A 60,948-nucleotide genomic window follows, 5' to 3' on the forward strand; every position below is an offset into this window, starting at 1 on the left:
TTCGTATTGTGAAGTACAATCACATATATGTGACCCTGCATCACAAAACCAACAAAAAATCGCCAGATACGTGGATTTTAATTTAGGGGCAGATTTTGAAAGAGCAGACTCTAAGGCTAAACATGATATAACCGGGGAGGCCAGGGCGCACTTCCCTGGTATCTTACTCTCACCTCCCTGGCCTAACCTATAGTGGAAAGAAATCACACATTCTGGGAAGTGTGAAGTGAGAAAAGAGGCTCTGCAGTACAGGGTCCTCTCAAGCATTTAATCTTTACAAAGCCGTGCCAGCTGTGCGATGAACGGCACTAAACACTGGATGTAAACCACCGAAGCAACAACAATGAAGAAATTATCAGATTATGCTGACATTAGGTATAGGTATGCTCCATAAGAACATTCAGTGCATGATAAATGCAAATTTTTAAAGGTAGGGGATACCTTTTACAGACCTCCCAAAATGCAGCAAAACATTAAATATAAACCTCAGGGGACTTGTTTAGGCCACTGCTGAGAAATTTGGAAGTCAACAGTTATCTACAGTTTGAATAATGCACAAAACTCAACTACTCAGTAGTTCTGTGTGTCAGCCACACTTACGCCTTTTTGTTGCAGTCTTCTGTATTTTTTATCTATAAACACAAATCTAAAAGTATAAGAGCTGATGTAACAACATATAGAGTGTGTAGCAAGAATGTATATAGAAATGATTGTAAGTTTTGATGAACTTTCTTCACAAAATATACATGATGGACACACATGCACTGCATGGGTCTGCAAAGGTAGCCTAGTAATGTACTGGAATTTACGGTGAGCCCCGTAAAAAATTCAATTCAAAATCTAACGATCACTAAAAATGTACTAAATGTTACCTTCCACTTTCAATACTTTATGGGAGTTTCTAAAATGATACTCTCTTCAACCTAACACTGTATTTATACAACTCTTCATTTAAGGCATGCAAATGGGATTCCCTACCTTTAAAGCATTATAATTTCCTTTCAAAAGTTATTAGAGTCTTAAGTGAAGGGTGTGCAAAGTATTTTCAAGAAATGAAAAGGGGCTCCAAGACATACCGATCTCACCAATTTAAAAGAAAAAAGGTTGTAGAAAAAACTGCTGAGAACTCACTTTCAAATCCATTTTATGATGCCAAATTTGGTAATATACCAAATTTGGTATGTCACTCCTATATCAGTCCCGTTTCATGTTTATTCGTGTGTACAAGTATCTGGTTTGTTGATCTCTCTAGTGGGCTTTCAGACTTTTTCCTTTGCTTTCAACTGATGTTTTTCTTCTGAGGGGACCACATCCTACAAGTTTTGTCCTTTTAGTGGGTGCCTTCATTTTCTGAATTATCCACATTTTTTACTTATTTCTATTCACTTGAGTTTTATGATAATGTATATTTTTTTTATGTGAAGGTGCTACAATCATTTTACATTCTTTTCATCCTATATAGTTTTACGCACGTAATTTTCTGTTACCAAAGAAAAAACGAAATGATGTTTATAATGTTCTTGTCGAAAAATGAAAGAAAAAATTGAATTGAATTAGATCATGTAGAAGAAGAATAGCTCTTTCAGAGGATAGGAAAATTGATGATTGACATGTTGAGCCGTTTTTCTTGTTTTGTTTTGTTTTGTTTTTTGTTTGTTTTTGGGGGTGGTTTGTGATGCACGGTCACATATGGTTTCACAATATTATGCAGAGCGAGGTTAAACTGATAAATTCACTCGGCAAAGCCAAACATACACAAAACACATGCTAACCCAAGTAGGAGATGAGCTACCACAGTTTTGACATGAAGAGAACCGGAATCGGATGTTTCAGTGTGGTAGTCTTCACGGGGTTCATTCGTGGTTACACGGAAAATTTTCTTGGCATGGGTAGCCTGACTTGTTTGAATTGTAGTTGGTTGCGGAGGCCAGGCAAAGTCCTTACAAGTGGACAGATCAATCTGTGTGCTTTGATCACGAGCACAACAGTGAACGGTACTGTTGTCTTTTATCAGAAAACGGCCATCAACAAAACCGTTCCTAGTTTGTATTTCTGCTTGATGGGGAAGTTCAAATCCATTTTGATGGCAAATCACAGTGGCATCTCCTCTGCCGGCAGCGGCCAGGCAGTGAACAACCGTGTTGTGGATGTGTAAGGTACATTTGGCTTTGCCAAGTGGGGAATACACTTTAACATCTGTCTTAAATTCCAGTGAAGAGTAACCTCTGTCACCATACGATATCTGTGTCAGAATATACAACTCTGCATCATCGGGAGAAACGTTTGATATCCAGATTATAACCTGCATTTGGTTTCTTATTTTTGTGTTGTTGACCTTGAAACGGTCATATTGGGACTCGTATCTAAAACCATCTCTATCAAGCACTTGATCTGTCGAGGTAAAAAAGGGCTGGTCCCGTGACTGTAATCTTATAGTATAATAAGAATTCCTGTCGTCACCGAGAGTCCACGGAATGATGATGGTAATAGCTCCAGATGATCCTTGCACCAAATCAATATGCTTTATCAGTGAAGCTGAAGACCCCCAAGGCAGACATAAGAGGCATAACAGAAGCGTCAAGATCTTCTTCCAGCCCAACAGATAGTGTATAAGCTGTAATGAAATGATGTATTAAAGTTATTGCCGATTTACCTTCACCCGATGGAAACAAAAACATGAAGCTTTGTTTTTTTCTTTTATTAATATCTGATTTTCACAATACTTGCATATAGTTGTCTTAAATCATACTCATACTCAAATCATATTGTGAAATGCTTGAAAACTGTCAAAAACTTACAGTAAAGTAATCCAGTGCTTTGCCACATGCTTTTCTTATGCTTATGTTGTTATCTTCATTGCATTCCTTGGCTCTAATGCTTACATGCCAACTTTTGTACTTCACTCTGTATTATCATGCTTATGTTGTTAAAAAGTATAGAACAGATAAATTATTCATAAGATGTACAAATGCTTTGGAACTTATAATTCACTGAAACAATTCTTCTTTTTCATGAATAACTTCAAAAGGCATATGGCTGAGAGTTTTCTATACTATAAATATGATGTACATTGTAATCTACACGAAGTGTTTTCGGTTTGTGCTAGGGTAATCTCTGATATGTTAACGTGTTTGTTTGTTTTCTTGATAGAAAATGTGTTGATATCAATAATAATGATGACCGAATCTGTTACCCACTCCCCTGTTTGTTTAGTATCAGAATTGTTTTTATGAACTTGGTTACTTAAGTTCAATGCTAAATGTTGAATTTCCCGTCAACTGCTTGTCAAATGTAACTTGCAGTATTTACCTTTATGACACTGGCTAGGAGGCCTTTCAGCGACGATTCATCACTTCGGTCTGTGGCAGGACATCCCCAATGCAGATTCCTATGAAATGTCATTGAGATAAAGTGACACAAAACACAGTACCCAGCGCAAAACGTTAATCTATTTAACATTGCAGGTGTAAGGTTGTCTTTTTTGTCAGTCTATAACTCGAAAGTATGTATACATGTGTATCAGAAGACATTTTCCTCAGCTTTACAACCCTTTCTTTAGAGTAATGTATCAGATATGTGAGTATATTTTTATCTTAATCCTCAATTTAAACAAATTACAAAATATAGAGTGAATGATAATTCGTATTATTCATAGTGAGCCTTACCAAAACTTAGCATTAGTGAATATTTCAATAATAATCATTACAAAAATCATAATTGTACTATTCACGCATGATATTGTGAAGCAAACATATTGATCAGGAAATAAGGCGATATTATAAGCATAATAATACATTATTCAGCTCAAAGACAATTATGTTTATTCTAAGATTACAAACGTATCCCATTTGAGGCTTTTAAAACAAGTTCAATCGTCACATGATGCAATTTTTATTGTTACAAGTCATCTGCAGTGTAGTTCAATCTTTTTTACCATATTTTTGATAAGATGATTTGGATCATTTTCACAGCTTTGTTATAATGCAAATGATTGGAAAGCAGCATGAAAAAATCAAGTTCAGTGAGAGCACACACCTGTTTTCTGTTAAAGTTGGCTCTTGTTGCCTTGGAGTCTTTTTACGTTTAGATTCAAGCCATAGAGACTGCAGTGAAAGCAACAAAGGTCGTTTCATTTCTTAAACGAAAACCAAAGTTGTACGCACTGGCTTTCATGAAAATCATGTTACATAATAATAGAGGCAGTTCGTGGAGCCTCATCGTGATGTCTTTAGAAATGACAAACACTCGGCGTAAAAAAAAATGGAATGTAGGACGTTAAGCCATTTCTTTTCACTCGAAACAAAATTAAATCTCTGATATAGTTTACAAGAGAAGTGAAATGTACGCGCTGCCTAATTATGCTTGCATGAAGAACATTAGGAAAATGTATACAAGTCTCACCATCAGAAAAAAAAAATGGAAATAGTATAGGCCTACTGATAAAACTACTTTAAGCACTAAACAGGGAGCCATTTAAGGTCTATTGTCTGGATCTGCAGATATATGCTAGAATCTTTTTTTAAGTTACAACGCGTGTCCTGCATATTACATGTTTGTGTACAGCAAAAGGTGACATTCCACAGTTTTACGTCTGTAATTTGCGTTGAAAATGAATAAATTTGTCTGGAGTTGCGTTACGCTAAGTAATCTCTTTATTTTGTAACGTAGAGGACAGGCTATGCTTGGAGAGTGAATCTGCACTAATAATTAGTTATTAAATGAATAATAATTATTTTCTGTCAATCTTCGTAAAATAATATTATTTTTTTAATGTTCATGGTCACACATACATCAGATAGTTCCCTGTAGTCCTATATCATGGTACAACAATACGTAAAACTAATCTCCAGGATTGTTAAGACTCATTTGTTATTAATTATTAATGAAAGTAAAAACAGAAACCCATAGGTTTCTTCACGATAACGATTTTTAAAATCGATATCTTAAAATCTAGCCTTATCTTGGACAATCATGACCATATTCTACCTACTTGCCATGTTACTGCAGTGTGATGTCATACAGCAGAGCCATAATCTGTTCGAGATGATTACTTTCGTGTGTAAGTTTAGAATTCTCAAAGACGACCTTGTAATTTATGAGATAACCTCCTTGGTAACAATTATAATAGGATCAGCCATGAACGGCACCCTTACATTCGCTAACCTTCAACGCTACCAATGTATAGTTAGTGTACATACCTCTCGTGAGCGTAAAGTGTTCCGCTCATGTTGTTCTTCCTGCGGGGAGAATGGTGTGTAAAGAATTAAGTATTGGATTTTGCCACTTCATGACATACAGTAATCTTGATCATACAAATCACAGTATATACGTAGCAAACAAACAAATTGCAGGAGAAAGACAATACAATCAGAGCTTAAATATTAGGTATTGAAAAACATAGGATCACTTATTTATAGGATAACGAAATTACATTAAGCGAAGGATTACATATTCTTTCTGCTGCGACAGATTGATAATGTGGGCCCATGATAAAGTCGGTTATACTGTGGTATTGGAATCAAACAATAATACATGTATCTGCAAAGTGGATTCGACATGAATTCTGTAATAATATGTATTGCCCTACTTAACGGTACAGAATCTTCTTGTCATGGGTGTGATAATTGGGACATTGTTATCGTATTTTTAGTCCCGTACTATTTATAACCCGTTCCAAAGTTACAGAATATAAAACATGTCGAAGTACTAGCAAGTAATAAAAAAAAAAACACTATTCCTGTTACATATCTTATTCAATGTACAGAACACATTCATATTTTCCAACATGTCTGGCACAAAAAAAAAAAAATGCATAGGTGCTATGTTGTTCAGGTGAACTTTGGAAAGTCGTCGCTGATTTCAAGAAATGTGACTGCCAATTCTGAAGAGTACTGTAATACGTTCTACTTTACTTTAAAGGTATCGACTTCCCTGCTCATATTTTTTTTTTCAACAGAGAAGGTACAGACATGACAGATGAGACTAGATTAACTTAAGGATCCTAGTCAGCAGTTGATATGAATTTCATAATACTTTCGAGCCTCCACTTAACGTCCGTCATGCAACTATTAATGGGAAGTTGTCATTAATGTGGTAAATTTAGGCCATTTTGGTATTCCGGCTGTAAACAACGAATGACATGAAAATGATATGAGAGAAAAAAACTCTAGGGAGGTTACTAAAGAAAAAGTATGTACAGTCAATTTTTTGAATTTTTGAATCTCATTAAAAATCAAACACAAATAATAAACTGACGCCAAAACTAACTTACCACTTCTCTCCATCTATCCAGAATATTCAAACGTACTTCCTCCAGAAATTCCTGAAAGTTTAATGAATTGGGCAAAAGTTAAAAAGATAAGTTTATGACATAACTGTAAAAAAGAACAACATCCAATAGTGTACATTGTTGTGCAGAATGTAGAAGTCGTACCTTTGATAATTGCAGTGCAGTCTTGTTGCCAAGTACAGGATTATTAATTCTTCTCTGCATTACGTCTTTATTTTCACATGGATCTCATAATGTGAAGTCGAAATTCAGTCACATTGTCATAATGACTTGCTCAAGGCATCATTCCGTGTCCACCACACTGTCCAAGAACATTTACAGGGCACTCCCGTTAAACATTCTAAATTCGTTGGATTAAAAGTAAACCTAATAAACCATGAGGAGAGACAAAGCCACATAAGATTACAATTTTTATTCTAATTGATTTATACATTAAATCCATTAGATTTTAAATTAACAATCTTATTTGGATTTATCCCTCCTCATGGTCAATTAGATTACTTTTAAATCCAACGAATTTAGAGCTTAACGAACACTGTTATAACGAAATTCGAAGTAAAAATTTTGGCCGCAATGTTTCTTTCTATGTATTTTTACTGTATGTTACAATTTTGTTTGCTTATAACGAAATTTCGATGTAAACGAAAGAAAACTGACGGTTACGACAACTTCGTTATAACAGGAGTTCACTGTATTTGCAATAGAAGTGGGAAAATGTCACGATGCATCTTGAGTCGCGGGTATTTATCCTGCCACGTGCACAATATATTGCATGTGTCAAAAAAAATAAATTATCTGTCAGAGAATAGATTTACGGCCACAAAGATAGTTTTTTTTTTTCTTATTGCTGCTTATGTGCATAACACAAGCAATTGTGACAAAATAGAATTGATACCACCTCATAGGAAAACGTCTTTTAGTTTATCAAAAATTTGCATGGGTAAATGCATTTTTTAATTGATCGTAAACCGGAAAAACTGTATATCTCTTTGCATCATGCATGTAGGTTTTTCATCTTTAAGAAACATCGAGAGTTTTTTGTTTGTTTTCACATGCGTTGCGTTTTCATGCAAGTTCATATTTAAGATATCAAAGCACATTAATTTTTACTGTGCAAAAGCATAACGTCTATCTGACTGATTGTGTTTGCTTGCTAACATGGCCAAAATGTATTGAATCAATCAAACACTTACTTCCATGGCGTCTTCAGCATCACCCAAATAAAGCTCCATTTGTCGTTAGTTTTGTCGCTTGAAAACATAAGAGCACAGAGGATGCAAAATCAGAGAAAATATACACAGCAAACTACAGCAGTAATTGTAATGCAAGGTACATTGTCTATAATCATACCGAAATCATAAAACAACCTTACTGTTTCTTTTGGCAGAGATGGGATCCTGTGAAAACATGTGTATATGTTTTGAACTCAACGGAGACTTGCAAACTATTGAATACGCAAGCCTCAACAAATACATCACAACATTATAGAATGAAATGAATGAAATAATGGTATGGGGGGGACTTATGCTGAAGATCTATCAGATGACTTGATGACTTACATATAACTTTATTCATCATTGGTGTATGTTTTGACTTATGCTTACGATTTCGAGTATAAATTCCTTGTTTGTGTGTATGCTTTGGGGTGGCATAAAAATTAATTTCCAATATTTAAAAGTATACACCACTACTTTGGTTTACATCACTCCAGTAGCAGTAGTTTCATCTTAAAGTGGTTTTAATGTATAACTTGTATTGTAACATGCAAGACAAAACAAAGAATATTTGTTCGAAATTTTTTCCGTAATGTCCATTCTTTTTCGAACGCAAATTATTGAATGGATGATAATGGATTTCTCACCGCCTTAGGAAAGAAAAAAGCTGTAACTATAGTAAACTATATGATAAGAAACGAGGATTCATAGAACAGAACAAGAATTTTTTTGACACGCGTTGATGCTGGTTATGCTGTAGTTATTACAATGTACACTGTTTTAATGTCTCTATTCCATGGTACTTCATGATGATAATAGTATTATTGTTTCCTTAAAAATGACATTTCGCTCCTCACCTGAAAAAAAATCAACGACATTAACAACTAAGCAACATGCCAACACAAAATATGCTGTACCTTATAATTCAGCGTTTTCATTTTGTTGCTTTGGTTAAGATCTACTTTCCCTTCACTAGTCATTGTCATTCAGTGAGCAATAAATATTTAACAATGCGTACTGCATATGAGACACGTAAAATCTGTTTTCTTCAATCCATTGCGTGGAATGGTATAGGCATGTAAAAAAAAAAAAATAAATAAATCTGACTTACAACTTGTTGAATGACCAACATGCATGTCATTATTTTAGGTAAACCTGAATTAAGTTTTGAATATTCTATTTCATTGGCAAGTAGGCCTATGCAGGATCATAAATGCATAAGATCGTCAGTTTTGACAGCAGTATTATTTTCATGTCAAATTCAGGGACAGCAAATTACCTGCAAACTGCACAAACTGCATTTCTATGTAGGTCATATCTTCTACTCACTGAAAAGGATGAGTGGATACATGTTGTTAGAAATCCACCTCCATATACCAAGTTATCTTTGGTAAATGCTTGCAAGCAGAATCAGCAGAAATTATAGCAAAAGTTGAATGAAAATCAGCCAATTAAATCATAAGAAATCTTTTAACAGAAAAAGAAAATGACACATATTAGCAATGGTGGCCCTATGTCAGTCCCTGACCATGGCAAAGCAAAATTGTGTAACAGGTCTTTCCAGTAGGCTTACTATATTGAGAGAGAGGAAAAAAGAAAACATGACTAGCTGACATTATTAAGACCGCACCTTTGTCATTAATTTTAGGAGCTGTAATTTTGGTTTGTTGTTAAAGTGGAATTAACCTGAAATATACATGTGGATTTAATAGATGCAACAATTATTAGTAGAACACATCAGTGAAAGTTTTCGGATATTCTGACAATCTGTTGAAAAGTTAAATGAATCTATTGAAATTTGGTGACGACACCACCGGATCGGAAGACTACTATACAGATCATGAAATCAGATATGGACTACGATGTAAAGAAAGCAAAAAGAAAATTCCACAAAATATCATGTCATCATTTTCATATGGAAAGTGCATATTTCCTGAACTTGTTACTGACATAATCATATTAGGGGTAATATTATTTCCCCCTTCTTTCTGAAAGAGGTGAGTCTAGGGTTCTTTCATTTTGCTAGAACAGTGAAAAAAAAAATTTTAGTTTTCCTTATTATTATTTTCTTTATTATGGTAGTTCATGCAGTGCCATGTATGATGTCATGATCCGTGGAAGTCTACTGATCCTCTGGTATCGTCACCAAAACTTCAGAAATTCATAATTTTTAAACGGATTGTTCAATTCTCCTAAACCTTTCATTGATGTATTCTACTGATATTGTTTCATTCAGTCAAGCAACATGAATTCTGGTTGTTAATTCCCCTTTAAATCAGGTTTCCCCAGATCATGTAATAGGAGCGAAGAAACAATATGGCATGCAGCGGAGTGGATACTCAGGACGAGGCACCGAGACGAGGTGTTCGCTGTACGTTAGATACCACGGCACATACGACAATAATTATAGCTTCGTTCATATGGCGCTATACGTATCATATCGAATGAACACTGTAGGCCCTACAGGCCTATAACACATCAACACACACACATTGTATGTGTTGACTCTCTGCTCTAGTAGCTTATCAGATATTAGCACATACGGAAAATTTTCTGTCATCAACGCAACTTCATCTTACCGCTCTGAGTTAATCCAAAAACATCAACTTTGCCGGCAAATTGAAGGGAATATTCTTGATACAGACTCGGAGAGAGCAAAGCGTCAATGTCACTCCAATGGTTGTAGTATGTAAAAGCTCTATGTTTCAGCGAAGAATATATACGTACTATAACATAATGTACGTAAAAATTCGTTGGTATCAGTCTCAGTTCAAGGGCTAACAACTGTAAATAAAATGGAATGTCCCAGACCCCTTCACAAATCCGATAGATACCAACATAAATAAAGAAAAACATAATCTAATATCAATAATGAAGTTTGGCATGAAATTGAATAGCTGTTGATATTAAGTATGAGTTCCTCTACAAACTTCATTTCGGTTTGGAGAAGAAAGCTTTTCGCGTTAGATTTTAAGGGACTATATTTTATCGGGTGCATGCACAGATCTATAGGCGATTTTTTTTTTTGAGTGAAATGAACTCGTAGTCTGGTTTTGCGGACCCTTGGACAGAGTTTTAGCTGAAGAACCCACCTTGGAAATAATTTGATCGATGACAGGGTATAGCTCACTTCTCCAGCTAGGTTAGTGAAGATGAAACATCTCATTTCTCCAAGCTATTCTACAATTTTATTGAATTTTCAATTTCAACACGCGTCTCTAATTGGGCATCATTTACCCGCGTGAGCCCTCAAGGTCATGATGACAACGACTATAATGACGTCATCATTTTATAGTCTCATGTCAGCCGTTTTCCTCTTCAGTCGTCAAAGGTAAAACAGAGTGTGCACAGAACGCATGATGGAAGATATTGGAGATTTCCTTACATTTACTCAATTCATACTCATAACGGTATCTCTAAATCATAGCTACATGATTTTATTAGCGAAATATAGCGAAGAATACTAGTCCAGGGGGAGAGCACTGGGCGCGTTCTCCCCCTCCCCTTATTCTTAATTGTTAAAACAAACAAAAAAGATAAAGAGAAAAAATGGGGGCGCATGCGCCCCCTTTAATTTCATAAAGCCCCCTCCCCTCCACCGTTTCCTGTATTCGCTCCTGGAATAAATACATTACACGAAATTGCAATAATAGACTTTCATATGTATGTAGTAAACACAAATCTGGTTTCAAACTCCGTACGTCACCAATTTTCATTAATCTGGTATTCGATTTCTAGAGATATTTGTTCACGCAATAGACTGTTCTCGTTTAAACAATCTTTGAAAATATACCTTTTGGCAAATCACACAAATTCGATCTATCATATTATTTGTCTAAAGTTTTTGTTCTGTTTTGTTATGTTTTGTTGTATTTGTTGGTTTTCTGTCCATGTCTACACTTTGTACCTTAAAAATGAATTAGTTGTTGCATACTTACTTTACAAGTCCTGTTTGGCTTTATTCAAGTTCTCTTTTTTATTGTCATACATATACCTATATGATTGATTATCTTTTTGTTCTGTATTGTAAAATATTGTTCTATTGTTCTATCAGAACATGAAATGAAGAAACGAATTAAATTCAATTGAATTGAATAGAACTGAACTGAATTGAATTGATGGGACCTTAATTTTTTTGTAAAAGAGTATTTATTTTTTCCTTACGCACTAACTAATGAAAGTTGCCCAATCCTTAAACTGAGCAAAATCTATGTTTGATCTACATCCACGTGATAGTCACTGGTGTTATTATTGACCTCATACGTTCTCCCCTTCCTGTTTTGGTGTGAGCATCTTACCCAAAGTCATTTAATACATAGAGAGACATTATGTCTGATGTAAAAAAAAAATGCAATTTTTTAGTGCTGAGGATAATCGCTATTCGTTGGAAAGATTTCAATCTTATATCCTTCGGGGTTTTTTTTTTCTCTCTCTTCTCATTTCAAGTTTCAGTTTCACATTTTGATATTATCTCTCAAACAATCTAGAAAGTTGAGCAATGACAATTTTCCTGACCATGAACGAGAATGCATGTCATTACATTTTTAGTTTTCCCCACATTACTTTTGTTACACGTCGGTTCATTACAGAGTTTTCGAACACTACGCTTTAACTTTTATAATTTACCTACATTGTATATCGTTTGAGTAGCTCCATGGTGTAGAGGCTAATATACTACGTTCATCTGCAGTCATTTTGATTTGCAGTCCTTCGTTTAATCCGAATAGTAGGCCAGCCAAGACGATTTTTTTTTTTACTTTGGACGGCAAAATTTTTTAATGCTAAGTTTCCCAGCTGAAAGTCTTGCAAAAATACTGAATTTTAGCGTACGGCCGGATGTCAAGCGCGTTTTTGGCCGAAAAATGCCTTTTTTAGCCCAAAATTTGAAAGAATGTCAAAAATCACGATTTTTATTTTTTTTATCGAAATAAGTAATGGTTGATAAGTACCTTTCAAACTAGAAATGTGTTATCTTCCATTTCAAGTTTAGAACCTGACTAATATACATTTGAATGTAGAATATTACACGCACATATATGGCGCAATGAAATATAAACCGTGATTTACTCAAAATTGTACTTTGTAAAATCTACCAATACTTCAAAGTTTTTTTAAACTACCTAAATCAATCTATTCAAAAGTTTTTATTTTTTCGAAATATAATATATGTTCTGATATGTTATGCAGCAAAGAAATTATAAGATAAGGCGAAAGATAACTCGTTTTATGTTATCCTAAATGGGAAGATGTATTTTTACTGGACGCGCATTTTGAATGAAAAATCGAATGTATAGCGTAGGCCAATATATATTGTGTATGGTATAGTGCGTGTAAGTATATTATCTTACATAATCGGCGACGTCAATGGACAGGTTGGATAGCTGACTGCAAATACCCTTTGTGGCACCTTGATATGACTGAAATGTGCTTCTTTGCACAAAAAAAAAAAAATACAAAGAGGGGTGGTCATTAGTGTTGTTACCATGGCAACTGATCATTATTAGGTCACTCCCTGAAAATTTCAAATATTCATGATTGTAAAACGTACAAGTGTTGAAACATGTTTTTGTTTTTGTTTTTTTGGTGTGTGTGTGAAAAATGTATCAATCTAAAACCTAAGAGTTATATATGAATTGTTTACTACGTTTGGAAATGGTTGTCATGGAAACCGTGATAACAAATCACGTTTTACTGGGAAAAATTACGATACCAAATCTCCCATCCTGCATACTCGCCCCTCCCCCCGAGAATGCTTGGGAATTCATGGTTATCAATACAATGCTATATAGTTTGCATTCTCAGGCCCTGAAACGCAGCCCTGCAAGGGATAGGCACGAAATCACTTTTACTTTTGTAATGTTCTAAGGCGAGGTGTTTGCATTTTATTTTGATCTATCCTCCCGAAGACTTACTAAATGTTTCTTTTATGATGGTTGATTGTTTACATGAACGTTGTTTGGAACGCACACTTATTCGGCGACATAAGAATATCATATATGTACCCCAGATACTTGTGTGAAAAAGTAAGGCAAATATCACCCTCAAAAAAGAAAACAAGAAGTAAAAAGGAACTAGAATTGAAATGCGTACAATGCAATAACAGCCTCATTTCCCCTTCCCATCATTAAGTCGGTTAAATTATCTAGTCTATAGTACAGATTATATTTATCCTTAGCCAAGTTCTATGTCCTTGGAGCAGACATGTAACAAATTGTTTGTTTGCAATTCGATTTTTTTTTCTATATCATCACATCTTTGTGAAAAAAAAAATAATAATTTCAGTTATCACCAACACTCTATATTCCCAGTCAACCAACAAAACGTACTACACAATGTGCACACCACGCCCGCAACCACCGTCTCAAACAGCGTTCACGGACTATATCAACACACAATGAAATACAGTAAACAGTAAACGGGACAATTTCTCTTTTTTAAAATAATGATTTGCCATTAGCGTACATTTACTAGAATAGCAGCACTTGACATCAATGTTGCTGGTTACCAAAATTCTGATAGAAATACCATACACAGTAAGAACATGCTTGAATCCTGCAAAATATAAATAAGAACCTCAGTCTCGATTTGTGGACATCTAAAAACAAAAACAAAAATTCCATCTGAAAGCAATCTTCTTAATGATTAAAAGCATTAAAAAAGAATGAGTCCTCAGTGAAAATTTTTATCATGAACTAATCTCTGTGACATACATCCAAAGACTCTGAAAATCAACAATACAAATTGCGCTGACTACATTAACTGCATTGATAAACTCATTTTTTTTAATGTGACATATACTATGTGTCCACCATCACAAACGTTACACCAGTAAGAAAAGCAAAATTTTCTCTTTAGGCAATATTTCAATATCTCTATCTTTTTCACAGTTTGTGGTTACATATCCTAGCTAATTATGACTGTACGCTGTTGCATTGAACTTTCGTCACTGTACAATTAAATTAGAATGGTGACTGCCAAATTTTTAAGATTCTGCTTTTAGTCTGATATCATTTTTGTGTTCCGCAGACCAGTGTGATAAGATATCTGTACTGAGTATTTGTCTGTCAGTGAAGAAGAAGAAAAAAAAAGAAATCACCTCTCCAAAATACGTGGGTAATGCTTCCCTCTAATACTTTCCCTTATTCTAAGTACCAGAATACATTGCTGGGGCCCTGAATAGCCAACATATATTACAGTATTACCAACATCATGACAATTACGGCACATGTAAAAAAAAAAAAAAAAAAAAAAAAAAAAAAAAAAAAAAAAAAAAAAAAAAACTGGCAAAACATACATCTTGACCAGATCATATTCTTTTCACTACTTCTTGTACTTGGTGTTTGGATTGGAACCTTTTACTTATGTCTTTCATATCTTAAACTAGAAAAAAACATGCTCTGTGCTATTTCCCTTCAGATTCACGAACTCTTCCTTTGTGAAGTTTTCTCTTTTTAAGCACTTCAACATGCAGTTTTCTTTTTCTTTTCTGACCAACATGTCATATATTTTCCTCCATCTGATGAGAAAGGCAAAGTTCACTTCCCTTTTGTTGACTCCCCCCATAAAACCAAAAACAATAGACATTCCAATCTGACAGGATTAAAATGTTGGCGTTTGGGCTTCAAAGGAAATAAGAGGATCAATTTCCATGAACTACTAGTATGCGGCTTGTAACTGTGAGTCTCAAAGGCATGGTATAGTTTTGGTTGAGATGGAGATTCAGACTTTAACTTTTTGCAAGCAAATTAAAAACAACTTATGAAATATGAAAGAGCATCAAATTCTTAGAGTAATCTGAAGTTTGTTTGATTAAAGTTGTTGGTTTTGAAATGGCCGAGAAATTTTTAAGAAAGTGACACAGAATGATAATTAAAAGTGGGTGCCACCTTTTATTAGGACCTCTTTGTTTTCGTACATCTCAGCCTTTTCCAACCAATTTTTAACAAATAAATTTGGAATTCCTCTTGGTATTGTTTACTCTTTAATATTTCATAACAGGGTTCTCATTATTTCACAAAATCTCCATCTCAGCCCCCATCTCAACCAAAAGTAGACCATCCCTCATCCCTTTAATGCTGCAATCAAAATTGGAAGTAGATCTGTATCAAATCATATTGTAAATTCTGTTTGCCAAGTACTGTTAAGCACATTTTGATATCAGACCTTGTTTTACTTCATCACTAAGAAAAAAAAAGAACAAAAAAGATTAGAAAAGAAGCATTTAATCTGGATTAGTAGAAATTCCTATACACATGTCTTTCATGTACACACACATACATATATATATATATATATATATACAGCTGTATTCAACTTATATGATAGTCCTGAAAGCACATTGTGATTACATTTGAGAAGTTTACATGGATGCATTCCACATGTAAGTTCAGGTTCTAACGACATCCTTCATACGGAATCTGGATGCGGACCGGATAGCCTAGCAGGGTTGTTTCTGGAGAGAGAGAGAGAGAGAGAGAGAGATAGAGAAAAGAATGGTGTTACATCTGTCTTTACTTTTTGAGGAAAGTGACATGGGCATTTTAATCTTTGGTGAAGACACAGTGACATATACGCTACAGATATATGGTTACTTGATTTCCTCTATATGTAGTGTTTCCTTAAAACGGTAGTATATTTTATACAGTAGATCCTAATTGCAGCAATTTAACCGTGAGCACACAATGAAATATAAAATGTAGGAAACTTTCATGATCCAAATATCCAATTCTGTCCATTAAGCTTTTTATTCCATTCAGAAGAATTTCAAGGTAGTGCTTGCCTGATACTGCAACTGGATACATTCAACACTTTCGTGCATATGATAACCCGGTGACCTTTCACATCAATACCCTCATACCTAATCAAAGTCAAATTGCTTAGAGGTTATGGTAACTTTGCCATCCAAAGGTAAAAACAATACCATGGTAGCAATGCTCTACAGTCAATAGAAATCAGGGTTTCCATGTAATTTACAATCAGCAGCAAAATCACAACAGAAACTAAAATGCTACAAGGCCCAGGTAATCATCTCTTCTGTATAAAACCAAATTTGAAGATGATCTGCTGAGTACATGTTAAGTTATTGCAAGATGAGAATCTATAGGACAGATGTGCCACGGTGTGAATGGATGACTGCAACAACATAAAGACTCCTGCAATCATCTTTGACAGAGGCTCAAAAAAAAAAAAATCAGCTAATTCATGTGAATCTTGGCTGTTGGAGTGATTGACTACATGCATATGCAGTACTGCATTCATTTAGCAAATCATGCATTAATTTTCTGCCCAATGAACGATCGACAGTCAAAAATTTGGTCAAGATGTCAAAGGCTTGACAAAATATTCCAACCTATTTGGGGTTTACATTTTACATGCATTATTGCGTACCTCCCGTATTTCCTTTCGAAATAGGGTACAGGATGCAAAGATTAGAAGTTGGTAGTCAGGACATCTGTCTCTTTTTTTTTTTTTGTCTTGTCCGTAGTTGGCTGTGGTTTGCAGGGTCCATTTTGTCCACTTTGTGCTAATTCTGGTCGAAAATATAATTAACAAAAACTTAAATAATTTATCATTTTATGAGGTGAAACAGGATACTTATACTGCAACAAAAAACAAACACATTCATCATGAATTAGAATTAATCATCACGATCTCATGAATCCCTTAGTATGAGATTTTGGATCTTCAGGTCACTGTCAACATTAATTTGTATTACATGTAATACATTAATCTTGTCATTGTTATTATCATCTTTGATGCTCTAAAGCCATATCTTACTGAAAATGAATTATATAGGATGGAAGTCATCTTGACACCTATAATTCCTGTACACAAATATTTGATTTTATCATGCTCTCATTTGTATGTGGATTAGGATATGATTTCCTTGCATAAATCGGTTTGTATTCATGAGATAATATTCCTAATTTCAAATCGTTGACACTTACTTGTGAGCTCATCGCAGTCAAGACATCTTTCTATCTCCCCCTCACTCTAGTGGATGTGATCTCAAACTCAGCATGTCCATTTGTTGCTGACACCTTGATAAAAATAAAGAACAATACATCACAGCATATTACCCTTGCATCATAATAATAATAATATAACATAATAATAATGGAAAGTAAATTGATTTGAGACTACAGACGTATTTTAATCTGTGCACACATTAAACACTTGTGCCACGGCCATTTCCATTTGACATGGTTGAGAAATATTTCATTACATATAATATCTTACTTGATTACATTTATGTTTGATTTTTATATCATCTCCTCTTCAGTGGATAGAATACCATTCTTTCATATGATCCTCTACAATAGAACATGCAATGAATTTACAAAAAAAAAAACCAAGAATACACATTTGATCATAGATTTGCTCCCCTTTGTATATAAATGGAGATATAAAATTCTTCTCCTCTCTTTGTTTGCAAAGTACTTGTACATTGTATTGTAATGCAACTGTCAAAGTGAAAACATGCTTGTTTCAACTTATTCAAATGGAATAGGAATACTTAATACTCAATGTATTTAGATTTGTCATTATTTTCAACTGAGCACTTAACTGATACATTTGATAATGAAGCACTTAGTAACTTCGTATTTAAAAGATATTTGAAATTAGACCGCTATAATGTATTTCAGACATTTACCGTTTCTTACCTTCTGGTTGTTCTGCACTTTGTTGTAGGTAGAAAGAGCTCAGACTTTACAATTAGATTTTGGCAAGTCAGGATATGTCTCTCTCTGGCGAAGTTTGAAGACAAGACTCAGTCTGTCCACTTGTTGGTACATCTAGCTGAAAACAGAAATCAACACGACTCAAATAATTTTTTTCCATCTTTAAAGCAGAGCATTATAAGCTAACAGTGAAAAAAAAAAATAATTTGAAATTTGATTGTTTTGAAAAGGCATCTTGGCATTGACATGATTTTCTTTATTCCCCATGCAAATCAATTATAACAATAGATATATACTGTATCTCTTTTATTGAGATGCGATTTTTTTTTTTTTTTAGCTTTTTGAAAATTTAAAAAAGAAGAAGAAAGATATTCAGGTTTCAGTGAGTCGGTATAAATGATCCATTAAAAATGTAATATTTACATTTTTTTTTTCAAATGAACCTTTATTCTATGAGACATTAACATAAGAAGTTGGTACTTTATATGAGTAAGGACATTTCTAAAGAGTTCCTTTTTGACTATCTACCTTATTTGTAAACTAGTAGAAGAGTACATGTAAATGATTCACAGATTAGGAGAGGTTGGCAGTCAGGACTGAACACTTTCTCTCTCTCTCTCTCTCTCTCTTTCGGGCATATTCGAATGGAAAGATCACTTGGTTGTAGACTCACTTTTATAAAACACCTAGGCCTAAATCCTAGACTCTTTTTCTAAATCCATGTAGGTCTACAGTACCATAAAGAGTGGATAGAGTCAACCTTAAACCTCTGCTGTAGAGACTGCTAACGTTAGAGCTAATGTTAGGATATTCTAATGTTAGATCAAGATAGAAATGTTGGATCTAATTAACGTGAACTTTTACTTAGATCAAAGTTAGCCTAACGTTAGATATATAATATATGCATAGATTTTAGAACCTCTAGATGTCTAAACTTAGGTCTAGCTAGGCCTTGCTAGCTGGGTCTTTACAACAAAACTGCCTAGTAGATATCTAGTAGGTTACTAGAATTAGAAACCTCTAACGTTAGGTAGAATCAGTGTCCCAGATCTTGACTAAGGTTAGATCCTATTCCTAATTCTAGACGCCAGCTATCTATACTTCAGACCCGCTAGATTTTATACAGGTCTACCTAGTATTTGATTAGACTCTATAGATCTAGACTTCTGTATAGATTACAGTCCCTTGCCCTGGACCTGGCTCTAGCCCTACAAATACATCTAACGTTAGTTGTAGTGGCCTGTACTGTTTACGTGACTACGTTATACAAAGTGTTCTGCTATTCCTAACTGTGCTAACGGTAAAGTTCATTGTGATCAGCGCCTAGCCCAATTGAATAATTGTTTTGGCATTAACAGGCGTAGGCTAGCCGTAGGCCTACATCTAACACTTTAGTAACAGTAACCCCTAACGTAGCCCGACCAGACGCTGTTAATACGCTACGCGAATACAGCGTCTGACCAACGAGCGGGCACCTACAAAGTGGGGAACCACAACACAACTACAAAACTTATGAAAATTCATACGTTCTTTATAAACAATGTACACGTTACCAAACGTTACTCACCTTAAGTGCATGCTTGTATTACAGAAGGTTCGTAAGTCCATTGAGAGCCCTCGTGATAAGTCCGTGGAACCAAAAATTGATACTTTCTGGCGGATTCCCTAACACCGTCAGGGTTCATCGTTGCAGAATTCAAAATGGCGCCTTGATCTCAGCGGAAATCTTTTGCGTGCGTGCGATGCGCTGCTTGAATGTAGGTGTAGCAGCACCATTGGAAATGGCCTGGCGTGACAGACGATGTACCGTTCGTGAACCGTTCACACATGCTGCATATAACCATCATTTTAGGTAAGTTATTAAATCTAAATTTCAATATTCATAGCATAGATATGAAGTCTCATTATCATTTTGTTCGTCAGATGAGTTTGAAGTGACAAAAAAATGATCTAAAGTATCAAAATTCAATCCGATCGCATGCGATCGTTGGACCCTCTTCGTGTTTGGAGCTTCGTTGGTACAGCCCTGTCGCGCTACGTATGTACAGCGGCGACTGGGCTGTGTATAGTTACCCCTAACGATAGCTAATGTCCACAGTAAGAGAGAGTGTAACCGTCTAGATTAGACCTAACGTTAGACGAGGATTCAGTCTAACTGCATGTGATGAGGCCATAGATTAGACACCTAAATCTAGACGTAGACCTATAAATGTAGACCTCTTTTCGCACCGTGTCAAGACGTGCCTTGTGGAATAATCGGTGTTCCACTAACAAGCACCGCCGGCACTGTCGGGTGGCGGCCCGGGGGTTGGTAGGCATGCCCACGGGATCTTTGCGAAATACAGTCACAAGACGTCGGCCTAACGTTAGATTCTACTAGCGCTTGAACCTTGATATTTACCAAGTCTCAGATCAAAGTTGTATATCTAACTGTTAGATCAAAACAGATTTTAAACTTCCCATATGCAGTGCAATAAAGAACTATGTATTTATTTACTAATTTACTTACATTCAAAGGAAATATAGTCCCTTTTTCAGTCACCACGTTTCCAGCTCAACGACTGAAACATGCAGCTAGCTGTAGTCCCGCGAGAGACTTTATCTACGCACACGTATTCAGCATTTGCGCGCACACAAGCAGCGCGGGGCTACTGGAAAATGCTCGAAAATGCATTTTCTGAGTTCCTACATGTTCAGAGATTTTATTAAAAGTAAAAATTTCTTCAAGAAAACTAGAAATAATATTGACATATTCAATTAAAGAAGCATTTGTAGTTTTATAAAACATTGAATTACTTTTGGAAGATCATCTAATTAGCTTGGAAAAACAAACTTTGCAGAACGTTAATTAATCTGTGAATATTATTTCGAGAAAACAACACCCAAACATTTGAGAGCTCCATATATGGCTGTACAAAATGACCTTTTAAAATGCTAAGGAAACACATTTAAATTGCAATTTCATGAAAAGGGACAACTGAAACTCAAGATCTTTCAAATATGAATTGAATGCAGGCAAAAAATAAAAATCGTGATTTTTGACATGCTTCTGAATTTTGAGCTAAAAATGACATTTTTCGGCAAAAATACGCTTGACATCCGGCCGTACACTATTCCTTAGTATTTTTGCAAGACTTTCATCATGAGAACGGAGCATTAACAAAAAATGCCGTCGAATCCTTATCTAGAGCCTTTTTTGAGGTTTGGCTGGTCTACTAGAAGTGTATTATCCGTCTTATGCATAGTGAGAACATCGAACATATCCTTATACATATACGTTTGCTTTTCTTTTTTGTATTCAGTAGACCCTACATTTCGTGTTTGTTCCACTATTATTTTGTTCCTTAAAGTGACACTAAATGATAAATTGAAACTCAGTAAAATCAACACACTGTCAGGGATATATATCAGAAGTTTCAAAAAATAGTTAAGAAATCGGAGTACAGAGTTTACGACCGAAAAAAGAGACCAGGAATTTAAAAAAAAAAAGAAAAATCGCTTCTTTAAACATCAAGGCAACAATAGAATCAGCGGTTAGAAATTAAAATGTCACTGGCAAAAGTTAGAGGTAACTGGTTTCATTGAAAATGACGTTTGCACAGCTGAAGTGATTTTTTCCTCTATATTTCAATATTATCCTTTTAAATTGAATTTCCCTGAGTTTTAAAGCACATGTATTCCCGACATTTCTATTCCTAATATTGTTAATGGAAATATATTCTTCCCTGACATTCATTGTTACTCCTGAAAATTCAATCGCTGTCATTTTCCAAGACATTGTCATCCCTGACACCTTGACAGTAAACTGTATCACCTGCCACTTTTTTCTCTCTCTTTTCGTCCGGTGGTTTTGCCCCTTTTTTACCTCACATTTGAAGTTTTACCTCACTTTTGAAGTACCCCTTACATTTTCAATTCCTATATATACACTTTAACTCATGCAATTTAACCCTTGACATTTCACCTAAAGTAGTCTGTTGATACCTTTAATTGTGACATATTCTCAGTAATTCTACCACACATCATTTTTTTTTGTTTTGGTTTCTTTGATGTTGTTGTTGTTGATTGTTTGTTTTTAACCGGAAATTCTTAGACATATATATTCTAACATTTTTACTCTCGATATTTTAATCGTGACAAATTTACAGATCATGTATTTATGGATATCCTTCAAATTTTCGCCATTTTGGATGGTGAAGTGGATCTCTCTCTCTCTCTCTCTCCAATATGAAATATTCCAAATGGAATCGGTACCTTGGTATCCAGGCACCAGGCAATCAGGGGAAATTCCCATGCATGATTGCGACATTGCTTTCGTAATGCTTATCAAAATTCCCCTACCTAGTGTGTACGGGTTATAACGACAGCTGAGCAGAGCCACAGTATCTATTGTATGGACACAGTCTCCCCTTGACAAAGAACGTAAATGCTATTCTATACATGATAAGGACTTCAGAGTGATTATATGGTGGCAGCATGAACAGTACGAAACATCACCGTAAATTCTGGCAAAGTAGTACATGTACGTCTTTCGAGCTTCCTGTACTACATGTATAATACACGTGGATATCAAATTTCTGTAAAAGCTACTGTACGATGTACATTATCTATACAGACTGTTATTATACCTGTGTAGAGACAGATTCAATGGGGCATGCATGACCCATCGCACAAATACTCAGTATTATGCCCTACATTAGTATTGACCAATAATGATGATTACATTGTAGTACTTTACAGTGCAACAGTCTCGTACATATTATATAAACTCTATAGAGTTGTCTGCAAGCCTGCAAGATCCATTTCATTTTTTTTTCTTGATTTCTGTTCAGATCTGGCATTTTAATATTCTTATTGCTCAATAGTCATTCCTCATTATATACATTTATATTATTCGGTGAATGAGAACAAGCGCAATAATCTATTTACAACGTTTATTTTGTGTCAATCGACACACAAAGCATGCAAAGGGTTAAAAGATAGTTCTGTAACATAAAAATAATTATAATGGGTTTTAGTTTATAACTGTATGCATTATCATTTCGGTATAATAAAAGTGATTACGATTATGATAACAAGATGATCCTATTTACCGCGGGTAGCCACTCCAGTCTTACCACCGCTCTCCAGGACGGTTCCTCTATTGTATGTAACTACCCAAACATTGCCAGGTACCTGTTTATAAACATTCGTGGTTCACGTGGGATATCGTGAACACGTCTCGTCCAAGCAAGCTTGAACGCACTTCAAGCACCACAAAGAGAGGTCAAGCGCGCGCGTGTGTGTGCGTGCTTGTTTTTGTTTCTCTCTCCATGATCCTCTCTCTTTAGGGGGAAAGTTCGCATTCTCTTGTACGTTTGCTAATTAAGATTAATTTACTTTACTTTCACTTTTACTTTTCCGGGACGATGGTGTATACAGGTCAGAGCCTGTTTTCAATCAAGATTGTGTCCTTAGCTGCTCTCTTGTTCCTTCCAATATATCGTCGCTGAATCCACGAACCGGCACAACCGGCCAAAATCGGGTAAATTTTCGATTTTGAGATTTTTGCATATTATGATAGTATATACCGAGTTCTACAACCTGACAAATTTTTGAACCTCAATCTCGAGTAATTACGTAATAATAACGACTGTGCCACTTCGTGAAAACTCCGACCGGTCCGTCTAGATTTTCACGAAGTGGCACTATCGCGTGCGTACACGCCGGACTTCATCAAAAATCACTGATCTGTCAAACGTCCTCGTACGCGCTCGTCCAAAATGGCTGCGCCCTGAGCAACGGAAAAGAGACAGATGAAATCGGTAAAGTTACATATAGCTCTGTATTGACACTTAAATTATTCGAATTTTCACTTTATTGAATGTAGATTTGTGAATAAGGAATTAGAATATAAAAAGAGTGTAAATGTGTACACTAACAGGTCACAATGACTTAGTTTGGCTCTGTCCTAGCTTCGTACTGTACGTTTGCAGTCCCACAGCTATTGTTCGGTGTAAGTAAAGAATAGGGAAAGCGGTTCGAACTAGTAGAGTCAAATGAACTCGTCTCACATTTGCATCGAGTCTGTAACGCACTAAAATGGTGATATATTGAACAATTCTATTGTTGCCTGTAATACGAGCTCAAGTTTGTAATGCTACGGCCTACATCTTCCCAGCTAATTTAGCTCTCTTATAGATCCTCTGAACCTTCCAGGAAGTATCTAACGTTACAGTTCTTCTAGATCTAATTGAGATACTAGTAGTTAGACTCTAACTGTGTTACAGTGTACAATTATTAATAGTGCTTGTGAATACCGCATGTGCAGGTAATACTGTGATGTTATTTCGCTGACTACCCTTGAAGTCTCAATGGAAAAGAAATGATTTCAAGTTACTTATACTAAAATGTAATTGAGGAAGGTCCTCCTCCCACCTCATCGTCTAAATTGAGGTGTTAAGAGCAAAAATAAGGTTCGTTAATGCTCAGTACCTGAATTCACAAATTGTTCTATCATGCTATAGGCCTAAAAGTAAACATTAAAAGCATGTGCCTGGCAAGTAATTTTGCCTTAGTTTGTGGTTTTGCTTGCTTTGATTTTCTACAATCTGTAGTTCTTTGAAACACAGTTGTTGTTGTTGTTGTTGTTGTTTTTTGTGTTCTTTTTTTTTTTGGGGGGGGGGGCTATGAAGATTCAGAACTGTGCAAATTATAATATTAGACCAGAGTGATGTTCTCAAACTTCAGATTCTAATAAGCCATTATAATGTAGACCTGAAAAGGAGGTGGGGAAGGGGGCAGGGTGATGTTTTGCAAATTTGTGGCTCATATTAATGATCTTACAGAATTGTTAGTAGTGATGGAGTTTCATGTGACTGACATCTTGCATTCATCTTCCATTCCAAACAGATATTGAGGCATTTGTGTGGACAACGCAACAACTTGCAGACTGGACTGAAATGAGTGATGTTCTTCGATGATGGGGTACTTTACAAAATTGTACTCCGAACCACATTCCTGTAGATTTCTACCATCATCACAAGCTTGAACAACAACCGTAAGTTACATTACTATCTGACAAGGATTTAGACAAACCAGTGTTTGCTAGTACAGGATGCAGGAATGCGACTAATAATTTGACTTTTCACATAATGAAATGATTGTGTATCTTACTCTTTTTTTTTTTAAATTACATCTGTATTTTGTAGTTTAGATGGATGTGAAGCACTGACATAACATGGAATCCGACATTTTGACATCTAATTACCTGCAGTCATGCTGCATTTTGGTATAAAGGCAATGCTGTCTCTCAATCTGATCTTGATATGGTACCAATATGCATTTCTTCAGTGTCATTTATCTTTCATTACTGTTATAACTGTAGTTGTTGTTGTTTTTTGGGGGGTTTTTTTTGCTATGTGTGTGTGTGTGTTTTTTTTTTTCTTTTTTTTTTGGGGGGGGGGGGACAATGGAGATGGGGAATGAGCAGCTCTCTGTGCTGATATGAGATGCCATCAACTTTGCAAAAGTCAATGGTACATAATGTATGACAAATACTTGGCAAAGACGATGAAAATGAAAGGTCTCAATATGCATTTAAAGCTTCATGTCATATTAATGTTGGGTGTTTTTTTTTTTTTTTTGCTTTCTACACTCAGAAGTCAAATGTTGTAAGAATCTGAGACTTTGCTTAATACATGGGGTTGACTGTGTCACTGATTTTCACTTGTGATGTTCTGCTTTCTTTATTCTTTGTCTTATTCTTTACTTCAGTTCCGCTCCTGATTCTAGTCAACAATGTGTTCATTCACCATTTCGTCTGGCTTAGCATCCTCTTCTTACTGCACTCAAAGGTTACATTGTGCACTGAGCTAAAGGTGAGCAAGATATAAACGGCAATCAGTGCAACACCTATTCATGTAGTATTCGGTTTTATTTTGTCATAGATATAACTCAGAATATCCAGTGTCAGTGGACAATTAGAAGTTATCCTAGTATAGTCTTGTTATGTACATTATCACATTGATTCAAACTTATAATTCAACAGAATTGCATTAGCACTTTTGAGCAAAACACTACCAAAGTGTTGATATGAAAGGAACACTATTGTATAATACTTTTCTCGGGCAAATCAAATATAGTTTTACAGATGTGGAAAATTGTTTAAGTAGTATGTTATGACTGTCTTCTCAAATAATTATCATCATTCCCCTCTGCAATATAGAAGTAACATTGTCTTTGAAAAACAATTGTTCATCTTTGCATAGGGAGAGAAGCTGATGACAACTGTCTACTGGATAATATGTCGAAGTGGAGAAAGCCAAGAGAAACCAGGAATAGCTTCAAATGACTAGGGTGGCTGAGCTGAACATCTGCACCAAAGTCCAAGCCAGGGATCATTATGGAAGGAGATCATAGCAATATTTCACTACAATCACAGAGTTGCTCCAGACAGCGAACTTTTCACAATGTGTGTGCCTGATGAATGGGCAGTCAGGTTCTGGCAGAACATTATCTTGATATTCTGCGTAATGTCGTATTTGATGACTTTGGGTTGTGTGTGTGCAGAAAGGGGGGGGGGGAGGGGGTGGGTAGTGTGATTATAAAATATGGCATCATTTTAATAATAGCAATAATAATAATAATAATGATACTGCTACTACTAATTATAATAATAATAGTGATGGTTATAATGATAATATCAATAATAATAATAATATAAATGATAATAAAAGTAATAATAACAATAATCAACAGTGCTTATGTATAGCACATAGAACATTCTGTGTTTTGTCCGTATGTGCTTAAGGATTAAAATGATTACACAAAAACATACAATTGCAAATAACAATAATACCTTGTTTCATGTTTAGACTGTAATGAAGGCATTCCCAAGGCAGACTTAGGTTTGTTAACATTTGTAAATTATTTCAAATTCTGGGGTAGATTATTCCATATGGTAGAGACATGACAAGCAAGTATGTATGTTGTTGCTTTTTTATTCAGCATAACAAATAAGTCCCTCCCTTTCGAACAAAGGTTTCTCTCTGGTGTGTCTCCCATTTAAAGTAGTTCTCTCAAATAGTGTGTATTCAAAAGTTAATATCAACATTTTGTACTGAATATGAATTTTGACTTGAAGCCAGTGGAAGCTTCGTAGAACCACTTAAATTTGTGTTAATATGTTGTTGTTGTTTTTTTTTTTATTTGAACACTAGTCTTGCAGCAGAGTTTGGGATAGCTTGTTATCTCTGTATCTGTTTGACTGACAATCCACAAACTAATTAATGATGAAATCAACATGTCAAATGAAGAAACAATGAACTGAACGTACTGCTATGTGTTTATCGATGGAGTCGCACATTTTCCAAATATTGTATGTGAAAGAATCAAGGGGACATTAAGGGACATTAATACTAAGTACTGTATCTTACACTGTCACTTTATTCACTGGCATTAATCGTGATAACAATCAATCCATGGGTCTCTCCACACAGCTTTGTCACAATGATGCCTTCCTCAATTTCCACTGTAATATGCTTCCATTCTCTTTGGCTTAACAGTGCTTTTCACAACAAAAACTTTATAAGTATCAAAAGCCATATAAAATGTATTTTCTTTTACATTGTTTTTGAACCAGCTCACCTATCATACTATTCATTTTGCCTCCTTTAGCCAGGCCGCCATTAGGCCAACCCCATTAACGATTCTCAGTATTTTTTTTTTATCATGCCTACCCCAGCACCTCGGATACCCACAGCAGATGTAAATTAAATCAGGACTAGGCTTCAAGTCAAGTTGTGCGAGCTAGAAAGGTATTAGGAGACTGCAAGAGGGTTATAAGCAATTGGATGCCTACATTTTCTCTGTTTGCTCTCATTTCGCTTCGAGAATGATTAATAAACTTTGACAGATAATGTTTAATTGGATGATACTTGTACTGCAGTACACAGCCATATTCTTGCAGTCTGTGTCCACATCAGGACTTATAGCATGGCCATCATTACCTTTTTATATTGAATATTGTTGTGGATTTCATTTTTTAAAGGAAAAATGAGAAAATGTAGGTCTGATATGTTAGCAGTGTAATTGTAAACAGGTAGAGTAACAGAAAAAAAAAACACAGTCACCTACGTGTAGTTTCATGGTGTCAATATTATTCACAGAAACATGTGCAGAAATTATATACAGAAATATTTGTGACGTAAAGAACCACAGAAATGTAAAAACATGTAAAATTTGATTGCGTTAACGATTCTGAATGTGGAAAGTGTGATACTCGAAAAGATATCGAAACTGATTAGTTCCGAGTAAATCTATAGTAAAAATATCAGGTAGATATTCATCTGTATGAAATCTTTTTTAAAGAACATTACTTGTGTAGATAACTTTGTAAAGTGTTTAACGATATCTTTGTAGTGTTTAAAGAAATGTTTACTTTGAAGAGGTTAGACTTTATTCCTGCAATCAAAATAAATCATACTAAAACAACAGCAAAGTTTAAGAAGTAAAACTTATCATTAATTCGTGTATATGGAATATCCAGTAACTGATTTTGGAGTAAGAAACGAGATTGATATTATGCCGATTTGGAATGAACAAACATGACATTTCTTTCGGCCAGAGAGCTGAAAGCGAACAATGAGTTTTATAATCGGTTCCGAAAAAGTAGAGATGACTAGTATTTAATTTGATGATAAGAAAAAAATTCCTTCATTTTTTGGTCAGAAATGGATATAAGAAATACTAAGCAATATTTTATTTTATAAAGGTAAAGGAATATTATGTAAAGGTACAATGTAATATATTTCTATTTCATTGTGATATGGGTTCCTCGAAATTGTCTTGTTCATTAAAACATATATGTTAATAACGTTAAGATTTCTTTCATTACGGGAAATATAGTTATTTAAATTATGATTGAATGAACTACTGTCCATCCTCGAGATAATACACAAATCTCATTTCAACAGCTTCTTATTTTGCAGCAGTTTTGCTTATATATTTGTCGTTACGGAATACCATAGTAATGAACTTTTAATTGGCTGAAAATGAAATGTGGAAATCCGTTTAATGAAATGTACAACTTATGATACTTGAAAACAATACAATATAATTATAGTAATGAATGTAAATATTCAAACGATTATTTTTCCTACATTTCGTTTTTCTTTGCAGTTGTGCACGATTTAAATGTTGAATATGATCTAATAAAAATAAATGTCATTTGTTGAAAAAGGAATGTGTATTTCTTCCTTTAATGAATGATTGAATATAATACAGGACTTGAGAGAGTTTGAAAATGTTATTATTTCTCGAAGAAGACAAGTGTAGAGGATGATGATGATGATGATGATGATTGAAAGAGAAGGAGTGATGGAGAGAAGAGGGGAGTACGAGGAATTTGTGTGAATTCTAATTGGATGTTAATGTACGTCTGCATACCTACTAAAATGAGTCGGGAATTTGTTCATTTTCGTAAACAAGCAAGTGCATGAAGATCATAAAATATAAAAGGCTGCCTTTCTGTTTAAATGAATATTGAGAATACGTAATGAAAAAGAAGAAAAAAGAAGTAAAGATCTAAACATGAAGCTCCATGATCTAAAAAAGAACAACATAATTACTATTCTACAATACTTTTATCCACGGATATTAGATTAACAATCCCAAGAGCACAGTGCTAGTATTATACTAGAAGAGCTAATTGAAATATCAATTTTCTTAGTGAAATAACCTTAACCAGAAATAAATTTGAAGGCCATGTGCCGTTTCGTGATTTTATTGGGTTCTGTTCGTTATTCCGAAGGTTTGCCATTCCGAAGGTTCGTTATTCCGAAGGTCCGTAATTCCGAAGGTTCGTTATCCAGAAGGTTCGTTATTTCGAAGGTTCGTTAATCCGAAACACACAAATTCCCTATAACTAGACAATCATTAATCCAAAAATGAAGTAGGGTTCAATAATCCGAGCATTTGCGGCGTTATTCCGAAGGTTCGTTAATCCGAAAATGAAATAGGGTTCTCTATTCCGAAGGCTCGTTCATCCGAAAATGAAATAGGGTTCGTCATTTCGAAGGTTTTAATCCGAAATGATAGGGCATAGGGTCCGTAACGAACCTTCGGAATATCTAGTTTTGTTTCATTTTCGGAATAACGAACCTTCGGAATAACGAACCTTATTTCATTTTCGAATTAATGAACCTTCGGACTAAAGAACCTTCGGAATAACGAGCGGTAATCAATTTATTTTGCCGAGAATCCTGAACGCTATGTGCGGCACAAGCGCAGTGTGCCGGTTCGTGGATTTATTTTGCGGAGAATCCTGAACGCCATGTGCGACACTAAGCGCTGTGTGCCGGTTCGTGGATTCATTTTGCGGAGAATCCTGAACGCTCTGCGCGACACTAAGCGCTGTGTGCCGGTTCGTGGATTTTTTTGGACCTAGTCTGGAGTTTTCACAAAACGACACACAGCTTTATAGCCTTACTGTGTGCAAATTTTACAACACTGGGAGTATTTTTATGTATAGCAAGAAAGAGCAGATTCTTCTCATACGTCACAGTGAAATTTATTGAATAGCAATTCCATTAACATATCTTACTGATAGTTTGAAAAAACAGAAATCTTTAAATGCGATTTACTCGAAATGTACTTCGCGCACCGGCGGTGTGCGTGTGCCGGTTCGTGGATTCAGCGACGATATTAACAATATAGCATGGGAAAATCTCATGCAAACATGTATCATAAAAATGTAAAAAATCTATGGGACATACACAAATGCGTAGTAGTTACTTCTATACAAATTCACGATTCTTCCAGTGCTTGTCCAGCTCATTCTACGAAACATTAACAGAGCACAGCGAGACCTCTATATGAACTTTATTTTTTGCAGGATTATAATATGAAGTATATATATCCACTACATTTAGCAACCCTAAAAGGAAGTGGTGAACTGTTTTTTTAATGCCAGTTTTATTGAATGTAAAATTACTAATTCTACAGGTAGGATCTGTCTATTGATCTGCTTTTCTTTAGATACATATACTGAATTTTGACGGATGGCAAACTGCAGTGTAAAAAGAAAGATAGAGTATAGCAATTAATTTGTTACACAACCTTCATGACGTTGCCTCTTACGGGAGGGGGGGGATGTCCCACCTCCCTGCTCTTACTTTTGCCCGCGTTTTGCTTCCTTTCGATGTCGGAATTTCTATTTTGAAAATTGGTTGCGACTCTTGTCGTAGAGGCGTATTGTCTACTTGCCTCAAGCAACTTCTTCTTGAAGAATTATGTAATGGAGTAAATATTTTCTAAGATGCCAGATAGTGATTATACGCCAGTCAATGCTAGTTAAGGACTATTAGATTTTGCCGGGCGTTATATTGAAGATAACGATAACAGGGACGGATCCAGGGAGGACCGCAACCGGCGAACGCCCCCCCCCCCCTTTATTTTTTGTTGAAACAAAAGAAATAAAAAGAAAAAAATGGTGGAGGGGTGCGTGTGCCCCCCTTTAATTTTGTAAACGCGCCCCCTCTTTACGGAATTCCTGGATCCGCCCCTGGATAATACTATTGTTCTCTGGAAGAACATAACATCGAAGGCTGTAATAATTACTGATTACATTTTTGAAGTTTTAAAGTGTCATTACACAATCAAGCATATATATATATATATATATATATATACACCTGGATATAAGAACGACCCAAGTCCATAAGAGAAAATTCAGGGGAAAAAAAAAAGAATTAATTAATAACTTCCTACTGCTTTTATTGTTTTCAGTTATCGGGATGTTATTCATACAAATTTGAATATAAAACAGTCACTTGAATGATTATATGTAATTGCATGACCTCGTAAATATATATATATATATATATATATATATATATATATATATATATATATATATTATATATATACACTATATATTATACACACACACCGGGTCTTTTGAGTGTCTTCGCAGATTTCTTCGCAGATTTATGCATACATTCGAAAAATGATCCTATGTGACGTGCTCGCATTAATCTAGAGTGGTGGCCACGAGAAGTAATTCGTAGGCCTGCATTGCTATACTGTTAGACGTGAGGGAGTTTACGAGGACCATAATGTAAAATATTTTGTACTATTAAAAAAAAAAACAAATCCATCCCCATATTAAACAAACTGTAAAAGAAAGAGAAAACTTTTCCCTACAGAACGATACAAAAATAATACAAAATAAGAAAGAAATGAGCAAGATATGCCATTTCGAAATTTCACATTTTTTAAGGAAAACACTTTTTGACCAGTCGTTATCAATATTAAAATCAGCTAGTTGACGATGTCATGTCCTCACAATTTCTTAATCATTTCGTTTACAGAACTGAAAAAAACCCTCTAATACTACAGCTGGACAATTTAAAACTTATTATTGTTATTGTTATTATGATATTATTATGTTTTCTATATTGCCAAGTGAATAAAGGGCACTTAGGAGGCATACGCCACAGGATCGCCCTTCAATAAACACCCTCTTTATTGTGTAGATCTTATAAAACAAATCTTCTTCTATCATTTTCGTGACTTGTCATTTATATAAGAGTGTATTTGCTGTATTGCTGGACCTACTTTTAAAACCTCTCACACTAGAACAACTGTATTTGGGTTGCTAATATCTGTATTTTGTAATAAAGGGCGTGTGCGTAGGTGTAAATTTGGACACTTCCCAATGGATTACTTTTGAATGTTCACCCTCTTGACAATATATCTATGTAGAGCAATGTCTCCTCTATCAATTAGTTGTATTTCTTGGAAACAAAAGTGTCTTTGCTATACGGCACGATGGAATTTTAAAAACATGTACGTTTGGAACATATATAATTATATTCCCGTTATTATGATATTATAAGTTTCCTAATATTGCTGTGAGGGTGGAATATTATTTGGCACATCCACAGGGTTTCCATCTAATGTGCATCCTCTTCACTGTATAGATCTTGTAAAGTTAAGCCTCTTCTATCATTTCCATGACTTTTCATCGATAAAAAGTGTATTTGCTGTATTGCCGGGACTACATGTACTTTTAAAAACCATCCATGCTTTATGGAACAATGGTGTTTGCGTTGCTAATATCTGTGTCTTGTCTTATGGGGGCGTGAGCGTAGGTGTAACTTTGGACCATTCCCAAGGGATTGTTTTTTAATGTTCACCCTTTTGACAATATGGATATTGTAGAGCGATATCTCTCTATTAACTACAATGTATTTCTGAAAACAAAAGTGCCCTTGATGTACGGCACGATCGAAGTATGAAAGCATGTACGTTCGGAACATATAGTATATTCGCGTTGATATTCAATGTTTTCTATATTGCCATGAGGGTGGTGTACTTTGGGGCACATCCCACAGGATTGACATTTAATGTGCATCCTCTCACTGCATAGATATTGTGAAGCAATGCTTCTTCTATCATTTCCACGACAGTCATTGATATAAGTGTGTAGCTGTAACAGTACTGCCGGAACTACTTCTAAAACCATGCACGAAAGAACGTCGGTATTTGGGTTCATAGTATCCTTGCGTTGTAATTACGGGGCTTGAGCGGACGTGTAATTTTGGACACTTCCGAAGGGATTGCTCTTGAATGTTCACCCTTTTGACAATATATCTAATGTAGAGCAATTTTTCTTCTTGTAATTATATTGCATTTCTTGAAAACAAAAGGGCAATTGCTGTACAACCGTAGCGACTATATGAAGGCATGGAATATTGGAACATATTCGTGCTATATGGTATAGTGCACACTGCAAAAAGTCCGGTGTTAAATAGTGAACACCGAGCTGGTGTTAAATTTTCGGTGCTCATTTATGGTGTTAAATTAACACCTCCGGGTGTCATTTCCAAATACAAAACTGAAGAGTTTCTTAATAGTAACTGCACTTCTTGTTGATCTTTAATTTAAACAAGACGATCAAGAATTTTACATTAAAATACTAGATTTTTGAAAAAATGTTAAAATAAATTTACACCACAGTAACACCAGCTGGTGTGGTCTCTTATTGAAGCTGGACGGGTGTTAAACCATTGATATTAACACCAACAAATATCAAATCAACACCATGTGGTGTCATTTTTGAATGAACACCAGTACAGTGTCAAAATATCACCAGGTACAGTGTCAAATTAACACCACGAAGTGTCAGGTGAACACTTTTCATCACCATCACAGTGCATTTTCTACACCTGTGGGTGTGGTCTGCTATCAACACTTGATCGGTGTTAAATTTAACACCCTTGGTGTTAAATCTAACACCGATGTTTTTACAGTGCATGTTTCCTATATTGCCCTGGGGGTTGGATGATTTTGAACACATCCCACTCGGTTGCCTTTGAATGTGCATCCCTTTGACTATAATGATTATTGTAAAGCAGTGTCTCTACCATTTAAAAATCATGAAAAGTAAAGTGTCTTATTTACCACCCGGCAAAACGACTTTCTACATGCATGTTCAACTCAGTTTGCTTTAGCATATAATGCATGTTTTGTTAACCTGTTTTGGGACCACGACGGTCAGGGTAGGAGTATCCGGGCACTTCCCAAGGGCTTGCGTTTGAATGTCCACCCTTTTGACAAAATAGATATTGTAAAGCAACGTCTCCTATATTACCTTATCTTATTGCATTTTAACGAAAATAAAAGCGTATGTGCTATACAGGCAGAAGAACTTTTCAGAGGCATGTACCCATGGAACATTTTTCGCGGTTGTATATACTGCATGTTTTTCACTGCCTTTAAGATGCATGGGGTTACTTTGAGCACCTCCCACAAGATGTTCTCTGTATAGTGCTCCCTTTGTACTGTATAGATATTGTAGATCAGTGTTGTTATTTTATCTTTACCCCGGCATTTTTTTTTATAGAAATAAAAGTGTCTTGTAATGGCAGGAATTAAATTCAATACAATAAATTATTCAATTCAATTTTTATTTCATTTTTCGACAAGAACATAATTATAAACATCACTTCTTCTTTTTTTTGGAACAGAAAACTATGTAGGATGAAAAGAATGTATAATGATTGTATAGCACCTTACAATATTTATACATAGTCATAAAACTCAAGTGATAGTCATAAAACTTTTTAAGACATGCACTTTTGGAACGACTGTAATTGCGTTGGTATTTGCGTTATAAGGGTCATGTATAGAGGCAATTAATGTGGGCACTTCCCATATAGTAGGCTCCCTTCGAATGATCACCACTTTAATTATGTCAGTGTAAGTCAAAATTGCAGAGCAATATATCTTCTGTTAACCTCATTGAATTTCATTTAATAAAAGTTTCTTTGCTAGAGGACCAGAAGGATTGTTTAAAGGCATGTACCCGTAGAACATAATTGTGTATTTGCGTCGGTACACGATTATTGCATGTCTTACATAGACTGCCTTTGGAAGGGGTAACTTTGGGTACCCTCGACGTGGTTGCCTCCGTATGTGAACTACTTTCACCTTATAGGTAATGTGAAACAATAATTCTTCTATAACTTTCACTGAATTTTATTGGATAAATGAAACAAAAAGGACGTCATAGAGGCTTTTCGCTTCAAACAGCTGTATTCACGTGCGTATGATTATGTTTTGTACCGGGCCGTGAGGGTATAGGGATAAATTCGGGTACCTCCCTGCGAGTCGCTTTGACTGTGCACCACCTTTTATTCAAAAAGATATACACATTGTAGAAAAATGTCTCCGCTGTCAGTGCCAATTATATTTCATGGAAATAAAACATTCTTTGCTAGACGACCGAACGACTTTAAAAAAAAATCTTGTACGCTTAGAACAACGGAAATCGCGTTGGTTGATGCATGTTCTGTAAATGGTCGTGGGGATAATATTATGATCGATAGGGGTAACTTTGGGCACTACCCACAGATTTTCCTAAAGTTGACTGGCCATCTTCAATATCTCAAGACCCTCAAGGATGCAAGAGCTGAATCATCAAGATTCGAATAAACCACCCTCCAAATAGATTTCATTCATTACAAATTGGACAAGTTATAGATGTTGACACTTGTTGAATTTCGTACTTTGATTCTACGTAATTGATGGATAAGCTATCATTATCTGTCTGATAGCAAACTCTAATTTGCATAATATTATTCATGCTAGGTTACTAATGCTGTAGAGTTTGTTTTTGGTGAAAAGAAACTGAAATATCATATTTGAACACTCTTTGAAGTATTTGAATATTCCGTTCGCTCGGTACCCTTTCCATATCATGCAAATGAGGCCCAGATTATGTACATGGAATTGTTTGCATCGCACTAACTGACATTGCAAACATAGGTTTCAACACATTCGGTGTTCCAATCTGAAACGTAGAAGCGTAGTTTTCATGGAAACACTGTATTTTTATCATTATGGAAGCTAATTTGCGTATTATGCAAATGAGGTTCAGATTGTGTACATGAAAATGTTTGCATCGCACTAACTGACATTGTAAACATAGGTTTCAACACTTTCGGTGTTCCAATCTGAAACCTAGTAGCATAGTTTTCATGGAAACACTATTTTTTATCGTTATGGGAGCTAATCTGCATATTATGCAAATGAGGGTCAGATTGTGTACATGGAAATGTTTGCATCGCACTAACAGACATTGTAAACATAGATTTCACCACTTTCGGTGTTCCAATCTGAAACCTAGAAGCATAGTTTTCCTGGAAACACTGTATTTTTATCATTATGGGAGCTAATTTGCATATTATGCAAATGAGGTCCAGAGTATGTGCATGGACATGTTTGCATCGCACTAACTGACATTACAAACATAGGTTTCAACACTTTCGGTGTTCTAATCTGAAACCTAGAAGCCTAGTTTTCATGGAAACACTGCACTTTTATAATTATGGGAGCTAATTTGCATATCATGCAAATTTAGCCAATTTGCCCCACTGGATTTCTTGGGACTTTTAGTATGGTGTTTAGGAGCCCATAACAAAATGCACTGCAATGGAATTCCTACTGTTGCAATTAGTGGTGGGTGAAACCCTATTTTGACTGGACTACTAGTTTTACAGAGCGTTCCTCATACACGTCATATAGAATTCAAACCATTTACACGCACACACACAAATACACTCCCACTACAAGGAAAACAGACAATGCCAGTATTTTTCGACTCATCATCGAATTTTATTTCATTTCGAGTAGGATTACAATATATATATATATGGGTGAAGGTTTATTGTACAACTTAAATTTGCCAAACATAATTCATAAGCAAAATTTCTCTTAAACAGAGATTCTTACCGATTTCTTCCTAAGTTATTTAGATAAACACTACTCTGCTTACGACAAATGCGGTATATGAAATATGAGTACGTATACACGACTATCTAGGACACATTATGCTAACTATGTGCACTCGACACAACACAAAAAGAAGGATGCTTTAAGAGAGAGGATTGATGAATTCAGTCCCCTTATTGAAACTACAACTAATGTAAGTTGAAAAACACAGAGACATTGTACACGTAAATCCTGAACAAAAATGTCACTTTAGGGCAATTCCGTAAATACGGACGAACATTTCACAGCCTTTAATGACATTTGACAAAAAAACAGATATTATTAAGACAATTTTTTTCCTACCAAAAGATGTACCTCTATGAAAAGAAAACATTCACATAAAATTTTGGGGCAACACCCTTCCTGTGACCTTCAAAATGTGGAAAAACACCCTCTGGTTGGACGTACAAAAATGGACGCTGTTTTCCAATCTCTTGATTTCAAATAAAAATTTCTGTGATTTATTCAGATATTTTCTTCAAACTCAGGTATGACTGTAAGAAGGAGATGTCAAATGACAGCAAGGTACCAAAATCTAGCTTTGTTTATTCATTCATATGGAGATATTCTACGTTTTATTATCGTGACGGACGTACACGGTTGGACGTACAATTTGTCCGTGATGGACGTACATGTATTATACATATGGAAATTGAGCATTTTTATCATATTTGTAACCACAATTAACTATCACTCTCTTTAATATGAGCTGGCATTTATCAAAAAGAAATATACAAGCCAAGGTTATTTTTTCTTTGTATTTCGTTGTTTTTCCATCTTATACATTTTTTTGTATTGCTAAAGATTTTGAGAGCCATCGCGCAATATGTCCTGAACATACCAAAGTAAACTAAGCCAGAGTAAAAATTTTAACAATACTCCTCATATAGTAACTCATTTAAGGCAATATCTATATTAAAATGTGGGGGGGGGGGGTTAAGACAAACTAGTTATTATGATATATGGATATATATATTTTCGACCACATCATGTACGTACTACATGAGAGTTGACATGACATCAAACACTGAACAAGTGGTTGCAAAAGAAAATGAAAAAGAATAGGTAAATGTACATCTATACCTAAAAAGGACTGACAGTGTGACTTAAGATTAATACTTTCATATACAATAGTTTTAATTCTACACAAAGAGAAAACTAAGTCATGATGTGTACATGTATGTAATCATACACATGAAAAACTATAGTAGGATTGATGTATACAGTAAGTAAGCACAATATACGAGGTAACACGAGTATAATATCAGGCTTAAACCTGGAAACTACAGAAAGTTGAAATACTACTAAAAAGTCTTAAACAACAGTTAGAACTAGTATATAAGTATCCAGTGGCGGGTTATCATACAAAAGTAAAGTTCATGCACATTATCACATGTATAACAAACAAAAAGAGCATTTCATATGATAACAATCAAAACAATGTTTCAGAAAAAAAAAGCACAGTTTAAGCAAAACATACGTGTACCTTGTTTCTTAAATTTTGGAATTACAGCCATGCATGATTGCGGTACTCTCCTTAAGAGCAGTTTTCTTTTACATGAATGGAACTGTATATTGACTTTGTATGATTACTAATAATTAATGGATAATCACGACTGAATGAATGCATCAAACAGTCTGTTAATTTACCAACAACTGAAACGTCTGTGAAGAACTTTGCAAAGTCTGGGGAGGAAACACCAAACCATAAGAAGTTGAATGGATCCATACATGGTCCAATGTTGGAACATTTGAGGAGTTGAGATAATTTGCCGTTTACTTACATGTATATAAATGTTATTTTCCCCTTGCAAAATCAAAATAAATAAAGTGGTTGAATTAGCCATCATCAAGCAAAGTGTTACAGTATATATTGACTTCCTCCTGTGATTGGAAACAATATGCCTAGCATGTGAAACTGAATTGACCCCTATTTCCAGCAACTACAGGTGCTGCTATTTTTTGGACAACATCTTTTTTGAGGTAAAATATCTGATCTGTTGGCTCTGGCCATCTCCAGAATCCCCCTGCTGGGTGCATGACATTGACCTCTACATCAGCATTGTTTGCCCCAAATTCCATGACTTCTCAAGGGAAGGATTCACCTTGGTAATCTACGAACACCCAGTCTCCAGTGTTTATTTATTACCTGAAAAAAAAACTCTTCCTTTTTTCACTAAAGCCCAAACTTCTATGAATGAAGAAAGTTTAGACAGCTAAATTCCAGTTCCATTGTAATTAGTGACTAATGAACTAATTAATCTGCCCTGTAACAATTTTGACCATCTCTCCAGTCATTGTCAACAAAGGAGAACAATTATACAAGATGCTTAGGCAAATTGAAATGGGGAAATGAGAGCTATATGACACCGTGATGGACGTACAAATTAGGTGCGGTTGGACGTACAAAAAAGTGTACGTCCAACCGCTCATTAATAACTTAATTAGCAGGAGTGAAAACAAAATTTTGTGACAAGTATGTAGATACCCTAAAGCTTATTTAGGATTGACATTATAACATCAGTTGAATACTTTGTTTTTCTGAAATCTTAAAAAACCTAGTTTTTTTTTTGTGACGGACGTACACAACCATACGTGTAATGCAATTAAGTGGCAATTAGTCATTAAAAGAAAAATTAAATCAAAAATAAAATATTGCATTTATAAGAGCTGGATATAAACTACTTTTACCATAAAGAAAGAAACAATTCCATGAAGTTAGTTCTGGAAATACAGACAAAATGTCAGGTATACCTTGTGTTTTAAAAAAATACAATTATCTGAAATGTCTCAATAAACTGAGGCATGATGACCTTGACCTTGGTCAAACCTAATGGAAAGTCACAAATTTGGACAATTCATTGTCTCAGCTTTCAAATGAGATGCAGTTTAGGTTTAGCCTATGAGTTTTGAAATTTCACCCTGAGGTTGTCACATTTACGGAATTGCCCTTTATAGGTCGAAGGATGAAATGTAAAGAGGCCACAACATGCATTCAGATAATGGTGTGGTCTGTCCAGAATGACACCCGTCCAATGACAAGCTTTAAAAACAACTGAGATGTCCTTTATCATGACATTTCTTCACGTATATTATGACATCTCTACTTGCAAAATTGAGTCACAACATCTACGCATTTTAATTCAGGTTCTCGCTAAAATCAGCAAGCGAGGCCTATAATATACAAAGAAAACTTCACGGAAACGTTAGAACTCGACAGAAGGCATCCTACGTAAGGTATGCTAGGAAGGATAGCTTCCCATATTCATCCAAACCTTTAACAAAATAAACCACTTGAAGTCAAAACGCAATTTCTGGCAAATAGAAATTCGTCTGCTCTGCACAGTCAATTCAGGTTAATTCATTTTGCCACTTCTCATAACGGATTGTCTTACATTGTAAATAAATGTGACTGGCTCTGGCAAAAATCAGGCTCTTGTCGGCAAAACACAAAAATGATTTTACTATTTCGTCTTGTAGAGAATTTTGTCCTCTATCTGTGATACTACATATGCAAATTTTATATGAAATTTGACAAAGGTGTCAGAATTTTAACTTGATATGGTATGAAAACATGAAACCGAAATAATTCCTGTCAAAATTCAACGAACTTTCCCCAAAACAGAACAGGTTACATGCTGACACAAACTCCATAGCAACAGCATCAATATTCAAGCAATCTACAGTTGTACCTCAAATGTCACATACACATTTCAGACACTTTACAATTATGATATGTGTCATGACATTAGCGTTTATGTGTTTTGTCAATTTAAAGTGAAAGCCAACTAAAAACGATAACAGAAAACAAAGAAATTAAAGTGTACTAAAAAACGCACATATACGCACTCCAACATATTGTTAATATTGCTGGAATTATGAACAACACTTATCAGCACTAGTACAAATGTATTTGTGATTACACTACAAAAATGAAAATTGCTTAAATAGCATAGTGACAATGAAATTAGATTTAACAAAAACAATAGAAAACAAAGGGTTTGAAACATTTTTTCCTGAATTCTCAAATTGATGTTGTACAGTGTAAAGCATGTTGTGGTTTCCCTGTCTTTGCCACAGTGCAAGACACAATTAAGTGATGTACATGTCCTAATAATCTAGTGTTTTGGATTAAAAGTAAGAAATGGTAAGTGAACTGAAAGGTATAGTGCAGAGATAGACATGGAAGAGAATGTATGTTATGATAATAATGATAAGGTCTTACTTATCCAGGTTGGCCTCTTCATCCTCTTCTTCTGTTGAGACTGCTCCACAAGAGGACCCTGCCATTTTTACTATTCCTAAACATCCCTAGCAAGTCTGAATAAAATCCATTAAACGAGGAAATTAATTGGAAAGCTCAAGCAGCCTCCCACCCCTCCCCCCCCCCTGGAAAATTTTCCTCCCAAAAAGATCAGAAATCAGTCATTTATGAATTCCACAGGGGAAGAACTGTAATTTAAGACACGGAGAACACATGGCTATAAGATTCACCAGATTCTTTATTTTCCCGCTCTTTTTTAGTCTTCATGTGGTGCAACTTTTAGGTGGTTTTGTGATGTATGCTCACATGGTCCCACATGCAGGGCGAGGTTTTCAGATAAACTCACTCATCATGTGCTGTACTACAAAGTATACGCACAACCCAATTAGAATGACAGCTAACTTTGGTTTCTCATTATCAGAACTGCATTTACAAGTTCCGTTGAGGTACTTTTGACCAGGCTCGTCCGTGGTTACAGGCAAACTCTCTTTGGGAGGCGTTACCTGACTATTTTGCTCAGTAGGCACCTGTGGGGGCCAAAAAAAGTCCTTACATGTGTCCACATCAATCTCTGTGTTGTTCGCTTGCGCGCAACAGAAAACAGAACTGTTCTTCAATTGATTTAAAAACCAACCGTGAATGAAATAACCATCATTGAACATTTCTTTCTGCCATGGGAGTTTGACTCCATTCTGATGGCACATAAGAGTGGCATTTTTGCCGTCAGTGGCTCGGCAGTAAACTACTCTGTCATGTTCCTCTAGGGTGCAATTGGCTTTGCCAATTGGGTGATACACTTCAACCTTTGTTCTGAATATCAGGGAAGAATCGTATATGCCGTCACGATACAATATTAGTGTCACAGTGTACACCCCTCCATCTTCTGAGGAGACAATTGTTATCCCAATTGTAACCTGCATTCCACTCTCTGTTTTCATGTTACTGAGAGTGAAACGGTCAAATTGAGATTTTGACTGCAAACCATCTGGATCAAGTGATTGGTGCACCGATGTATAAAAAGGTTGGTCTGGGAGGAGCGCCACCGTGAAGTAGGAAGAGCTGTCATCATCAGGAGTCCAGGGGAAGGTGAGTATGAAGCTGCCAGGTGATCCTTGCTGCAGTTCAATTTTGTTCTCCAATGAAGCAGCAGGACAGGGAAGCAGACATATCAGAACCGCAATCCCTGCTGTGATCATTTGCAGAGTCCGACCTGACACACGACGTTCTAGCTGCAATTTAGTGATTTATTGAAAGAAATGTCAATCAACTTTTGCCACGTTGAAACAACACTACCTTGAAGTCTTCTACTTTCTTTTTCTTCAGATTTTCACATTACTTTATATATGTCTAAGATAGTCATCAAATCCATATTCTTTAATTTTGTGAAAACCTTGTAAACTTTGTGTATAACTATTCTATTCAATAATAAGGGTGCTGCCTCTCTGTAGGCAGCATGTTCTGCTTATGTTGCTATTCATTCATTCTTAGCCTTAGATGCCCAACAATAAAGTATTACTATCTCAAGCAGTAATTGTGCTTCTATAAAAGCCAGTGGAATTGGCTACTATGCTGAAGAGAAATGTCCTTGTGTTGTTCAGGTCGGACATGATATGAATTAAAGAAAAGGTTCACAAATTCTTGTGAATTTATTTTCTTTATTTAATAGCTTGATCTCTCAATAAATGTGTTGACATCAACAATCACAATAATGGGGAAATCTGTTAACTGTTTGTGTGCCACGGTGTAAACCCCCTGTGTGTCTCATTATTCTGGGACAGCAACGTAAGCATGCTTTGGGAAAACATTCTGTTATTTCAAATCAATTTAACTTTAACAGATTTCTATTACCCTCAATATAATGTGAGCAAAGTCGTATAGAAAATGCCAAGTTCTGCTTTGATGTAATTTCTATGACATATCTAGGATTGTTTTTCTTTCAAATGACCAGTAGCTACATTATTGTAGAGGCATGAGTCTAGCAAACAAAAGAGTGACAGAAAGTGATGATTTACTCGCAAATCCAGTCTTAGAGAACAAGGCTTGACAGTCAATCACCATTCTAAAATACAGTGCATGCTACCTGTGACTGCCTGTGACGGGAATCAAATCGCAAGAAACGCTCTAATTGTACTTTGGCCTTTGGTGATTTATCAATCGGTTTTAGCAGAATATGCGAACTTTGCATGCCGTTGACTGAGTCGGACGTGCAAACATGGCACAAGAGTAAACAGCATTCAACTTTTCTTTGATACTTGTTAACTTTTCAAAAACTTTCTAGTTATTAGTAATACTTAACATATTTTCCAGTCAGCTGTGTGTAAAGTATTACTAACCGTTTGTCTCTTTCTGCCAGTGGTATGGCCTGTCTGCAATGATTGTTCAATCGGACCAATGCTTGGATCTCTGTCGTCTACATCCACAGTCCTATAAAATGTCATTATATCAAAGTGACACCAAATATGGTAGTACAACACTCAGTGCAATTGGTACTATATTATTCATTGCCAGCCTTAAGTCTAGAGTCTTTTTGTTAACTTTGGAAGTAAATAACTCTGAAATAATGTATTCAAGTGTACCAGTAAGATTACATGTCAATCTTCAATAGCTTTACGACTGTATTTCGCATGATAGTAGAACATCAGAAATGTGAGCATAGCTCCTCATACCAAATAAAACACATTTCACAGTAAGGTATGAGGATGAGCCATCTTAAAGGAAACCAACACCAAAGAGAAATATGGATTGAGTGAAAGCAAAAACATTAGTTGAACACACCAGTGAAAGTTCAAGGAAAATAGGATTTAATAATCAATGCAAAAATATTGAATTTAAAAAGTTTTGGTGCTGGAACTGCTAGACGAGGAGACCACTAGAAGTTATGGTGTCATGTGTAGACAACAATAAAACGAAAATATAAAGCAAATTCCACAAAACTTAATTGTTCATGAAAATTACAAATTGTATCAACTTGATACTGAAATATGTCAAGGGAAGTAACTATTCCCCCTGCTTTCTGAAACTGAAAGCAGTTACCATATTCATCATACTATCATTCACACATATTCATGAAGCATAAGAAATTAGGCAATCAATTATTTATCTAGTATCATTTATTTGATTGTTTTTTTCCTTGTTTTAACCAGTTCCCTCAGGCGTTGTATGGTCTAAATAGTTCTTTATATAATTCTCCGTATCTGCTTTATCATGGGACCTGTGGCAGTACAAGTTTTCATTTACGCAGGCCAAATCGTTTCTCTTGCATTATGACCAGAGTTCAACTTTAATGTATACAGACCTAACGCTGTGTTTATACTGAAACAAACTATGAAGGTGAACGGTGAAGTTTCGTCTATTGATTTATGCCTTGTAATCAGCTCGTAGTTCATCCTGATATTACAAGAAAATCTCATCTGAGGCTTTCATCTAGGAAAATGCCATGTGATTTCTTACCTACATATTGCAATTTGTGATTATACAATTTTTCAATGGTCAGTTAATCGACCTTTCTGGCCTCTGACATTGTCCAACTTTGCCAAAATTCCAACTTGGCTTTCATTGTTAGGTGCAGAACCTGCAGTACAAATTTGGTGGTCAATGCTTGTCAGTTGAAATCCACTGACCATTCATTAGAACTCATCAGAATTCACCTAGATGTATACTGGAACTTGACTGGTATTCTCAATAGATGTACCTGTGGTATGAATTTTGTGGATAGAGCTTAAAGCTGTGGAAAGTTATTGAGAGCATATCACATTATATTATTTTTGCTTCAAAATGAATGTTCATTTCATTGACTATTTGAACTTTGTTTGAACTTATTGGACTTCACCCATACTCAAACTTCACTGGGGCATCTTTAGGTTATGCACCTATGGTGACAGCTTCGTGGTTATAGTTCAAATCTGTGGAAAGTTACTGAACTACAATTTGAACTTTGAACTTGACTGACATCCTAGGTCATGCACCTGTGGTGTGAGTTTAGTGGTTATTCAGCTGTAGCTCAAAGTTCTGGAAATTTTAGAGAGAGTACACCAAATTGTTGATGATGCCAATAATCTGATAAATAATATCTGATAAATTATTACACATCTGAAAGTGGAATGCAACCTTCCCAACAGTACTTATAATTTGAAGATTTCAATAATTTTCATAATTTTACTATGCATTTCAGTAGGAAGTCACAGCAAAATAATCAGTGAAAGCACACACCTGAAGTCAGTCGATTATGTTTGTTGATGCTCCAGTGTCTTTCTAGGTTTGGAGTCACCATCATATTGAGCCTGTAGCAAAAACAAGACAGATTTTGTCATTTACTATGTGACAATTACTCTTGCACACAAACGTTTCAATTGAATATTTTTACATTTTAAGTACGAGGAGGTTAAAACTGTAAACCAAACCAGTTGAGATTAGTCATTATGTATCCAACACTGATATCATGTTACTCACTTTTATACCAAAGTGGAAAGCAGAGAAATAAAAAAACATTTTTATTTCTTCCTTTCCACCAGAAATAGAATTACTTTTGCACTCGTAGACTAAAGACTGAAGTAAAATTTGCAATGTGCCTAACATTGGCATAAGAACAATAACAAAGAATACGAACGAGTGTCACTGAGGATGAAAGTGGTTTTGGTACAAATTTCAAACACTGAGTGCTATTTAAGCCTATAAATGTCTGGATCTGCAAGGGTACTCCATGATAACTTAAGCAAAAGACAAGTTAAGATTGCAAAGCTTTATAGGGCATTTTGCTTTAGAATTGAAAATCTTACCATAGTTGCATTGAAGTGAATCATTTGATTGAGGTACAAACTAAAATATCCTCATCCTGTAAACATGGGACAGGTTGTGTTCAGACAGGAACTAATAATAATTTGCCAGTCAATCGATTATTATTTTCTGTCAATCAAGAAAAAATACTAGATATACCAAATACGAAACAACAGGAACAGAAGCTGTTACTGTAAATAACAGTGTGCAAGATAATGATAATTTCAATGGATGGCATAGTATTGTTGGAGATGAGGATTGGGCTTTTCACTTTTTGTGAGATTATCAAGAAACCACTTATGAAATATATCACAGCATGCCATTATAACAGGAATTTAAAGTTTATTTGAATGAAAATCAATCTTTGGATGGTTGAGGAATAAAAAAACAGCAATCACAATAAAAAGTCTGGTGGGTTTCACCTTTTATTAAGATCAATCGCTCTGTTTTGGATATCTCAGCCATTTCAAAACCGATTTTTATCACATGAATGTTGAATTCCTTTTGGAATCATTATGCTCTTTCACATTTCACAAGAGGCTTCTCATTGTCTCACAAAAAAAAAAATGTTACAAACCTGAAGGTGGGTCTCAACCAAAACTATACAATCCCTTTTGGCTTTAAACAATTAACAATACTATGTATTTCTATCAGGATCCACAATAAGAAGAACTGTCTTCTTCTCTTAGTTATTGAGCAAGTGATAATTTCACAGAAAAAAAAAGAGAGAAAAAAAAAGGTTACTGGCATGTTGTCCATCATTTTCAAACTGAACTGACATTGATCAAAATCAATTTACATACCTCTTCCCACCAGGCAAGTATGGTTCCAGACTGATGTTCCTGAAAATGGGGAAAATGTACACAATTGATAAAACAAGTTAAAAGTAACCACACAGAGGTGAGATTCAACATGTGGGGATGATTCTACTAATTTATTGGGACAGGATATCATTACTTCATAAAATCTCCAAACATGTGATTACAATGCATACTTTTGAAAGTTTATGTAAACTTATCAATGATATATGTGTAAATTTATGACTTTTTTACAGTTTTTTTTTATGGCATCCTGAATATACATAGAGTTGGCACTTCGTAGTGCTTTAGTTTCTACAACATTGCATTAACTTTAGCCATAGATTGTACAGGGCTAATTAACTTGATGACAGTTATCAGAGCTCTATGATTAACCCGTGCTTCAGTTTTCTGTGTAACAATATAAATACTGCTATTGAACAAGAGAAAACACAAGCATTATCACTATTATACATATCAAAATTATTTGCTTCACGAAGACTGAGGTGAAACTGAGTAACTATCTTGCAGAAGTGTAAGATATCTTTTACAATTACACCTATTTCATAAGATACATGTATTGTCCAATCAAATGATATAGAATGACCTAATCAGTATAATACATACATGTGCTTTTTTCTCCACAGCAGTGCAATTATCCTGGGTCTGTTTTCCCTGAAAGTGAAATCGATAAATCATTGGAAGTTAAAAGCTTACAGTTCACATCTTAATGTGTAAGTAAAATGAAATCAACATTGCCCAGTACAGAATTATACCTAGTGGCATGATAGCATATGGCCGGGGGAGATTGAATACAACATGCAATTCCAAATTTTGCAAGGTTATTTCTATTCATGTGGAGCATAGATTTGAAACAAGATAAAAAACAAAAGGCAATTCTATGTCTTTAAAATGTCATGTATAATGCATCACTCTGATTGCATGTTTGCCATTATTTGCTTTCAGCCAATTAATGCATAGGCACCTATACTATCTGAATTCACATAATCATAGATTATCAATTTGGTACCGGTAATAAGTTTCTAGAGATTGCATACATGAAGCTCGAGGATTAAAGAAATGGAGGCAATGTGGACTTAATGTCAAGTGTGACATTAATGATGCATGTGCCTTCAAATTGTGTCCATCTGCTCCATGAGTTTGCAAAAAATATCTTATTCTAAATGAATCAAATCATACCTTTGATAAGAATTACTGCTGAAAACGCCTTACAACTCTTTCTGGAGTTGAAAATGGTCGATTTTTAGTTTTCAACATATAAGGCCATCGCAGCTAAATAATATTTAATCCACAAGTATTGTATCTTGCTAATGGTAATTTATGTATGCAAGGAAATTATAAGAGTATGATCTTGTTTGATTTGAAATAACTGTAAACAATGTCAATACTTCATAAAATGATGATTAATTTGGATTTTCTAACTTCCTTGATTTTGTCCAATATAGCAATCTTTCATGTCAGCTGAATGTATTCTTCATGTCAAAGAATGGAAATATGGGTTTCTCACTAAGAAAGTAGGACCTACTGAGCCTACATTAGATATTACTAAATATGACAGAAGTTATGAAATATACTTACCTGTCCGTCGTCATTATGCTCCACACTTTTAACAGCCATAGTCTGTATAATAAATGGTTTGTTCAAGAGATATTTAGTGACCCACAAGCAACAAACATAACGAAATGTACTCAGAAAAATATTATAAATAGAGATTATATATTTACAACACACTGGTGATATTGTAAACAGCTTATACAAAAGAACATAATATAACTCACTTCCTTACAACTTCACTCACTCACATTTACATCACTCACTCACATTAGATACAAAATTCTGATGGGGTGACTTGCAATATAGCCTTGGATTTTGCTTGTTAAGTACAGGCCTTTAATAAAAAATGGTGCTTCGAACTTAAAATACAAAGTCCTGGAAACAAATAGGTTTGAATATTGGTATAATCTGTGTAGACAGACCCATACAATCATCCTTATACCATGCAATATGGGTGTTTGGGTGTTTGGGGTTGCCCTGTTGCAAACTCATACATTTTATCAATATGTCACTCGCACACAAAATAATGGTATTAGGCCTATAATGATAACTATGAATCTACTGCCATTGTTTTCCATAATGAGGTTATTTTGCCTGAAGCAAATAATATGTAATGCTTTACATATAATTTGCTTCAGGTAAACTACGTAAATATAATTTGTTTCAGGCAAAATAACCTCATCTACTGAAAACAATGGAAGTAGATTCATAATCATCATTATATTTTCTGTGCCAGTGTCTTGTTTACTGTGTAAGGATGCGTGTATATATGCACATTCACAATGCAAACATGTTATAGTTAGTGTGGAAATATGCCATCATATGTATATCTACACGCAGCGGCACTATTACATACGTAACATCCAACAAATATAACGTAAACAGTGTACTACACTCATACGCGCACCCTTACACAATGGCGTCTGTCTGTGCCGTGCATAATCAAAAGACAGTTCAGAGTTCCTATTCGCATTCGTCAAAACTACTGAAAATCTCAGCTTTCATGATTGATAACTTAATCAGACTTAGGATTCTATCCGACGAATGACAGCAACAAATCTCTGACTTTTGGGCTGCTAGCTACTGGGCGACATGCATAACATTACAACCTCTCATACACAGCAACATGTGGGATTATATTTATGGAACCTTATCTGCAGAAGACACGGACATGCTTATATACCATGCATGTAAATCTAGTGGTAGCGCATACATGTATGTGACATGGGAGATAGGGAGCATTTTTAACCCCTCAAGTTAGAGGGCCATAAATCCAAAAAAAAAAAAATAGTCAGCGGTATCTATTTCTGACTTAACTTACCCAATGTATAGCAATCCACTCCTGTTACCAAAAGGGTAAAAGCTGAGCCAGAAACGGGGCAACAATACACCTGCCGCCTTATCTGTGTCCGATTCGCGCCACGTAACTGACTAGATATACTGCAATATCATGAACCTCCGCGACGTAGGGCATGGGGTGAACGTGTTACTAGTATTAGCCGGGTTTTTTTTTTTTTTTTTTTCGGTGATGTCTGGTGATGTCACACTCCAAATATAACCCCAAGGCAAGGGCTTTTCACCCGCTTAATTCGAATCTTAAACTGGCGGTGTCTTCGTGCGCAGTGCACTCACAGAGCAGGTAACTCCTGATCTTTACTGTATTCACTGTTCTCAGATTTCTACAAAGAGCTATGAAAACATAATGGATGTAATCTATCACAACTGAGTTACTGCAAATATGCAAAGGGTGTTGTGGAGAAGGAGTTGGAGAAGAGAATTCGGATAATTGTAGACCTGAATCAGGGATATGCAAGTTGGGTTTAGGCCAGGAAAAAGACAACAGATGAGTGGTTCATCCAAACGACATTGCAAGTGGAATACAGAGATATAAGGAAAGGGAGAATAATTTGAATAATCATGTGCTTTGTTGATCCATTTGTCTATTTTATTTCTTTTTTTTAAACGCACTTTGGCTCCTCATTTCAGTCGGACTAGTCCACTAGGCATTTCGGCAATGTTTCATTTTGATTTACAAGTTGGACTATAGGCGTACACGTTTACCAATTACTCTACTGACTATTAAACCCTAACGGCCGGGGGGAGGGGGGCTCAGAGCCCCCCCCCCCCCCTCGACATTCTCGCAAAAAGCTATCACCGCGATGTTTCATGACTTTTTTCTTTCGAGTCTCCCGGAACTTTTGACGCCAAATTCGCGACGCCCGGGCACGCGGTTCTAAAGTTACGCTTAAATATGTAAATGCATGTCAGACCAAAAAATGCTCAAGGACGTGAATTCTTGTACAATTATTTAAATGCAGACTGTGTCTACAGTCAAATTTCATAAAAGCATGCCTATTTTGGGGCTTTATTGATTACAATCAATTTATAGCACATTTTCATGTTTGGACGATGACGCAGACAAAGTCTAGCGAAAAGAAAATTTATTCTTAAAGGGGATGTCTAGTTACTGATCAGTGGGAATCAGTGGGAATGCTGGGGGATGATTGTTCCAATCCTTGTGGGGTTCATTTAAGAGTACATTATATATCTATTGTTGTGTAGATTATTTGCTTCAGAATGGTCTCATATTCAAGTAATGTGCAGTTCAATGTTTCCAGGTTAGCATGCCTGTACAGTGACAGGACATTGAACTGCACATTACTTGAATAAGAGACTGTTCTGATACGTCTGAAGCAAATGATTTTCACACAACAATAGATGTATAATGTACTCTTAAATGAATCCCACAAGAATTGGAGCAATCATCCCCCAGCATTCCTACTGTTCCCACTGATCAGTTACTAGCCATCCCCTTTTAGTCTATATGCACACCTTGTGTAATGTTGACTAGGTCAAATTTAGGTGTTTGTCGCCAATAACACCATCCACGACCAATGGCCACGGATTCGACAAATGAAAATATCGTATCAGAGACTCATCGTTTTTGGAGAGTATTGTAAAAAAGATAAAAAGTGAGTGGATCTTGAGACTATTATGTCTTATTAAGCTGAATTTGTGCACACTTTATTAACACATTCCTTTGATGATTATTGCCAACTTTCAAAGCAGTAGTTTCATCCCTTCTAAAGTTGTTGGAGTTGAAAGTGATGAGCTTGGACAGGGTTTTTAAAAAAATGAAAAGAATACTCTTCGCGAAACACCTAATCACACTATTCTACTAAAAAAATGTTCCTGAAAAAAATGTTAAGAACCCAGCTTCCTTTTCGTTTTATGATCCCAAACTTTGATATAATGTAGAAGAAGGATAGCTCTTTCAGAATATATGAAAAACTAAAGACTGACTCGGTTGATCCTTTTAACTTTTTTTGAGTCCTCACGTAAAATCAAGGGGTGCGACTTTTTGTTTATTTGTGATGCACGGTCACATAGCGTATATAGCTGTTTGTATATCAAAGTTAATGCAATATTATTTGGAGTTTTGTCAATATTGCTTGCCCCGGGTCTTCCCACCACCCACCCTCCCCCCCCCCCCATCCCCCGATGAAAGCTGCACTTTTATAGGACCTATAGGCTTGGGAGAAATACGTTGTTGAGGGGGTGGGCTTGGGGCATGGTTCATAGTGAAAGCAAGGGCGTCAATAGGGCGGGGATGTGCAAGGCGTGATCGATGAGTTTATAGTACATGACTTGTAATCAAATTGTCTTTTACCTAATTTGGTCCCCGCCCAAAGGGGCAGACCCTGTATCTGCAAACCTGAGAGTACATTCCCGAATGAATGATATGCGTTGTATCTACTGAGAGAATTTCTGACTTTGTAAACCTACTGGGCCCACTTATGGCCCCAAGTGGGGAATGATGTCCATTATTTTACACACAAAGGCGTATTATTCTATCTCTGTTGTCATTTGTAAAAGCTGGTAAGTATGGTGAACATCTGATCACGTATTTTTCAGAAGAAGACGAAATTGTGATAATTGGGACCCAATGGGAACTTGGGCCGGAGAAGGAGGGAGTATAATGTCCCTTTTAACGAATGAAGAGTTTTATCGGAGCAGGGAGGTGGGATCACTCTCCCTGATTGGAAAGTGAAGTCTAACGTTTATCGCATAATTGAGCTAACTTGTAATGGTTAAGTGAGATATCTGCGATTAAATCTGCTTAAAATCAAAAAAAAAATGATAAGAAATTACAGGATATCGTTTTATCATACTTCAAGAATATTCCTTGTTATGCAACTATCAATCACAAGTTAGGTATCATTCTAAAGTTTAAATTTGATATCTTTTCAGAGACTTGCACTAAAAATAAAAAAAATGACGCTTTAGTTATTTTACTTTCAAACTCTTGAAGTCAAGCTCTTGTCACCCTTTATATAAGGATACGCTACCTGCGAAGTTTAGTGAAAAGAGCAGTTGATTGATCAATCGTTTGATTACTCTTTTTCCACAACAGGTGCAATTTCAGTTAGCATTTCAAAACTTGAAAGGAAACTGGTATATATACGAAGTCTGAGCCTATCAGTGATATTTAAGTATCAAGTAGGCATAAAGTTTGATGCGAGGGCCAGTGCTTTTAGGTCTTTACGTATAGCAATAAGTTTGAGTGATGATCACTCAACGTCTCACCTCTTTTGAACTGACAGTCATTTCCGCGAGACAGAATCATTCAGACTAAGCGCTTGCGTTTATGTTAGTGTGGCAAACTCAAACAAAATGTCACGTTTACATCACTACTCTTTTGTGAGACACTTAAAAACATTCCAATAAATGTTACAGAGCATAATTCTAAGAATAATGCAAAATTTATTTCATGAAAATTGATTTTGAAATGCCTGAGTTATCCAAAACTGAAGTAAAACAAAACGATTTTAAGGAAAAAAAATTGTGTCCCACCTTTAAAAAAAAAACAAAAAAAAAACTTTTTTTGGATATCTCAGTCATTTCAAAACCAATTTCCATCAACACTTCTCGTAGAAATATATGCTATTTCATATTGCATAAGATCTTTCTCATCATATAAAAGGAAAAGCCATCACTCAGTATAAAAAAAGCTGGAAACCTCAAGCCACATCTCAATCGAAACTACCAACCATTTAAAGCAGAGGGATCACAGGCAGAGACAGGGGTTCGATGTACTCCACCAACCCTGCCTCCCATTCCACATTATTTCCTCTCTAGTTTTCATTCTGTTCCTTTCTTAATGAGGTGCGTACATCATGGACGGCACGACTTGCCTTAAACTCGCCACTTTCTACTGTACAGAGAGTTAGGACCAGCCCCTATTGAATGGAAGTATAATAGATCACCGTGGGACCTATTAATCACTTACGTTACACATTTTGATGTTTCCTTCTAGAAAAAGAAAATGCTTGGAAACATCCCTCTAAGGCTGACAATAGTTTGAAAACATCCACATAGAAACTGAAAATGGGTAAATTGTTCACACTGTCATCAAGTAAGCAGAGCGCTTTTCACAGTCCAGAACTCTCGATTGAGATAATGTGTATAAGTGGCGAAACTCTTCTCATTTTCATCGTGCCAAACCATACATGGCAGCCTCAGACTCTCATTATTCGCACCATGCTTACTGAGTGTTGAAACTTCCCCACGAACGCTACCTACAGAATTAGTTTGCAGTGCTTCCGTGAAGGGTGAACCTACATTTTATCAAATCGCAGTGCTATCGAAATCGTTTGTTCAAGCACCGTTCTCAGACACATCCTCCAGCTCTGCTATTGAAACTAAGGGCGTATCTCCAAACAATAATTGTGCATTGACTGACCTACTAATAATCAAACTGAATCTTATGCTTTTAACCTAATCTATCATTTCGACGAAATTTTTCACGTCTAGGATAATACAATGGGATTTTCCGAACAAATATTGGCTTTTGTGTTTACTGCAATCTGCCTGAGAGGTAACAACAGCTTTGAATTCATTCTACAGCCTACCAGCGTGACGGCAAAAGAAGGCGATTCCGCTAGCTTCAGCTGCACTTTGCTTCTTGACAGTCAATTTACTTCTGAATCAGTGTCTTGGGAGAATGGGCAAACTCGAAGGATTTTTAATTCGAATACGGTGACAATCACGCACGGTATTTCTGACGGTGTAATAACATCTACACTTCAGTTTGGAGTTGTCAACCGGGCACTGGACAATAAGTACAGATGTGTATTTCGCGTTACAGACCCCAGTGCACCTTTTGCCATATCTGTGTTTGGTAGACTAGAAGTGCAATTCTTCATGAGTGAGGAAGAACTCATATGTTCCGGACCAAATAGTCTCCGTCTTCGGCAAAGTGAGACAATCACCGTTGAATGCCGGGGGCCATCATGCAAGCCCGAGGTTGATTACGAATGGATTGAAAGTGCGGCACATTCGGCAGTCATTCCTACCACAGAACTAGAAACAAATAGCTACTTGGAAGCTCAGCAGGTTGTTCAGCGTTCCCTACATGGAAAATCATTCGTTTGTGTGGCAACGAGCTCGGCATTTCCAGGCCGAAGTGTCAATTGCTCGATAGGGCCATTTCAGGTCTTTCATTCACCTGTGGTGGAAATCACTCCGAATCAAATTGAGCTTGCTCCACCACTGACAGCTGAGGTCACCCTATATTGTCGTGCTGAAGGATTTCCAGAAGTTGAGAGGGTCTCGTGGTCATGCGGACCAAATCATGGTCTCATCTGCAACTCTGACTCTTCCATCCTCACCATTATCCTGACCAATACAACGACTGATTTTACGATAAGCGTCACTTGTGAAGCGTCCAACATCGCCGGGTCATCAACAAACATGTCAGTAATTTTTATCAATCACGCCAACAGGTCTACTGTTTCTGACTGCAAATACAATACAGCTATCATGTCAGACACTAACAGAAACCTGAGGCTTCAATTAGAAAACAATCAGCAAACCAGAGTCCTCAAATGTTACATCATAATCGATGCTCTCAAGGACGCCGTTTTTCGTTGGTACCACAATGGTCGTATAATCAGAGAAAATCGAGGGGAGCATGAATTTTTGCAGCTGCAGGATGGACCAAAGCTACTGGTTGCTCAAGATGTTATGGAAATAATAGATAATGGTATTTTGACTTGCGAAACCATCACTCCATTGTATGAAAGAGTTTCGTGCAGGTTTCTAAATAATCTAGGGCCAGCTGGTGATCCATGTGCAAATGCGTCCACAGAATGCACTACCGATGAGTACAAAGAAAGAGCGCCATCACCGATAAACTCTGATGTGACAACCACACTAATATCTACCAGGGGAGTCACTGGCGGGTATTCAATAGGCTCATGGGACCTGTACTGGATGATTATTATTTCTATCTTAGTAGGATTTGCGTTAGTAGTCTGCGCTGTAATTGTCTGTTTTGTCTCACGAAGGTTTGTCCGTCGTTCCGATGGTCAACAACGTTCAGGAGAAATGACACAAGTCTTACCAATGTCGCCTCTTCGCATGATTACCAATGGTTCCCAAGGCGACGCGGGGACCGATCCTTTTTACGAGATTCCGCAACAAAGTACTGCTGATTTTAGTAGTGGACCTGGACTGGCTTCGTGCAGTCTCCCTCAGATTCCCTTCGATCACAGAGCGGGGAAGATGGGCACCCATTCCTTTCAGGAACATGCTTATGATACGTCCAGCATCCTTTTCCAGAATTATGAGAATGAAAAAAATACATCCGAGGACTCCAGGCAGTATGCAAATCATCGAGTTATTCAGTCCACCAAAGGAAACAAGAGCAGTTCATACGTCATGTCCAAGATAGCAAAGGCGAATACGTTTGATACTGTGCATGATGACGCCATCGAGTCTTCACCTGCCTCCTCGTGCGGCGGGCTTCAGCATACATATTATATCTAAAATCGTGTATTTAAGCAACGACAAAAGTATTATGTGGTTGAAAACACACACGCACACATACTCACTCACAAACGGATAAACTAATCAAGGGCAGTGTGATCTCGTCATAACGAACATGGTTCTTCCGAAATTCCGGTTGCAACGAAATAAAAATTCAGGCCGCAACCTTATCTGCGTTGTATTTTTCTATTCTTTAATATTATGGCGAAATTTCGACATACCGCAATAGAGCTGCAGGTCCCGAGGACTTCGTTATATCGAGAGTCCACTGTACCCAACACTCATGAAATGAATCAAAACATTCTTATTCCTGCGTCGTCGACTACATATAAACCAGTGCATAACGTATAGGAAATTTATAATATGTTTTCTTAAGCACAAGCAGTGACAAAGGGGGAGGAGGGAAAGGATGTTTCACTTTCCTGTTCCTTATCTTACCCTGTAGTAAAGAGGAAAGGGATTGTGTTGCTCTTACTCTAGTCTGCATTAAAAGTGTTTTGGTTATGTAGTTAAATATCAACTATTTTACATGTTTTGGTTATTTTGTACATTAGATAGATGATATTGTTACATTCATTGATTTATGCAAATATCAATTTCAACAGAGAAAATCAGTATATGTATATCATGTATGTGCAAATCTCATAGCAGATTATACTTACAAATGTTCAATGTCTGCACTTTTGAAAGTGCTTTGAGCTTTATGTGAAGAGCGTATCAATAATCACTTGACATGACGTACATTACATTGTACAAGTTATACATACACGCTTTATAAATCTAATTTTAAACTTCCCCATTAAGGAAGTGAAATGCTGATTTCATGGGAAAGCATGACAACGGAGAAGATAGCATTGTGTATGAGAAAGTCTCCTCATCAAAGAAAGCGAAAGCGATTTTATGAGGGTGATTTTTATATCTTGATGAGAATAGGACCTAAGTGTATATCTAAGAACTGTAAAGAGAAGAGGAGCACTTAAGAATATTGTCATGACCTTTAGACAAAATGGAAGTTCATATCGATGGGACATTAATTAGACATGTTTTCTCGCATTTCGTAGTTTAGGAAACATAGTTTCGAAACAAATACCATGAATATAGGGAAAGCACCTGTTATGAACAAGGCATAATTCATCATCTGCAAATAGCAAGTTGTCAAGCAGCCAGGTTAAGCAGCAGTGATTTTGTTACAAGCAATGAAGATCACATTGGATCGTGTGACTATATTATAGATACCATTATAGTACCATGCATTCTTTCCTTTCATCCTTTCCATTTTCAACAGAGCGATCTCTTCCTTCTCCTTCCGAAGGAAGTCACTTCAAACCCGCAAACTTCATTGCATTGCTACAAGTGCCAAAGCAAGTTTTGGCCTGCTGTTCGTGTGATACATCGCTTCGCCTTATGTCTCATTATCGCCGCACTAAAAAAAAAAAAAAAAAAGAGTTGTGCTCCTTGCAATCACTTAATATGTTTAATTTGTTCTTTGTATGCATGATGGTGCAGAAATATACATCGAATCGATCCAACTATTTACATTAAAGAGATGAATATCACCTTTAATGAGATAATTTTGAATGAAAGCGTAATCCAATTTTCATGTTATTTCAAATGGAAATTGCATTCCGTATAGACATCATAAACTGTCCTTTATCAAGTCCATGTGAATCTAAATGAAAGTGTTGTTATTGTCATTATTATGAATGATGGCACATCAGCTTTTTTTTTTATTAAAGCAGAAATTTATAGAGAATCTAAAAATATGACAAGTTTGATATCAACGGAAAGCTAAGGAGCTAGTTAACAAAACTGGATATCTTTTAGACGATGTAACTTTACCCCCAAACTGTTTTTGAGATTGAAAAACACCCAATTTCCATGACCACGTAGCTCCGTTCGCTACAAGAAACATCGGATTTGAGCGACGTCACCTAATGTGTATGAGCTGATTTGCCGTACGTCTATATGAGACCCGCTCTGGCAAAACCCGAAACTTCTCGGCAAATGTGATTTCGCGCTACAGCCCGAAAAAGGTCAAAAAATGACCTACCTCAAGGACCAAATTGACATTTTGGTATCACGTTGTAGGGGAAATTTTCTAGTTTCTGACTGATATCAACAACATTTCAAAATACAACCTACAAAATGTGGAATTTTGAAGAGAAAAGTGGGATGTCAATCTCAAATGTTGGCCAAAATCTTACGTCTAAAGACCAAATCGCCTTCGCTTACGGCGAAAATGACTGTTCTTTTGGCGATCGTGTCTTAGATATTCTGCGTTGAACCCTGACACATTTGGTACCTACAGAAAGCTCTACCTCTGCTTATTCCAAGTATGGTCATGGCATGATGTCATGCTACTCACTTTCATTCATAAATTCGTCTGAAACATCGCGTAAACAGCCTTGTTGCTTACCAAGACAAGTGATCCAAATACGTGTTCACGATTGGTCAACTGCGCCGAGGACCACCTTGTTTACAAGCAACCTACGTGTTATACTATGGGGATCGCTGCAGCAGCGATGCATGCTTGCAGTGTATCGTGACTGCTGCTCAGCACGGAAATGTTGCAGTTTCCCGCTTTGTTAGAGTGGGTTTTTTTTAGCAAGTTGAGGTAGAAATTAGAATTTAAACCAACACACAAGAGAAAAAGAAGGTCACATTTATCTAACAAACCTTCATCATGCCATTTCGAAGAAGAATCAAGCTGAAATCACGGCATCAAGGAATACCTCTTCACTGCCGATTCTGCTGGTACTGTTGTGCGTACACCTGATCACGGCAATCGCGAATCTTGAGCTGATTACGGTAGGTTTTGTGCTTTTCAAACGTCGTATTTCCGTAAATTTATGGGTGTAAAAATGATTTCCAATCAATTACAGCCCTTTGACTTAGTTATCATCCTTCATGAGTATGTATACCTCAGCTATACGCAATTCCCCCACAATGATCGATTTGTTGTGTCAATAATAACAGCAAATTGTTGCTGTACGAAGGAACAGCTGATCACGGCAATCGTGAATCTTGAGCTGACGATAGGTTTTGTGCTTTTAAAACTTCGTTTTCCGTAAATCTATGGGTGTAAAATATGATTCCAATGAACACAAACAAACAAACAATTTCACGACGTGAATATATAGTTTTGGCGGACGATTTATTCTAGATTGACAACAAATTACACACCAATTTCCTGAAAAGTGCGCACAGTTTGCCTATAGATACGTAAATCCCACTGGGTTGCATACACACGTGGTGACGTCACAGATTTGGCACTTTTCGTAGCCGCATCGAACTTTTTCCAGTGCTCAAATTTGGTAAAAAAATAAAGATTCTTATATTCAAAGCAGAGACAACTTTATTGCATGATTTATTTTAGAAATTAATCAAAATAACATTAAATGATGGAAAACAGTCAATTTATATGATATTATTTCCTATAAATTTCTTCTTTAAGATGATAGGCGTAGTGTAAGTTATCACAGTCAAGTTATACCCTAGATGTGGATGCAGTTTTGAGTTTACATGAAAAGGGCAGTACGGGAGCGTCTATAATATATTATGCATTCGTATCTATTATGTTCCTAAACAAAGCTATTAACCGAGATATCGCATCTTACGCGGTTTCTCTTTGTTCTTCTTTTATTTCTTGTGCTTTCATTGGTGGTTCCTTTTGTACCCTTCGAAAATGTCATTTCCATCGACGTACACTATGCCAGTGTTTGCAGAATAATATAGAAATCTATAACTGTACGTGTGTTGGTGTATGTTTACGGATGGTACCCAAGGAAACAGTTATTTATTTATTCATTTATTTATTTATTTATTTATTCACAACATCTTTTAACAGGGACATTCCGTTCAGTTCTGCTGACAACCAGCAGACGTGCTTTTCAAGGAAGCTCTGTATACAATAATACAATGCATACATAAACTTTCAGGTAAAAACAAACAATAGGTGACCTACACAAAAACAAACAAGCAAACTAATATATACAGTATTTACCAGTACATTCACAAAGGGTACTAGAGGGGTACCAGTATATTATTTGGTACATATATCAACTCAACTCAATGTATAATCAAATGAGCAAAAAACAAACAAACATTATTTTCTACCATGCTTCACAACCTAAGATCAATATAGTATGTAGCAATGGTCGGCAGTGTTTCTTGAAAAGAGGCAATGAACTCAGCGTCTGGACGGGAA

General features: G+C 35.9%; 1 protein-coding gene and 1 long non-coding RNA gene across 2 annotated transcripts; both read right to left on the bottom strand.

Moving 5' to 3' along the window:
• Positions 1–15,887: 15,887 nt before the first annotated feature.
• LOC140242613 (uncharacterized) lies at positions 15,888–17,544 on the bottom strand. Its single transcript, XR_011902143.1, has 3 exons — positions 17,451–17,544; positions 16,891–17,032; positions 15,888–15,955 (listed from the first exon to the last, which is right to left on the bottom strand). It is a non-coding gene; the product is annotated as an uncharacterized lncRNA (long non-coding RNA).
• A 24,554-nt stretch (positions 17,545–42,098) lies between these two features.
• On the bottom strand, positions 42,099–48,949 carry LOC140242879 (uncharacterized). Its single transcript, XM_072322627.1, has 4 exons — positions 48,936–48,949; positions 47,343–47,381; positions 44,100–44,190; positions 42,099–42,995 (listed from the first exon to the last, which is right to left on the bottom strand). The coding sequence occupies exons 1-4, from the start codon at positions 48,947–48,949 to the stop codon at positions 42,099–42,101; spliced, it is 1,041 nt and encodes a 346-aa protein (XP_072178728.1).
• Positions 48,950–60,948: the final 11,999 nt, after the last annotated feature.

This window comes from Diadema setosum, chromosome 19 (genome assembly GCF_964275005.1).
Source record: "Diadema setosum chromosome 19, eeDiaSeto1, whole genome shotgun sequence".
NCBI lineage: Eukaryota > Metazoa > Echinodermata > Echinoidea > Diadematoida > Diadematidae > Diadema > Diadema setosum.

What these genes read in the sequence shown, in the direction of transcription:
- LOC140242879 (XM_072322627.1), bottom strand. An exon ending in TACTTGCCTGGTGGGAAGAG is followed by an intron (nt 44,191 to 47,342) that starts GTATGTAAATTG and finishes GACATTTTATAG; the next exon opens with GACTGTGGATGTAGACGACA. An exon ending in CTGGCAGAAAGAGACAAACG is followed by an intron (nt 42,996 to 44,099) that starts GTTAGTAATACT and finishes ACTAAATTGCAG; the next exon opens with CTAGAACGTCGTGTGTCAGG.